Source organism: Triticum aestivum, chromosome 5A (assembly GCF_018294505.1).
Source record: "Triticum aestivum cultivar Chinese Spring chromosome 5A, IWGSC CS RefSeq v2.1, whole genome shotgun sequence".
Lineage (NCBI taxonomy): Eukaryota > Viridiplantae > Streptophyta > Magnoliopsida > Poales > Poaceae > Triticum > Triticum aestivum.
Window position 1 is genome coordinate 5,781,646 of NC_057806.1, and position 69,626 is coordinate 5,851,271.

At 43.8% G+C, this 69,626-nt stretch overlaps 6 protein-coding genes and 4 long non-coding RNA genes across 13 annotated transcripts in view; 1 reads left to right on the forward strand and 9 right to left on the reverse strand.

Annotated features, from left to right (window-relative positions):
• The first annotated feature begins 8,353 nt into the window (after nt 1-8,353).
• On the forward strand, nt 8,354-11,572 carry LOC123101955 (alpha-ketoglutarate-dependent dioxygenase abh1-like). The gene is made up of 4 exons (XM_044523200.1): nt 8,354-8,602; nt 9,573-10,022; nt 10,552-10,899; nt 11,126-11,572. The coding sequence occupies exons 1-4, from the start codon at nt 8,498-8,500 to the stop codon at nt 11,405-11,407; spliced, it is 1,185 nt and encodes a 394-aa protein (XP_044379135.1). The 5' UTR covers nt 8,354-8,497; the 3' UTR covers nt 11,408-11,572.
• Nucleotides 11,573-13,637: 2,065 nt separating this feature from the next.
• LOC123101956 (protein LURP-one-related 9-like) lies at nt 13,638-16,371 on the reverse strand. Of its 4 annotated transcripts, none has more exons than XM_044523203.1 (3): nt 15,919-16,368; nt 15,466-15,766; nt 13,638-15,349 (listed from the first exon to the last, which is right to left on the reverse strand). In XM_044523203.1, exon 3 carries the CDS (start codon nt 14,537-14,539, stop codon nt 14,006-14,008), a length of 534 nt encoding a protein of 177 aa, XP_044379138.1. In that variant the 5' UTR covers nt 14,540-15,349; nt 15,466-15,766; nt 15,919-16,368; the 3' UTR covers nt 13,638-14,005. The 4 variants fall into 4 exon arrangements, with proteins under 4 accessions (XP_044379138.1, XP_044379136.1, XP_044379137.1 ...); XM_044523201.1 differs by having other exon boundaries at nt 15,466-15,741; nt 15,919-16,365; XM_044523202.1 differs by having other exon boundaries at nt 13,638-14,691; nt 14,767-15,349; nt 15,466-16,365.
• Nucleotides 16,372-29,580: 13,209 nt separating this feature from the next.
• Nucleotides 29,581-30,840, reverse strand: LOC123106291 (uncharacterized). Its single transcript, XM_044528498.1, has 5 exons — nt 30,726-30,840; nt 30,541-30,598; nt 30,299-30,400; nt 29,987-30,155; nt 29,581-29,904 (listed from the first exon to the last, which is right to left on the reverse strand). Exons 1-4 carry the CDS (start codon nt 30,785-30,787, stop codon nt 29,991-29,993), a joined length of 387 nt encoding a protein of 128 aa, XP_044384433.1. The 5' UTR covers nt 30,788-30,840; the 3' UTR covers nt 29,581-29,904; nt 29,987-29,990.
• A 357-nt stretch (nt 30,841-31,197) lies between these two features.
• On the reverse strand, nt 31,198-31,967 carry LOC123106292 (uncharacterized). Its single transcript, XR_006451283.1, has 3 exons — nt 31,907-31,967; nt 31,351-31,818; nt 31,198-31,267 (listed from the first exon to the last, which is right to left on the reverse strand). It is a non-coding gene; the product is annotated as an uncharacterized lncRNA (long non-coding RNA).
• Nucleotides 31,968-33,709: 1,742 nt separating this feature from the next.
• Nucleotides 33,710-34,614, reverse strand: LOC123106293 (uncharacterized). Its single transcript, XR_006451284.1, has 4 exons — nt 34,435-34,614; nt 34,104-34,284; nt 33,951-34,027; nt 33,710-33,873 (listed from the first exon to the last, which is right to left on the reverse strand). It is a non-coding gene; the product is annotated as an uncharacterized lncRNA (long non-coding RNA).
• A 398-nt stretch (nt 34,615-35,012) lies between these two features.
• On the reverse strand, nt 35,013-35,835 carry LOC123106294 (uncharacterized). Its single transcript, XR_006451285.1, has 3 exons — nt 35,633-35,835; nt 35,497-35,523; nt 35,013-35,417 (listed from the first exon to the last, which is right to left on the reverse strand). It is a non-coding gene; the product is annotated as an uncharacterized lncRNA (long non-coding RNA).
• A 3,480-nt stretch (nt 35,836-39,315) lies between these two features.
• LOC123106295 (uncharacterized) lies at nt 39,316-42,277 on the reverse strand. The gene is made up of 8 exons (XM_044528499.1): nt 41,677-42,277; nt 41,565-41,585; nt 41,165-41,230; nt 40,929-41,060; nt 40,723-40,850; nt 40,345-40,639; nt 40,001-40,131; nt 39,316-39,433 (listed from the first exon to the last, which is right to left on the reverse strand). Exons 1-6 carry the CDS (start codon nt 41,771-41,773, stop codon nt 40,490-40,492), a joined length of 594 nt encoding a protein of 197 aa, XP_044384434.1. The 5' UTR covers nt 41,774-42,277; the 3' UTR covers nt 39,316-39,433; nt 40,001-40,131; nt 40,345-40,489.
• A 470-nt stretch (nt 42,278-42,747) lies between these two features.
• On the reverse strand, nt 42,748-45,741 carry LOC123106296 (uncharacterized). The gene is made up of 3 exons (XR_006451287.1): nt 45,656-45,741; nt 45,452-45,570; nt 42,748-44,141 (listed from the first exon to the last, which is right to left on the reverse strand). It is a non-coding gene; the product is annotated as an uncharacterized lncRNA (long non-coding RNA).
• An 18,704-nt stretch (nt 45,742-64,445) lies between these two features.
• On the reverse strand, nt 64,446-66,015 carry LOC123106297 (uncharacterized). The gene is made up of 6 exons (XM_044528500.1): nt 65,777-66,015; nt 65,524-65,646; nt 65,339-65,396; nt 65,097-65,198; nt 64,785-64,953; nt 64,446-64,702 (listed from the first exon to the last, which is right to left on the reverse strand). Exons 2-5 carry the CDS (start codon nt 65,583-65,585, stop codon nt 64,789-64,791), a joined length of 387 nt encoding a protein of 128 aa, XP_044384435.1. The 5' UTR covers nt 65,586-65,646; nt 65,777-66,015; the 3' UTR covers nt 64,446-64,702; nt 64,785-64,788.
• A 2,491-nt stretch (nt 66,016-68,506) lies between these two features.
• LOC123106298 (chromatin-remodeling ATPase INO80-like) overlaps nt 68,507-69,626 on the reverse strand; it is a 1,517-nt gene continuing 397 nt past the window's right edge. The window contains exons 1-4 of the mRNA XM_044528501.1: nt 69,232-69,626; nt 68,901-69,081; nt 68,748-68,824; nt 68,507-68,670 (exon numbers count right to left, since the gene is read on the reverse strand). The exon at nt 69,232-69,626 is cut by the window's right edge and continues 397 nt beyond it. Of these exons, the coding sequence (XP_044384436.1) occupies nt 68,759-68,824; nt 68,901-69,081; nt 69,232-69,626 (642 nt within the window). The 3' untranslated portion in view covers nt 68,507-68,670; nt 68,748-68,758. The remainder of the gene's footprint in view (nt 68,671-68,747; nt 68,825-68,900; nt 69,082-69,231) is intronic.

A 69,626-nucleotide genomic window follows, 5' to 3' on the forward strand; every position in this document is an offset into this window, starting at 1 on the left:
ATATTATTAGAAGTAGAGGATTCTCCAATCTCACTTTTACCAAATTTAGCATTAAGATCTAAAGACTCCGAATTCTTGGGACGCCTTCTAGGCAAAGTTGATTCATCATCACTCCCATAATCATCAAAATTCATATTGCAAAACATAGATCTAATCGGAGACGCATCAATAACTTTAAGATCCTCATCATTATTTTCATGGAAACTAGAAGAACACGCTTTTATAAAGCTTTCTTTTTTAGCACGCAATCTAGCGGTTCTTTCCTTGCACTCGTCAATGGAAATTCTCATTACTTTGAGAGACTCATTGATATCATGCTTAGTAGAATAAGATCCAAGTTTAAGAGAATTAACATCAAGCAAAAGTCTATCAACGTTCCTAGCCAAATCATCAACTTTGAGCAATTTTTCTTCAAGCAAGGCATTAAAATTCTTTTGGGAAATCATAAATTATTTCACACTATTCTCAAAATCAGAGGGCATCTTATTAAAATTACCATAAGAATTATTGTAGGAATTTCCATAATTATTAGAGGATTTACTAGGGAACGGTCTAGCAATAAAGTTTCCTCTATAAGCATTGTTTCCAACAAAATTCACATCCATAGATTCATTATTATTCTCAATCAGGGAAGACAAAGGCATATCATTGGGATCAAGAGGAGTATTTTTAGTAGCAAACATCTTCATAAGTTCATCCATCTTTCCACTCAAAACATTGATTTCTTCTATAGCATGCACTTTTTTACTAGAAGATCTTTTGGTGTGCCATTGAGAATAATTAGCCATAATATTTTCAAGAAGTTTTGTAGCATCTCCTAATGTGATTTCCATAAAGGTGCCTCCCGCGGCCGAATCTAAGAGATTTCTAGAAGCAAAGTTCAAACCGGCATAAAATTTTTGTATGATCATCCATAAATTTAAACCATGAGTAGGGAAATTGTGAAGCATCAATTTCATTCTTTCCTAAGATTGGGCAACATGCTCATGATCAAGTTGTTTAAAATTCATAATATCACTCCTAAGAGTGATGATCTTAGCGGGAGGAAAATACTTAGAGATAAAAGCATCTCTGCACTTGTTCCAAGAATCAAAACTATTTTTAGGCAGAGATGAAAACCAAACTTTAGCACGATCTCTAAGTGAAAACGGAAATAACTTCAATTTGACAATATTGTTATCCGTATCTTTCTTCTTTTGCATATCACACAAATCAATAAAATTGTTTAGATGAGTAGCGGCATCTTCACTAGGAAGGCCGGCGATTGATCTTTCATAACAAGATTCAGCAAAGCGGTATTGATTTCACAAGACTCAACATCATTAAGAGGAGCAATCGGAGTACTAAGGAAATCATTATTATTGGTATTCGAGAAATCACACAATTTGGTATTATCTTGCGCCATGGCAACAAGTAATCCAACACACAAGCAAACAGAAAAACGGCAAGCGAAAAAGAGAGGAGGAGATTGGGAAAGAGAGGGCGAATAAAACGGCAAGGGTGAAGTGGGGGAGAGGAAAATGAGAGGCAAATGGCAAGTAATGTAAATGCGAGGGAGATGAGTTTGTGATGAGTACTTGGTATGTCTTGACTTGAGCGAAGACCTCCCCGGCAACGGCGCCAGAAATCCTTCTTGCTACGTCTTGAGCTTGTGTTGGTTTTCCTCGAAGAGGAGAGGGTGATGCAGCAAAGTGTAGCGTAAGTATTTCCCTCAGTTTTGAGAACTAAGGTATCAATCCAGTAGGAGGCTCCTCAAAAGTCCCACGCACCTACGCAAACAAACTGAGAACTCGCAACCAACGCAATAAAGGGGTTGTCAATCCCTTCACGGCCACTTGCGAAAGTGAGATCTAATAAAGATAGTATGAGAAGATAAATATATTTTTGGTATTTTATAATATGGATGCAAAAAGTAAAGATGCAGATTGAAAGGAAATATGATAAGAGATAGACCCGGGGGCATAGGTTTCACTAGAGGCTTCTCTCAAGATAGCATAAGTATTACGGTGGGTGAACAAATTACTGTCGAGCAGTTGATAGAAAAGCGCATAGTTATGAGATTATCTAGGCATGATCATGTATATAGGCATCACGTCCATAACAAGTAGACCGACTCCTGCCTGCATCTACTACTATTACTCCACACATCGACCGACTCCTGCCTGCATCTAAAGTATTAAGTTCATAAGAACAGAGTAACGCATTAAGCAAGATGACATGATGTAGAGGGATAAACTCATGTAATATGATATAAACTCCATCTTGTTATCCTCGATGGCAACAATACAATACGTGCCTTGCAACCCTTTCTGTCACTGGGTAAGGACACCGCAAGATTGAACCCAAAGCTAAGCACTTCTCCCATGGCAAGAAATACCAATCTAGTAGGCCAAACCAAACTAATAATTCGAAGAGACTTGCAAAGATAACTCAATCATACATAAAAGAATTTAGAAAAGATTCAAATATTATTCATAGATAAACTTGATTATAAACCCACAATTCATTGGATCTCGACAAACACACCGCAAAAAGGAGGGGCGCCGGATAAGGGTGACAAGATCTGCGACAGCCCACCATCGCCTTCCGTAGGTAGTCGCCTCAACTTTTTTTTGCCGCCGTTAACGCTAAAGGAGGGCCCAAAATTAGCGCTATGCGGTGGTATTAGCCTACAAGGTGGCGTTTAGGGCAGGCTCAAACATGTAGCACGTGTGAGATTTTTCTTTAGTTCTTTAATCAATTTGTTTCACTGTTTTTACACGGTTTTTTTCTTTCTTCATTTTTTTGGTTTTCACTAGTTTCCTGCTGTTTCTTATTCTGTTTTATTAAACACATGTCTAAGTTTTTCATACACATTATACATTTTTTCTATGCATCAGGAACATTTTTATTCAAGATTAACATTTTTTATTCATGATTAAAACTTTCTAGCGATATATTTTGATGTCTACTCCCTCCGTTCCTAAATATAAGTCTTTTTAGACATTTCAAATGGATTACAACATACGGATGTATGTAGACATATTTTAGAGTATAGATTTAGTCATTTTGCTTCGTATATAGTCACCAGTTGGAATCTCTAAAAAGACTTACATTTGGGAACGGAGGGAGTACATTTTTCCATACACATTGACATTTTTCTTGTATACATCTAATTTTCTTGTTACATTGTATAACATTGTTTTGAAATGTCAATTTTTTACTGCTACATACATTGAGAGTTGAGTGACCATTTTTTACAGTATGTCTACATTTTTCTTAAAAATAATTTGCTTTTTATAATTTATGAATATAGTACTTTTCTAAATAGAAACAAAAATTTAAAAAAAGCACGACACCAGTGTGGCGAGACGATGTTGCTACTCTCTCCCTGCAGACAAACCTCATCTAGGAGACGCTACGAGCGATATATAGTCGCTCCCGGCGCTCTCCTATTTGGCGTGCAGGTCACCCGCGAGCGATCTATCGGCCGTCCCATTTTAGGTATATTTTCTCACCAGTTTTCGTGTCTTTTCTTTGTTTTTCGTTACCGTTTTTTATTTATTTTTCTTTTAACTTTTACGTTTCCTTTTCTTTTTTTCGTTTCTTCTCTGTTTTTTCTTTTCCTTCTTTTTCTTATCTCTATTTTTTCTGTTTGTTATTCCTTTCTCTTTTTGGCGAACATTTTTAAAATACGTTGACCTTTTTGCGAAATCATGAACTTTTAATATTGTTTTTTTCTTCTGTTTGTTATTTTTTCATTTTTATTTCTTTCATCTTTTATGTGTTTTTTCTTTTTTAACTTGCGTACATCTTTTCGAATTTATGAACTTTGTTTTGGAAGTTTTGAACATTCGTGATCATATGAACATTTTTTAAAATGGTGAACATTATTTAAGTTCATGAAATTTTTTTAGAAATTTGAGATCATTTTGAAAACCCAGGACATTTTTTGAAATTGCATAGCTACTTTGAAACACGTGAACATTTGTTTTTTAAGTTACAAACATGTTTTGAGATCATGTACACTTCTTGAATGAGCAGATTTTTTTTTGAAATGTGCGAACATTGCTTTGAAATTCCTGAACATATTTGAATATTTTCTAGGAATTTTTGAACATTTTTTGAAATTCATGATTTATTTTGAAATTCATGTTTTTGAAATTGTAAACATTTTTTGAATAGATGAACATTAATTTTGAAATCACAAGAATTTTTTGAATCCATGAGTATTTAACATTTCTAAATCATTTTTTCAAATCATGTGTTTTTGAATTCATGAACATTTCACAGTTTGCAACTTATTTTCATATCATGTTTTTTGAAATCACGGTGGATCAGGTGGCAAATAGATGAGGGCATGCGGCAATCCCTGCAGCACAGCCAGGCTCAACTTTGTTGCACGCATTGTGTTGTGTTCGTGAACTGTAGTTCGTTTGTTTTCTCTCGTTCGCTATTTGTTTCTTTATGCCAGTTCTTTTCTGTTTTTCGTTTTTTTTGTACTTTAAGGTTTTTTTTCTTTTTGTTTAATTTTCACTTTAATCTTCTTAGTACATGGTGAACAATTTTGTAATACATGATGAACAACTCATTACTTTACGATGAATACACACTAAACATTTTTGTAATATAAAATGAATATGCTTTAATATATGATGATTTTTATTTATTGCAAAATGAATATTTTTTAATACACGCTGAACATTTTTTATATATAAGCGCTCTTTTTCAGTATAGGGTGAACGTTCCTTTAGTATACACTGAGATTTTCCAAAATACATACCCATATTTTTCTAAAATATAGTTTTATTTTATGATGTTTTATAAATATCTAGCTCCGTAAAAAGCAACCGATGTTTTGGAGGAAACCCGATTAAATGCGAAGACAAAAGCAGAAAAACTTCTTGAGGGAAAGTGGGCCGGCACATTTGCCCAAGCTTTCAGGTGTAGCCTCTGCTGTTTGATGATGTCTCTAAAATCGCATAGTTGTAGCGGCACAACTATAAAAACGTGATAGCAGGGAGAAAACGGATAGCAGCGACCAAAAAAATATATAAGTCCTTGTTCAATTTTGAGGCTATTTTGATCTTGAATTTGGCTAGTACTTTCTTCGTTCAGAAATACTTTCACCGTTTCTTTTTAGTCTGCATATAAAATTTGGTCAAAGTCAAACTTTGTAAAATTTGACTAACTTTGTTGGAAAAATATAAACATCTACAATATTAAAGCTATATGGTATGAAAATTAATTTCGTGATGCATATAATAATATTGGTTTTATATTCCGAATGTTGATATTTTTTTCTATGAACTTAGTCAAAGTTGATAAATTTTGACTTTGACCTAATCTTATATGCAAACTAAAAAGAAACGGATTAAGTACGAACTACATACAAATGAGCGAACAAACACACTAAAACGTGTCTATGTACATTGGATTTTAAAATAAAAGTTAGAGATCTTATATTCATGGAACGGAGGGAGTATTACGATGTTATATAGGGAAATACATTTGTGTTCCTGGTTGTATATGGACCCTATATGGGGATTATTTTAATATTTTAATAAAAAGTCAAAATAGGTAAGAACTATTTTGACAAAACACTTGACTTACTTTTGCACTAGTATATAAATCTCGACGAAAAAAAATAAAAGTTGACCTCACAGCAAAAAAGACAAAAATTATTTGCTATTATAGGTTACTATCCACACTATTTTAGCCAAAAATTTGTCTTTTTTGAAAAGAAGTCAAAGGAATATTTATTTTTTTGGATTTTTTCTCACAAGTATAATAGAAGGTCAAGTTTATTTCAAAAATATTTTCAGGAATATTCGACTTTTTGTTGTATTATTAATTTTTTTTCCATATAGGATGCATATGTCCCATAGACCAAAAGTTCCCCTCCATGTTATATATCCCTTCTTTTGTCGAAGGAGGCAATGCCTAGCCGCCTAGGAGTAGAGAGTCCAAGCCAAGTTCACACCCTTTTTTCATCGGGAAAAAACTGCACGCCTTCTTTTCAGCTGAAAATTCAAGCATTTCGCTCCTCTCGCATCTTTTTTCAAAGAGCATTGCTAAACAGGTGACAATTGCTAGCCAATACATGCACGACATGGCTCCTCACACCATCGATTAGCAATTCCGAACAGCCGTAGGCGCTTGGATTTGCTATCGTGCAGGTATCGTTCAGCCAAAATGAAGTAATATCACTGGAAGACACAGAACTTGCGCTTTAATTTGGTGCTAAAACTTTAAAAATACGGTTTTGTGGCCACCTAACTTGACTCAAGCATGCAGATACGGTCATAGTACGTGTTTGCGGGTGTATCCATGTGTATGGCCCCACTTGTCGGTGACTAATGGCGCTAGGCGCGACGTATTTTTACACAGAACATCCTGTGTTTATTTATTTGCGGAAAAAGTCAACCACACTGATGCATTTTTTCCCAAAACACCCTCACTCTTTTTATTTACAGAAAACAGGACCACAATGTTGCACATATATGCGAAAATTAACAACAAAAAGCGTATGCCAGGACTCACCAACTAATTTTTAACAATTGAATGCAAATGCGAAAATTAACACCAAAAAAGCATCTAAATGTACATGTATTGAACGAGGACAAATGTATGTGGAACTTAAATGGCCTACAGATACTACGGCCTATTCTGCCCGCGCTATTTTTAAACATATCAACATGTGTACTATACAAATGTGCATACTGCATATTTGTATTCAAAATTACAATTAAAAATATTATATTAATTATACGAATATTTCAATAATTATGTGTACGCAGACTTGTATAGTTTAATGTTTGTATAGTTTAAAATATTAATAATTTAAATTTTTTGTATAGTTAAAAATATTAATAATTTAAAATTTAAACTGTTAATATGAATATTCAGTCATGGCTAATACTTAAGTTATATATTTTTTAAATATAAGTCCTGAATATTTTTTTACACAAGTGAATAGTCATGAATATTTAGTAAATGTTTGTGTTCAATGTTTTATATAATTTAAATATAAGCTGCAAGTGTATATTTTTTGGATTCATTAAACATATTTATCTAATAAACATTTTCAACGTCCAAATTAACTAAATATTTTTTACATAATACACAGATTTATATTTAAAGGTTTTATTTACAAATGATCCTTTGCATATATTGTATTTATACACACAAATATTTGAACATAATTTTATAAATTATGGTTTAGAATTATCTTAAATGTTTTTATTACTTATGTAGTTATGTTTTACTAAGTATGAAATACATAATACACAATTTTATATTTACATGTTTTTATCTACTAATCGTTTTCTGTACATATAATATTTTTTAACACAGAAATATGTGAACGTAACTCTATTACTTTTTAAAGGGTTCGTAACTTTAATACTTTTTTTAGAAACTCGCAACTTTATTACTTTTTTTGTGAGATCCCTGACTTTATTACATTTTTTGAGACACCGCAACTTTATTGCTTATGTTTTACAAATTATCTCTAAAAAGTTAGCACGCGCAAAATGGGCCGTGGTATCTGCAGCCCAAGTAAGCTACACATGAGTCGTTGTGAAGTACATATAAGCTGCTTATCCATATAAAAGAACATTTTTTTGCGGGAAAAGTGTGTGTTTTATTCCTCGGTAATAGAATTACAGTATGCTAATACATCTTCAGCTACACTCTCTGGCACACGGCGCAACCAACAAGCGGTGCTACCGCTACCAATATTAGCAAGGCTATGAGCAACTCTATTTTGATGACGCTCGATTTTCCGTGGAATAAACCCATGCAACTCTAGAAGTTTCTTGATCTCTAAGATAAGATGTCCATAGGAGAACATGACTATAAGTTCTATTGGCTAGACCGTTTTCTGTTGCATAAATTGTTTGTGGGTTTGATTCCGGTGCACGCTTTTTTGTTTGTTAATTTTGGCATACATGTACAGTTCCATGGTCCTGCTTTTCCGTGAATAAAAAAATATGAGGGTATTTTGTGCAAAAAATGTGTCGCTGTGGTTGAAGTACTCCAGTAGGGACACGGCTCCTCTGCCGTGAGCTAGGTGACGTTGGGCCGCTGACATGTGGGCCAGGTTTTCCACAGGCCCACATGTCAGTGGTAGAACGGCATGCTGCCGAACGGTAGAGGATCCTCGTCCCTCCAGTAGTTCTGTTTCGTTTTCAAATTTGCTTGAACTGGCGAAGACTTCGAGGTCTTTTTTTTAGAGAATCTGGTGAAGACTCCGAGGCCAGTGGAATCCGGGCCGTCGAGTCGGTTCCGCCCCGCCCACGAACCCGCCCGCCCCGCGGCTGTTGGTTGGCGTTGGTGTTGGTGGGTCATAAATAACGGCGACCCTGTTCGCCTCGCCTCCTCCCCCCGGAGACCCAACCAAATCACTCTGCTCCGCTCTGTTGCCAACGGGCAAGTCGCCAGACGAAACCCCAAACGGCAGCGCAGCGCAGAGCAGAGCAGAGCCCCCCGCTTTTCCGCCTCCGCCACCGCGCCCATGGCAGGCGGCCGTGGCCGCGGCGCCGGAAGGAACCCGGCGCCCTCCTCCTCCTCCTCCTCCTCCTCGTCCCGGCACCGGAAGCCCCGGTCCTCGCGCGAGTTCGTACGTCCCTCCTTGCCCTAACCTTTTTTTTCCGCCTCTTCTGTTCCGTTGAACGCGAACATACGGGGGGTTTCTTTTCTTTCTGTTCGTCTTCCCGGCCCGCCGCTCCGCCGGGGCTAGGGTTTGGGGTTCGCCGCCGGCCGTGGATTGACGCGGCGACATGGCGCCGGGATCATGGGACGCGCGACGCCGCGGCATTTGTGCGGAGTGGCGGGCACGGGTCAGAACAGTGCCCGTTGCGGGTTTTGGTTTGGTACGAAATTAGGAATCTTCTCGTCTGCATCCGCATCCGCGGAAGCCGAAGTAGTAGCATCGAATTGCGTAGTTTCAGCATTGGTGCCCCTGATTGGGCCTGGAAATAGGGTCTGAATTGCTGGCTGACGGACTGTACAGGTACCACCTCTCATGTTCTTGCAGAACATCAGAGTTGTAGCCTTGTCCTGTGGATGGACGGAGCGTGTTATTTCTCGGGCTCTCTCTGTTTCTGCGCTGAAGATGGGATTTTTAGTTGTCTGCAGAGGTTTTCTGTTCTGTCTGTCGGTTGAAGTATCAGAAACTTTCTGCTTTCGAACAAATTATATACATGAATACAGTCACTTGTTATCCGAAAAACATGAACGCAGTCACCCATTTGCAGTGTGGGGTGGCCATTTGCTGGACCTGAATGAAAGAATGCGGGATCCTATGCCATTGCTTCAACTTCCATTTTGCATCGCTTTTTTCTATAATCTCTGTAGGATCGTGTGTTTGCTCGCTCAATTAAAATTGGTATTGTTTTAGACTTCTGCTTAGTCATGGATATGTCCATTAAATGGTTGTGAGCATTAACATGGTGAAATTCAATTTGATTACTTCTCAAGTTAAGTACATTATGTGTCTCATACTATTACACATTTTTGCTTTCTCTTCAGATATATCAATGTTCTCTTGTTTAATGATGACAGTTGTAAATATCAACTTTATTCTGCAGGGCCATGAAAGTCCCTTACAATCTCAAAAGGAGGGGTCGAGTTCATCTTCTCCCTCAGTCAGCAGTAAAAAATCACCGCAACAGATAGTTACACCAGTTCTACCAAAGTCTCTAGATTCACCAGTTCAACCACCAAAGTCTCTTGATTCATCACTGATGATGGCTGAACAAGTTCAACCACTGGTCCAAAGGGCTGCATCGATTCAACTATCAAAACCTCTAGACTCCAGTAGCGCTTCATGTGTCTCTGGAACTGTGGGGTCTGATTTAGGAGCTGCTCCATTTGACATATGCATGGGTAACAGCAAAGGCATTGTCATTCTCAAACATGGTCTCCTTGAGATCAATAGAGAGAAACGCCGTGCAAAGGAGCTTTCGAACATTGCTCCAGTGCAACATTTGAGACCTGGGATGGTTCTATTGAAAAACTTCTTAAAGCCAGATGATCAGGTATGCCTATATTTACACATTTTGCTCTGTGCATTATTGCATGTTAATTTGTTTAGTTTTATTCTAGCTTGGATGATTCTTATGTACCTTGCAAAAAGAAGCTGTTGTTTGAAATTATTATACATTTTGTTTTTCTTGTATTGTATGCCTTCATAATTTTGCTTGCTCATTACTGAAGTGTTACGTGTCCAGTGTCTTGTCTGCACATGCATATCATTTCTCACAATTTTGCTTGCTCATTACTGAATTGTTACGCGCCCAGTGTCTGTCTGCACACTTTGCTGCAATCTGCATAACACTTCTCACAATTTTGCGTGCTCATTACTGAAGTGTTACGCGTCCATCCAATGTCTTGTCTTCACACTTTGCTGCAACCTGTATAACACTTCTCGGAATTCTGATGGCAAAAACATATGTTTCTTTTACTGATTTGGTCATTGTGCCTCTCTTTACCATGTGTTCAAGTATGCCTGAGTCACATTTACTGCAGAAAGCATATATCAAAGCCATCTTTCGTTCCGTATCTCAGGTTAAAATTATCAAGCATTGTCGGGATCTTGGTGTTGGCCCAGGAGGATTTTATCAACCTGGGTACAGAGAAGGTGGTAAGTTAAGTCTACGGATGATGTGCTTAGGGAAGAACTGGGACCCAGATTCAGGCAAATATGGGGATATACGGCCTTTTGATGCTGCTCAACCACCAAAGATACCAGAAGAATTGACCAAGTTAGTGGAAGATGCCATTAAAGCTTCCCATGAATTCTTGGAACAAAGAGGCAAGGGTGCTACCAAACCTGCCGTAGAACTTCCTTTGTTGTCACCGGATATCTGCATTGTTAACTTCTACACCACTAGCGGGAAGTTAGGTCTTCATCAGGTACAAAAGAAAAGCTTTCTCTAATAATATGTTTCCATGCATTAGCATCATTGCTTTTCATAACTCTGCTACCAATCTATTGGATGAACTGAGCGCTGATAGATTAATTCAGTAAACATGCATTTGTAGTATAATGTCTCATACTTCCCCCTTTTTACAGTTGGATTGCTAATGCCGCTGCGCTCTTGTTTCACAAAGGGCCTAATTAATTTGTGCCACTTGACAGGACAAAGATGAAGAGGAATCTAGCATTGCCAAGGGACTGCCTGTTGTTTCCTTTTCATTGGGCGACACTGCAGAATTCTTGTATGGCGATGTCAGAGACGAGGATAAGGCCTCAAAGATTAAGCTTGAATCTGGTGATGTTTTGATATTTGGTGGTCAATCAAGGCGCATATTCCATGGAGTCTCAAGCATTACGCCGAAAAGTGCACCGCTCTGGGTGACCGACAAGGCAAATCTTCGACCTGGGCGCCTGAACCTCACATTCAGGCAGTACAAAGATTGAGACCAACCTCATATAGTAGCAGGCAAAGGGCAAAGATGAAGACGAATCTAGTCTTGCCAAGTGCCCTGTTAGCAAATGTCTGCAAGAACCACCTATATAGCTATTTGAAAACGTGTGTTCGTCACTATTATGTGTTATTTTCATGCAAAATATTGCTGCCTCTTTTAGGTGTCTCGCATCATGAGTTGAAACAGTTCAATAGGTAACTAGTACTCCATCCGTCTGGAAATACTTGTCATCAAAATGGATAAAAGAGTCGGATGGAGGGAGTACCAAACTAGATCAAACTCTTATCTTAACTTGTCCAATTCAGCCAACTGATCGGGAAGCTGGAGCAATTAGTGCCACCGCTAGGATTCGAACACACGACCTGTTGGTTGTGGCCACGACTCATTACCAGCTGAGCTGACTACTTACTATGTTTCATGTGCGGGTTAATCTGTATTTCTACCTTAGTAAATGAGAACGAGAAAAAATGACCACAACGCCTTTGATGAGGAGACAAAACCATTTGCTCCAAGTTTTTTAAAGGGCCGGTGCAACGTGTTTTGTACTCCATTTGTCTCTTTTTTGTAGTGATGAATGTTTTCTAAAGAAATAAATGTTTCACTCCTATAGAATTCGAACAACGGTCTTCTCGTTTGTCATATCTCGGTAAATTCTTTTGTAATGAGATTGATAATTATATGTACCACAAACCTGATAGCTTAGGTACAAATATCGTCGTAGGTTTTGTTTGACAAAAAGATTCCTGCCGACTGTTCGTTAGCGATAGTCACACACGCTTCGATTGTCGTCGGATGCGCATCGAACGATCCTGCGAAAGCCTCCCGAGCGCCACAGTTTCCTTTTGTTTTCTCTGTTGCATGCACGCACGCAAAAATTGGTGTGAACAAGAGAGGATTCGATCCTTGCACCACTAGTGAGCCAACTCAACTAGCCTACCACCTGACCTACGATCCCTTTCTTGAACAAAAGAAAGTAAATGGGCTATTTAACATGTCTCCTCTACTACGTATGCATAAAAACGAGTTAATTTAGTGTTCGATTTTTTCCGCGCTTAGGTACCCCGTTCCTGCTAACTTTACCGACCGGGAGGGGGGGGTGATAAAATATCCTCCGTTAACTTTCGTGTGAATAACATGGTAAGTCAAATTTCATAGACCTGATAACTTATGTACCCCGGTCCTAAAAACTTTGTCGGCGAGGGTGAGGGTGGGGGAGTTGTTGAAACATACCACGGTAACTTCTGTGCAAATAACATGATAACTCAAACATGCCGGACCTGATAACTTATGTACCCCGGTCCTGATAACTTAGTCGGCGAGGGTGAGGGTGGGGGCAAGTCGCTGAAACATGCCATGGTCACTTCTGTGCAAATAACATGATAACTCAAACATGGCGGACCTGATAACTTATGTACCCCGGTCCTGATAACTTGGTCGGCGAGGATGGGGGTGGAGCAAGTCGCTGAAACATGCCACGGTAACTTATGTGCAAATAACATGATAACTCATACATGGTAGACCTGATAACTTTGTCGGAGGGGTCGGGGTGGGGGTGTTGTTGAAACGTACGACGGTAACTTCTATGCAAATAACATGATAACTCACACATCGTAAACATGATAAATTATGTACCAGTCCTGGTAATTTTGTCGGAAGGGCCGGAGTGGGGGAGTCGTTGAAACATACCACGATAGCTTCTATGCAAATAATATGATAACTCACACATCATAGACATTAAATTATGTACCCAGTCCTGGTAACTTTGTTGGTGGGGTTGGGGTTGGGGGGGGGGAGTCACTGAAACATATCACGATAACTTCTATGCAAATAACATGATAAGTCACACATCGTAGAAATGATAAATTATGTACCAATCCTGATAACTTTATCGGCGGGGGTAGGGTGGGAGGAGTTGTTGAACCATACCACGATAACTCTTCTGCAAATAACATGATAACTCACACATCGCAGACTTGATAATTTGGCGTCTGTGGCGGGGGGGGGGGGGGGGGGGGCAACCCCGGTAATTTAAATGTAAATAGCTTGTTAATAGACACATACTAAGCTGATAACTCATATACAAACGCCATTATAATTCTTGACCTGAATTTTTATTGTTGAAAAATATACACCCGGTAATTTCTATGTAAAAAACATGATAATGTATACATCACAGATTTGATAACTAATATCTTACGTTTTAAACACCATGATATCTTTCATCCAAGGGAAAAAAGTTTTTTTAAACATTTTCATCGGTAATTTATGTGTTAAATTACCATACTTCCTTATGCCTTAACCTTCTCGTACTGTAGTTATCAGCCTTATCATGGTATAGTTATCATGTTGCTCATACCCTAATTATCATGCTGATCATGCCAAAGTTACCAAGCCAAACTTTATTTATTTTCTGATATGGCAGAAATAAGAAATGTTCAAATAACATTGTTTACCTACAGTAAACAACAATAAAAGGTGGCTTAGTTGGTTATTAGGCTCAATAGGTATTGCATTGACCTAGGTTTGAATCCTCTTTCAAGCACTTTTATTTTATTTTCATATTATGCGGCGAAAAAACAGAAAAAAACTATTAGCGATTTATTACGGTTTTTGAAAGAAGGAAAAAAATCAGTGGAAAGCGAGCGTGAAATAGCACAGTCCTTTTATTATTTCTAGCTCGTGACCTCTCTTGTTCGGCGTCGTCGAGACGTATACCCTCCAGAACCACGGTGAGGCCCAGGACGAAAGCATGGTAGACGCCTTCGTTGACACGGACGTCATACTTCGCCGGACTCAAGAATCCCCCCGAGCTTTCGATCTGGGCAACGGTGGCGCCGGCGTGGGTGATGGCGCAGTCAGTCCCGCGGTACCAGGGGCGAACGCCGACGAAGTCGCGGCGCCTCTCGCCGTCGAGGTGCACGTGGATGTCCCCCGTGTTGGTCAGCGAAGGCCGCACGACGGCGGAGAAGAGCAGGTCGTCGGAGCTCGTGCTGTCCCCCTTGAACGCCTTCCACGTCCGGCGGGCCTCGAACAGGGACGGCCGGCGCTGCACGGTGAGCACGGGGCGCGACGCGGCGTCCAGGAGGACGGAGCGGCCGAAGAGGAAGGACCCGTCCACCCGCATCACCGCCGCGCCGCTGGCGTCCGTGACGGTCAGGTCGCGGCCCCACGGCCAGCCGGTCTTGGCCACGGTGAACGCCGTCGGGCGCCGCGCGCAGAACCGCGCGGCCACCACCGAGAACTTGCCGATCGGTGGGTGCTCGTGACGTCGAGAGTCTGACACAGAGCCGCAAGAGATCGTCAGGTACACGCACACGTAGGTACTATGTGCACATGTACATACGTACGGACCTCGTACTCTCAAGGTTTCGTTCGTGTATCTGAATTCTGAGGGGTCGCTGTTTCCTTGCTGTACAAGACATTATCCCTGGCATATTTCAGTACGATGAACACGGAGCTACAAGCATAGAATGAAAAGGGCTTGGTGTTAAAAACTGCGATACTTATTGTTCTCGAAGGAAGTATGAAACTTCTCGGCGACTCAACCAAGACCGGAGAGCTTTAAGTTTTATCTTCATCTAGGTCCTCTTTGATTCGCGGGACTCTAAATACACGGGAATAGGGAAAATCTAGGAGTGAAATGTGATGGTCATCTCAATTCTAGAGGATTTTAAGTTGTTTGGTTGATGGGAGCTAATAGGCGCCGGCGCGCCGGCCCAACTTTGGGCCGGTCACACCAGGACCGCACGATAAAAGCGCTTCGTAGCCGCACGATCTTGTTTCTCCCCCCCTGCTCGTTCTTCCTACTCGGACTCTTCATGAACGAGCACACAACCGACCTCGAAGCACTCACCCTCGCGCGCTCGCCCGTCACCGCGGGTCGCCGCACTGGCCCCTGATGCTCGCCGTCGAATCTCGCCCCGACGCTTCGTCGCTGTCAAACGTAAGAAAAAAAATCTGTTGACTGTGCATTCATGATAGTAGCAAAAACAGACAACGGATGTATCAATTCGTGAACACCGTAGTAGCAAAAACAACAATGGTTGCAACCTCGAGGCATCACCGTGCTGCCGGCGACGGCCGTCCGCCACCACAGGTCGTACGTCCCAGTGAAAGAAAACCACACATCGGTGACAGCAAAAAAACACTGGTTGTAGCTTTTTCCCTCAACTGTCGTAGCTTTTCTCTTGTCCCCATTGCAGATATGAAGCTCTGCCGCTCGTCGTGATGCATCGACAGTAGCAATCCAAAGTGACGCTTCCAGCAAAAAGAAACATGACTTCCAGCAAAAAAGTGTGTTGTTCCATCATCGTAGCTCTGAAGAGCCTAGTTCGAGCAAAACAAAATGTTGCTTCAAACAAAACAAAAAATTACTGCTTCCAGAAAAAAAGTTGTTCGCAGCTTTGAAAGAAGTGTTCCAGCAAAAGAAAATGCTGCTTCCAACAAAATAAATCGATGCTTCCAGCAAAAAAATGGGCGTTGAAGCTCAGTCGCACGCCGTACCTTCCAGCAAAAAAGTCAAATGTTTCCAGCTCCTTCTCAGGCCGGTTCCAGCTCCGCCGCTTGCCGGTTGCAGCTTTGCCCCTTGCCGCTTGCAACTCCACCGTAGCCGGAGACCAGCTCCACCACTCGCCAGTTGCGCGCGGGGGTACGCCATCACCGGCGTGTGTACCCTTCCCCTGTCGCAGCACGGTCGGTGCACGACACCTACAGCTCCCCCGCTCCATCGTCTCCTCCTTCCTCGGGAGATCCGCGCGAACGTGGAGCACCCTACCATGGTTTCCTCTCACGTGGGTGGAAGGACATGGCGCGTGGTGGCCCTCCCCCGCGATTTGCCTTGGCGGGGGTAGGAGCCGGCCATGGCCGCTCGCTGATCTGGAGCAGGGGAAAGGGCCTGCCCAGGCATGCTCTAGAAGAGAAAGGAGAGAACGAGAGAACGAGAAAGAAATTGAAGGGGATAAGGTTGCTCACGAGCGGTGCGTGGTCCCACCGTCTTCACGTGTGTGTGCGCTGGCTGACTAGATGACGTGGTGTAAACTGGAGCGTTCGTCGCGAGACAATTCAACGCTGTGCGCGCGACCGGCCGAGCATTTCGTCGGTGCCCCGGCTCCAAACGTTTACCTTGATTGATTGCATCATAGAAAAAAAAAGGTCTGTCTAGAGCACTAGTTATTATACATCTAAGTGACTAAATCAAACTGAAAAGAAAAAAAAAGATACAAGCAAATGCCCGCATGAATCTTCGCTTAATTACAATGACAGAGGACTTAAATGTGCAATACTTAGACGGAAATTTGCCAGGGCACACTCACCTGCTAAGTCATGTCGCCCGCTCGTTTTGCTTTGCAATTCGTGCAGTAGTTCAATCCCGCGTGAGGGCACACTAAGTTTTTTTTTAAAAAAAAAGAGATCCATGAGCACTAGCACCCATGGCATTTTTTTAGGAAGAAGCCCACCCGGAGAGATCGTGGAAATTCGCTCACGACGAGAGCCGATCCCCGGCCTGCAAGGTAACGCCACTGCGTCCTTGCCACTGAACTACTGCCAAGTTTTAAGTTTCAACGTTTGAGTGAATGCTAGGAATCCTATAAGAAGAAGTGTGACAGTGTCCTGAATAAGAGGGTACTAACCCAGACAGCCCATTCTCCTCGGGTTGGGCCGACGAGCCCATTCGTGATCAAGATGGACTCCGGAAGCCGTGCGTAGGAGGCGACTGCCTCCCCCGAAAACTTGACATATACTCCAAGATCTCTGCCCCTGCCTAGCTCCTAGCTACCGACCTTGTAATCCTAATACCCTCCTGGCATGTATATAAGCCATAGAGTTTAGCCCGTAGAGGGGACACATCAACGCAAATCATTCACCTAACCCTAGAGTTAGACCACACATTGCGATCTTGATGTAGATCAACTTTGTACTCGATACATCTTCATCAATATAAACAAGAGCAGTACATTGGGTTTTACCTCCATCAAGGCGGCCTGAACCTCATCTTCTCCCCACAGCCTCACGGCATCAAGACGGCCTGAACCTCATCTTCTCCCCACAGCCTCACGGCGAGACAGAGGCAACAAAGATATGGCAGCAGCGTCCCAGGTGGCCATGTGGAGGGGAGTCGGATATTTGACGGGCTTGGTGTGTGTGCGCGCGGGGAGGAGTGCTGAGAGAACTCCGACGATTGGATCATTCGGGGTTTAGAGGTAGGCCGGGAGCGGCGGTTCAGGGGAGGCCAAGGCACTTAGGCGCGCCCGGTATCACAATCGAGGGTTGGCGTTAGAGGGGGTACGGGAGGAGGAAGATGACCCGGTGAGGAAGAAAGGTTCTCGGTTGTTCGATCTAGATCAAACGGTGTTGATTGATTTGACTAGATTAAAAGGAAAATCAGGCGCCCCCAAACTATCCAAAACAGACACTTTCAGTTCTGCAGCATCAGTTTCCATAGAGAGCACGTAATAAACTAAATCATATTCATATCGCATCTTTGATTAGAGGTAATATTGCATGAAAAGAACCCATAAAATTGAATTGGAACCGGCCGGCACTTCAGTTCCTGTGCCGCCAAGATTCGTCGACACGTATCTCGTCCAGAATCACGGTGAGCGCCAGGATGAAAGCACGGTCGACGCCTGGGTTGACACTAACCCTATACTCCGGCTGCTCATCGGACGGTTCGGTCGTGCGGTTGATCTTGGCGACGGCGGGGCCGTTGGCCCTGCCGAGGGAGACGGTGCACTCGCGCCCGTCCTGTCCGCCGCACACGACCACGTAGTCCACGCGCCTCTCGCTGTATCTCCGGTTGCCGCCGGCGAGGTGCACGTGGACCACGCCCCTGGAGAACACCCATGGCTGCGACACTGTGGCGAAGAGCAGCTCCTCCGGGCTCGTGCTGCCCCCTCTGAACGCCTCCCACCTCCGGGTCACCGGCAGCAGCGACGGGCAGCGCTTCACCGTCACCACCGTCTGGCACGACGCCGCGTCCAGGAGGATGGACCGCCGGGGCCAGCACCACAGCTGCCCCTCCACCCGCATCACCGCCGCGCCATCCGCGTCGTCCCTGATGCTCATGTTGCGCTCCGGCTTCTTGCTCACGGTGAACGCCGTCGCGTGCGGCGCGCAGAACCGCTCGTCTACCACCGGCCCCGTCGTCGTCGGTGCCATGGTCGTCTTTGTCGATCGGCGGGTGCTCGTGGTGAGTCGTGACCGGATCGATCGACGCCGAGAGTCGACAAAGAGCCGCCGCAGACAGGCTTAATACCAAACGAAACGACGGCCTTCCCTTGTATCGTGCACCACCCGGAAGGTTTTTTTCTTCTTAAGTTATATATATACAGGCCGAAAGATTAGTATTTCTTGTTGAACAAGACATTGCCCCTGGCATATCCATGACGTCGGTGACATTTTATTTCGTCAGAACTTCTGTGAAAAATCTTTTTGAACTTGCCAAGAGTTTAGCCCATGCATGGTTGCGCGACCAAGTTATTTTACCGGCGGCGGGATGTACCGGTGTTGGATCCACCCTTTGTCCATTTCGTCAACATCCGTCCGGCCTTTGTCTGTATAAACTAGTGATTGCAGCCCTAACTCTATACATTGGTAATACAAGTGTGTGTCCTTTTACATGCAGCAACTTTTGTCAGGGGATAGGACCTTTGCATGCATGGTATATATATTATCCTCCTCTCTCTCCCACCGCAAGACGTCCATTAAATTTTTTGGAAACAAATTGGATGATAAATATGCTTTGAATCTAAACTCTGTTTTTGGAAAAAAAATTGAATTCAGAGCGACAAGACCTTTGAAACAAGACCGGTCTTGGATATATTTTGAACAATTTGAATTTTATAGCTTTCATATTTTAGTTCTAGTTGTATTTCACAAACATCAGTTTCACACATTGAATAAACAACTTGACAATCACATTGAAATATGTTTCATGTATTTCATAAATACCAATTTCATATATTTTAAATAATCATTTGAATGTATTTGAAATAACCCATTTAACATATTTCCCCACACCAAAAAAATTGATTTCACTCTTTTAAAAAGTCAGTTAAGAAAACAAATTTCACTCGTTCCAAAAATAGATTTCACAATTTCAAAAAACACATTACACTCATTTTCAAAAGATATATTTCACTCATTTCAGAAAACACATTACACTCACTCAATTGAAATACTATACTATATTTCACTGGTTTAAAAAATTGATTTCACTTATTAAACAATATAGATCTCAAACTAGTTTAACTCATTTTAGAAAACACATTACGCTCACTCATTGTAATATTATGTTTCACTCGTTTCAAAAAATAGATTTCACCCATTCCACTAGTTTCAGAACATTGAAATAGACAGTTTCACACACTGAAATAGACAGTTTCACAGAACAATGGATATATTTTACTTTCTTCAAGTATCTTATTGCTCACATTTCACTCATTTCAGAAAACGCATTACACTCACTCAATTAAAATACTATATTTCACTTGTTAAATCTGATTACACTAATTACAAAAGATATATTTCACTCATTTCACTAGATTCAGAAAAAGTCATTACAGTCACTAAATTGAAATAACAATTTCACTTGTTTCAAAGATAGATTCCATTCATCCTTCTCACTATATTTTTTCCGAATCACATTTCACTATATTTAACGTATTTCACACCGAAATATGTGACATGTGTATAAAAAACAAATTTCACTCATCTCAAGTAAATAATTTCACACGGTTGAGAAAACATATTTCAAAATTGATTTCACTCAATGAAAATAACTAATTTCAATTATTTCAAAAACCTATTTTACTCATTTCAGAAAATCTTTCAGTCAGTTTCACGTTTCACTAGATTCAGAAAACACATCACACCCGTTTACTAAAGTTAGATTTCACTCATTTTAGAAATCATATTTCACTATATTTAACGTATTTCACACCGAAATATGTGTCACGTGTATGGAAAACAAATTTCACTCATCTAAAGAAAATAATTTCACACGGTTGAGAAAACATACTTCACTCAGTTGAGAAAACATATTTCAAAATTGATTTCACTCAATGAAAAAAAACTAATTTCAATTATTTCAAAAAACATATTTCGCTTGTTTCAGAAACCTAATTTCAGTTATTTGAAATGTTGACATTAAAACATGTTTGAAATGCATCCAAATTTGGTCTTGTACTAAAGCTCTTGGCTTCAGGAATTCAAATATATAAAATATTTCAAAAATAACAGTTGGTTTAAAAGATAGAAATGATTGAAAATCCTAAAGAGAAAATAAAAGGAAAGGATTTGTACCACGGCACCACATGCAACGTCAGGATAGACTCTCTCTCTCACCTGACATGTGTCCCATCAATCTGACATTGGTTTGACATAATGATGAATACAGCAGTCCAGAAGATGGAATACACTGATATACAAACATGTGGGCCATCGAAGCGCATGAATCACAACCAAAGCCAACGGCGGATGCGGCTCCGGTACCTCCCGCCTCCGGTAAAAAGGAGTTTGCGTCCCGCAGGTTTTAATGTGTAAATGCTATTCCAAAAATATTTAGGAAAATGATTCTGATCTACCGCCTGATCTAACGCGGAGCGTCCACCGCTTCCCTTGCTTGACACATGACCTACTGGACCACACACGTCTCTTTCATCTTCTGCAACAGCGGTGTTGTTATGGAACAAAGGCAGTGAGCGACAACTGAGCAAGTGCGCAAGTGGCCGGAGATGCTGTTGCAATTTTTGCAACATGGATCTTGTTGCAGAAAATTAAAGATGAGTAGGTTTTGTATCAAGGGTCTTGTTGCAAAAATTATAGAAAAGAAGGTTTTGCCACAAAGATTTTGTTGCAGAAATATAAAATTCTGCAACAAAAGCCCTGTTGCAGAAATAAGAAAAGAACTACGGGCAACTCCATAAACGAATTGGACGGCTCGCGAGGATTTATAGTCATATATGGTCCCCAAAGCTCATGGAGCTTGCCTACCTAACTCTTGTTGAATAATTAAGCAATATTTCTACTATTAAAAAGCATTTTTTATGAAGTTTAATCCAAAAAACAGTGATAAAGCATGATTAACATAATAGAGACGATAATCGAGTCAAGCAACAGATCGTTCAAACTCGACATGCAATAGGAAACAAAAGGGACAAACATCATGCCCACACCGATTGCTACTGCTAGTAGACCAAAAGAAAAAGAAAATGCCATGTTTAATTTTTTGCCAGGATTTGCCGTGCTCGCTAAAAAATAATCCACCCCCGTGTCAACATAAATTGCCACAAAAACCGTTCGATTTAGATGCTTAAGAACCCAACATCAGATTTTAAAATCACTGCTTCTAAAAATATTTATAATCACATGGGTCACAAAGCCCATGTAGTTCGGCCCTTTCTATAAAGTACTTACCTAACTCTAACTTATCAACACCCCAGCCCTAGGCCATTGAGGATCTCGCCACGACTGCCACTCTTACTTTGAGATTGGAACCATCAGACCACTGGAGGAGCTCGTCATCGCCAGGACAATAGAGATGTTTGTTGCCGTGCCACTTGAGGAGCTCACCATCGTCGGGCCACTGGAGGAGCTCGCCATCGCCAGGATAATAATAGAGGAGATGATCATTGCCATGCCACTTGAGGAGCTCACCATCGTCGGCCCACTTGAGGAGCTCAGCTGCTGCCGTTGGTGAGATTTGTTATGTTCCTCCCCTATGCCGCTGCTGCACTACCAGTCTACCATGCATGGCTGGGAGGTGAGGTGGTGGATGTTCTTCACAAGATCCGTCACAACGTCTTCGTCGGCCACTCTGACAAGATCTAACTAGCACGTGAGGCGGTAGATCTTCTTCCCAAGATCCGGCACAATGTCTTCGTCAACTACTTTGAGCAGACCCAACTGGGACACAAGGTGGTGTCTCTTCCTCAAAAGATCCGATGAGGTTGCATTCGCCAACTAGAGGTGGATGTCCGACACGGGCTGTAGCTGGAGATGGACCAAGGGACGCGAAAAGCATCGAGATGGACCTAGAGGGTGTGATAATCCCCAGGTGCATAGAATTATCGTACTACCTCCGTCCGAGTTTATTGGTCCCCATGGTATTTCGTGTCAAATTTTGATCATAGATTAAACTAACAAAATGTTCATTCATGTTATCAAACATTATATTTTTGAAAACTATGTTAAAATATGAATCCAATGAAATGATTTTTCTTGACATGCATTAACATTTTGTTAGTTAAATCTTTAGTCAAAATTTGGCACAAACTATAAATGGGCCCTATAAACCAGGACGGAGGTAGTACCACTTTTCAAAGTGGATGTGGAAATATATGAGTGTCAATACCTCATAGGAGGTAAAGGTAGGTTTCCTATTCGACCAAGTTATGTATGCTAATTACACAACTATATATGCAATTTATGTTTGCTTTACATAGACTCTATAAGTAAGATAGGTTTTTCATGTGCAACTCAGGGGTATTATACTATCGAAAACACTCACTATATGTTCTACGGAATCATTGGCCACTTTCCACCACTGACATAAACTAATTCAAATTGCGCATCTTTGAAAAGAACATATTTTCAGAAGAAAAGAAGAAAAAACATATTGATGAACTGATCGCAAAATAAGAGGCAGACATCTTGCATGCAAAGAGTACATAAAATTGTCGCGGAAAATTCAATTCCTGAGCTGGAGCCTCTGGACGCGTCATCAACTAGTTTCATCGAGACGTATCTCGTCCAGAATCACGGTGAGCGCCAGGATGAAAGCATGGTCCACGCCTGGGCTGACACTCACGTTATACTCCAGGCGCTGTTCCGACGTATCCTCGATCTTAGCAACGGCGGCGCCGGAGCTGCGACGGTGGACGGTGCACTCTGGCCCGCGGCACACGACAACGAACTCGCGCCGCCTGAGGCTCTCGCTGGGGTCGCGGCCGGCGAGGTGCACGTCCACCTCGCCCCAGCTGAACAGCGCAGGCCGCGGCACGGCTTCGAAGAGCAGATCCGTTGGGCTCGTGCTGGCCCCCCTGAACGCCTCCCACCTCCGGTCGTCGGGCATGAACAGGGACGGCGCGCGCCGCTGCATGGTGACCACCGTGCGGCGCGACGCAGCGTCCACGAGGCTGAAGCGGCTGCGAAAGCTCACCTTGGCCGCCTTCACCCGCATCACGACCGCATCGCCGGCGTCGTCGGTGACGGTGAAGTCGCGCCACGTCCAGCCGTTGGTGATGGTCACGGTGAACGCCGTTGCGTGCGGCGCGCAGAACCGGGCGTCCACCACCGGTTCCGTCCTCGGTGCCATTGTCGATCGCCGGGTGCTCGTGTCCGGTTCCGCGTCGAGAGTCGAGACAGAGCCGCAACAGATTTTGCCGTGGCCAACGTGCACGTACGTAGAGTACGTAACGAGGCTGGAAGGAAACCACGGGGTTCCACTGCTTGTATCGTGCATCGGAAGGGTTATTAATATTTCCTTGTCGTACAAGTCATTATCTCTCGCGTATCCATGAGGTCGCTTAGGAAACAGTAACGCATCCTACCTATATCTATTTTACGGGAAAAAAAACTTTGTATCACGAAAAGCAAGTTCATACTACAAAGCCTTTTTTCCCACTCACAAGTCACAAACAGATAAGTTTAGAATTGTTTCTCTTTGGGAAAAGATAACACCCACACATGTGGGCTTTTGCATCTCGCCCACGTGCATGGATCAACGTCCGTTTGTGTTTGCACGAATCTGGGCATGTTTTGCCAGATTTTTTATGCCACATAGGACTGGGCTGGTGTGTGGGCATTCATCCGGTCGCCCACACGTTCGTTGCACCACGTGGAGGGGCTGGTGTGTGGGCGTTTAGCAGTTCGCCCACACGCCAGTTTTCACGCACACAGAGGGGCTGGTGTGTGGTCGTTTATCAGTTCGCCCACACGCCCGTCTTCTCTCCCACATCCAAAGTTGTTAGTTGTCATGTGTTTTGCAGGGTACATGGCAACTGCCCTAGTATAAGCAGATGACAACTCTCTCTTTATCCGAACATGTTATTTTGCCATGTCTTCTTGTAGTGCTACATGGCAACTGCCTAGTGTTAGTAGGTACCTATTTTGATGACATGTGATTTCAGGTACGTATGATTTTTTTTCTTAGTCTTCACATGTACAACTAAATCCATGGTTGATTGATTTATGGAGAAGGCAGTGGGTTTACTGGTACGTACTCTGAATTTTGGATATAACTAGAAGACAGATCTGAGCAACTATTCTATTAATAAGCTGACATTCTTCCTATATATCGATCTAAATCACACTTATTTCAGTCAAGTTGGGTAGTGGGTATTTTTTTTGCATGGTAATACGTGTCTCATTTATATAGAATAAAGATCAAGTTACAAGGCACGTAAGCACCGACCATACAAGACTGAAAAGATAGGAAAATCCTATGCAAAATACCAACGTCTGTCCCTCTCCTTCGACACCACCGAAGCCGCCACCAAAGGATAAAAAGACAGATCACCTCTTCACCCAAACTCGACGCGGCTCCATCGCTGATCAACAGCTTTGCGGACCTCCAAAGTAGTTTGCCAGAAGCAAAATCATAGCCGTTGAAAGAATCAGACCGGGGCAACATGTCCCCGGACACGCCATCGAACTTCAGAACTGACACCCCCGCATGACGACGACATCGGAGGAGGAAACCAGAACTGTCAGCCTTCAACCACAGACCCAGCACAAGATTCTCCATCTTCCAGCTGTCACTTGCGTAGACAAAAGTTGGGTAGTGGGTAGCGGGGCTCTATACGTAATGAGCTAAGTAGAAAATCAGTATTAGTGCACTTGTTTTTTTTTGCTGTTCACGTGAAAGACCAGAATTACTCACTACTAGGAAAAGGCCTACTAATGGCGCGCCAGTTTTGCCTACTAATGGCGTACTACTGGTGCGCCATTAGTATCACGCCACTAGTTATTTTTACTAATGGCGCACTAGTGGTGCGCCATTAGTATTTGGTATACTAATGGCGCACCAGGCCACGGTGCGCCATTAGTATAGGCCACGGTGCGCCATTAGTATTTTTGAATTTTGAAGGCGGGAAAATAGTAGTGGCGCACCGTCTAACCCCCACCGTGCGCCATTGCTATTTTTGAATTTTGAATTTGGATCTGGATCGCGATTTTTTTGCCCATTTTTTGCTCGTTTTTTTGCACGATATTATTCCAAATTTTGTTCCCGTTTTTGGATCTTGTACGTTCTTTTGCCGTGTTCTTTTGCCGGAGAGGAGTTCGCCGGAGAGGAGGAGGAGGTGACCGTAGAGGCGCTCGCCTACATCACCGGAGAGGAGGAGGAGGTCGCCGGAGAGGAGTTCACCGGAGCATCGGAGAGGAGGAATGAGAAACCATGAGGGGATGGGAGGAGAGGAGGGAGGAGGAGCTCACCGGAGAGGAGGAAGGAGGAGCTCACCCGAGATGAGGGAGGAGGAGCTCACCGGAGAGGAGGTAGGAGAAACCGTGAGGGGAGGGGAGGGGAGGAGAGGAGAGGAGGGAGGAGGAGGTTGCCGAAGAGGAGGAGGAGGTCGCCGGAGAGGAGGAGGAGGAGGGTAATATGGTGGAGGAGAGAGGGGAAGATGGAGTGGAGGAGTGGAGGAGAGGTGGAGTGGAGGAGAAGAATGAAGAGGTAAGGAGGAGAGGACACGTCCAGCCATATATACAGCATAGTAATGGCGCACCGTGGGCAGGTGCGCCATTACAATTTTTTTTATTTTTTTGAATTTTGAAGGCGGGAAGATACTAATGGCGCATCATGGGCAGGTGCGCCATTAGTAACTTTTTTTTGATTTATTTTGAATTTTGAAGGCGGGAAGATAGTAATGGCGCACCATGGGCAGGTGCGCCATTAGTAATTTTTTTATCTTTTTTATTTATTTTGAATTTTGAAGGCGGGAAGATAGTAATGGCGCACCATGGGCAGGTGTGCCATTAGTAAGTTTGAATTTTTTTGCCTCTCCAGATCTTAAAAGCCCCGTATCTTTTTTCTGTAACTTTTCGAGTAGATGATTTTTCATATAAAAAACTTTTTCATCCGAGTTCGTATGCAAAAGTTATGCCCATTTTTACAAATTCTGGAGAGATTTTGCAAAAAAGTCAAAAATTCATGTTTGTAAATTTTGCTAACAACTAGACCACATATCACATGGGAATCTTATTTTCTTTTATTTTTTTGACATTTCTATCATTTTTTCTTTTTTTTTGAAACTGAAAAGGCGGTCCGGGGGTGCATTTGGGGAAATGTTTGGGCCAAATTACTAATGGCACACCGTGGGATGTGGTGCACCATTAGTATTTGCACACTAATGGCGCACCAACACATGGTGCGCCATTAGTATTTAGTAATGGCGCATCACATGTAATGTGCGTCATTAGTGTCCATCCCATCTATAGTCCTTTTCCTAGTAGTGACTTGTTGATGTTATTTTGCGTGCAACCCAATTAGTGTAAGGCTGCTACAGAATTTCACTACTGAGAATTTGTGACATATACTGTAGCATATAGGAACCATCAAAGCATATTGTGTTAAGGGATGAATTAACAAGATTGTTGATAATTATTTTGCAGTGGAATGGATTCGTACCCACCCGGCGGTTTCTTAAGTTATTTTAAAAATTCGTCGATTCCTGCTATTTCACTGTAAACTTCTCATCAGCCACACATGCCACACAACATCAATGTTGGTGGTGGTCATCCCTCATATGCTCCAGTCATGGCACCACATCCATCAATGGCCAAAAGCAGCCCTCCCCCTTCTGATGGCATGATTGCTGATAATGTTGAAGTCTATAGGACTGATAAGCATTTAACATGGACAAAAGAAGAGGACAAAAGTCTATAGGTGCTCACATCCTTTATATGGATCTTATCGAATGAGTACTTGTTAACATTGGTACCATTTTCTTCAGATTTTCTTTGGGGGTCTTCTGATTGATTTGGAAGGAAGAATTCTTGGTATGAATTTCATAGATGAGAATGAAACTCCCTTTTTGCCCGTCCAGATTGTTGGGAGATGCCTGAAACACTTCAGAAAGTTTGGGTATGTTTTTCTTTTCCTTTGCTCTTGAACTTCTAACAGGATGATGTAGTTCGTAATACATGGGTTGCTCACTCATTTCTGAAGACCAAAACTATATAATCTGATTACCTATTTTACTGTAGAGTAGTACTTCCTCCGTCCCATAATATAAGACGTTTTTTGATACTACACTAGAGGCAAAAAACGTCTTACATTATGAGACGAAGTAGGAGTAGTACTATATAGCTGAATGTATTCCATTTTATGAAACCGTTATTTTATTTTATTTTGAAAGTGAAGGTATATTCCATTTTACATTGATAGAATATAGAGAAAATGAATTTTTGTCATGAGCACAGGCGAATCAAACAACCATTGCTTGGAATAAGGGGCCAGGCGCTTCACATGTTGGAGTTAAAGGACTTGGAGAAAATATGCGCCTAGTGGAGCTCGAGTCGCAGGGATATCTGCCGCCATCAAACGAAGTTTGGCGTCGAGCGGGGCTGGTCTCTGTAGATGGGATTGGCAAAGCGGAGCCTGTTCCCACGCCGAAGAGGCTTGAACGGGTGTGCTTAGTCCCGTACCTCTTGAGAGGTTTGTCTTTCCCAATCCATCCTTTCCTGCATTGTTAAACTTCTACGGCATCCAGCTTCATCACCTCACCCCTGCTTCGATCCTGCACATTGCCGGATACGCCGCCCTGTGTGAGATGTATCTGGGAATCGAGCCGCATTTTCAGTTGTGGCAGAAATATTTCTGCCTTGTTCCTCAGACCAGGAGCGAGGCTGTCCATGAGGTCGGAGGGGCTGTAGTGTGGAAGATCGCCAACCAGGGCTATCCAGAGGGATCACCCAAGGAGGATCCTGAATTTTGGACCTTTGAATGGTTTTATATTCACAACGTTTCCCTGTATGATCCAACTCGTCAGGGGCTCCCGTCGTATTCTTCGGAGCCACCAGTAAAGCGGCGTACTGGGCGCACAAAGGGCGGCGAAGAGAGCCCCCAAGTGGCTATGCTCGGCAACCGAGTTCGACTTTTCACGGAGCAGGGCCTGACAATGCCTGAAGTAACTGCCACTTTTCTCCTTTGCCGGGTCCAACCGCCGCAACAGCGATATCATCCCATTTGGGAATTTAACGGAGAGGACGACTCCACCCAAGCCATTACTATGCCTTTTGCCGATCGAAAAGCTCTGGCGGCCGTACTTGCCGATTTTTACCATGGAGACGAGCAGGCCTTTGCAACCATGAAGCTACGGGAAGGGTATAGTGCCAACACATCCATTGCGCTCCTAAGGGTGATCCTTCTTCGGAATACGCCTCTACTTTATGTGTCCAAAAACTGATCTTTTAATAAGCAGTATTAAATCAAGAGTAACAATTCTAGCGTTAGTATCTAAGTATCACACTGCCTCCATGATCTTTGATATTCCAAATTGTTTTAGTATCAAAGGACATCTTGGAGCTGAAAGAATTGTTTCAAGAACGACCGTATGTTGAAGATATTATGATATCTAAAACAATGTCCGGTTGCAATGTGATAGAGTATAATTTAGTAAGATACATGTTCTCATACTGTACGAAAATATGTGACGGTTCGAGATGCTAGGCATCCTAATCTCCCAAAAGGTTTTGGTAGCTAACATTATACTTGTGATTCGTCCCTATGAGCTATAGTAGCTTGATCATGAAAGATGTAGGTAAAGTGTTAACTACATTAAAAGATTACTAAATAACAGAACTCGGAAAACCGACAATCATTTGATGATGGTGAACCTCAAAAGTGCAAAGTCCAAAGGTTTTAGTGCTTGACTAACACACTTTTGGACTATGTGTCATGCGTATGGCGCCACTATTGATGTTGATAGAATATTCTAAAAACAGAAATGCTGAAAAAGGATCTGGAAAATATTTTGGCAGAAAATAAAAAACTGGAATTGTCCAGCTCGGATATATAGAAGATACACACATTATGGGTGTATTCATTGCTTGCTAAACAATGTGGTTCTTGGGTATTGGATACTGGATTGGTTGGTATGAAGTTTCATAACAACACAATACAAGTTGTGGATGGTCATGCCAGTACCAATTTTAGGATGGTAATTTCAAGAATCAGAAGTTCGGGGTTCAATTCCCACTACCCCGCAAAACTCAAGATTTAAGACAGACATCACAAGTTGGAAGACGTACAGCCAACCACAAGTTACAGCACATAGATCCAGAGTTCCCAACAAATAGAAACCTGAGTTACTAGCACCAAGCTAAGCGACGATAAAGGTTAAGTGTAACACTTTCGAAGAGCACATGTTCCAAAATATGGGATAGCAAAAGTATCATTTCCGTGCTTCTACGAGCCAGATACAGCTTATGCACATGGATCAGCTTCAGGAAAGATGTTTACTCCTTGATCAACAGTTAGACCATCAGCTTCACCAGCTCGCACAAACATAGTGAATAATTAGTTCTACTCCATGATTGATGATTAAGTTATGCTGCAGTTATCACTTACAGTCCTAGGCATGGAAAGTATGTCCAAACTTCTGCACCACAGTATAATGTCTTCCACATTGGCAAGTTCCTACTGGTTTGTACCTCAGATGATACTGCTCAATCAATTTGACCAGTTCTTGTCGCAATGCAGCAGCACTTTCGGGTGGATACCAATCCCTATTTATGCCCTACAAAAGGGGGATTAGACAAATGAGCCATGAGCATATGCACTGTAGGATCTCCCCCCATACAATTTTCATCAAGAAATAAAAAACTAGAACATGTAATGACTTGGTGACTATTATGCTGAAAGCGGCCCAACACACAAAACCTTAACAATGTCTTCCAACTGAGCTGCATGGACACATGTAATGACTTGCTGAATATTATAACAAGAAAATAAGGCATAGTCGGCTTCCTCCTGCTGTGAAACCTGGCAGTAAAAGGTAAGATTGTAAGACTAATAACAATATCGAACAGAATAACAAACCATCAAGCAAATAATTTTGAATTTTCAAATGCAAGGAAGGAGAGCTGCCCATTCTATTGAGGAAGCTGAATGAAAGTACTTACCTCAACTACATCCCTCTTGATTTCTTGGCCGTCGCCACCCAACACATTTGTTACAAAGCTGTCAATAATATACTAGGTTTCAGAGTGTACCACAAAAATGTACACTATAGATGCAAATTTGTTTTGACTTAGCATACAACACATAGTGCAGCCGCTAAACGTTCCTAACTTTTGGGAATAGTTACCTTTCAGCAATATCAAAAACACAGTCTGAGTTGTCCTTTTCCAGTGAATCCATCAAGTACATGGTGGTAGTTGCACTCTTTCCACTGGAAGGCCTATATATGACAATCAGGCCCCAGTGTTATCTAATCAATTGGGAACATAAGAGAAGAACTTGATCAGCAAGATAGTATTCTCAAAATGCTAACTGACAGTGGTCATTGCTGTAATACATGATAGTTAATTTTTAACAAAATAGAGAACAAAATTTCTTACCTCGAGGATTCAAACACAAAGAGAAATAGGTACTTGATGCGATCTAGGGCTACCCCTCTCCTCTGAAGTGCAGATTTTAACCATGATTTCTGCTTAGGAAGAAACCAAGATATATTAGGCAAGAAATAGTTAGTGACAGGGAGGCAATAGAGCTTGGAAATTTATGAATGTTACCAATTTCTCAAAATCCTTTGTAACTAGCTTGGACCAGAAAAATAGGCTGCAAACATCATACTGTTGCAATATTTCACTTGGCAAATCAAGAGATGGGAAAATTCCATTGAAATGTCTACAAGAGGTAAATAAATAAGATGTTAAAAAGGGAACAAACAGGAACCTAGAAACGTTGCATCCCAAAAGAGCGATACTTACCCAGTGTACATTTCAAGAACTCTGTCAGTGACAAAGCCCCCTTCTAAGGAATAAAAGTCAGAATAGTAAAGACTGGCATTGGAATCCTGGTAATCATCGCCGGCAGGATATTCATGTCAGGCCCACTCTTTTTGGAACCTTAATTGGTTAACTGGACTAAGTCACTGCTTACATTCACTTTGCGACGACACTTCGACAATTTTTTCTTGTTGATTCCCATGCAATCATTGATAGCTCGATCGATTGGCTTGAGCACATCAAGGGATTTAACCATTGGTTTCGCAAAAGCTACTATATTATCGGAGTATTCTACATCAAAGCATGGGATGTCACTTTTTCAAGAACCTCATAGGGCAAGTTGTACTCCTCTAGCAACTCCTTCAACTCTTTCAGAATTGCAGCTTTCCTCTCCGGTATAAATTCAAATGCCTTTTTATATTGGTTCTGGAAGCAATGAAGATTCTGCAGCTGAACAAGTAGAAAATATTAGTATTTTAAATATGCTGAAATAAAGACAAAAGAATATAGAAGAGGACAATTTTTTTATTTGACTTACCTACTGTTTTAAGCCTTCAAATTTTTCAACCTCACTACCCTTTTCTTTACTGTTTACATCGACCTCTAAAGGTGTCCAATGTTATTATCAACCTCATCGTCAAAAACATCATCTTCAGTACCTTTGCCCAGTTTGTAATTTGTTTCCATATTATAAACCTTTTCTGCTGCATAACAACTATCCTCGAGTTTCTTGATCTGCAAAAAATCTAGCATTTCACATATGCCGATATGAAGGCAAAAAATGTTGAGTATGTAAGTCAGCACTCACAGGTACAGTGTCATATTGGCCCGCATATTCCTTTATGAATTTGAAATGGCAATCCTCTATATGTTGTATCCGTGGGAAACCATCAGCGGGTATCCATGGGAGAGCATGATTGTGCAGTTTAGCCAGATCTACCATGTCAAGGAAAATAATCTGTAGAGAAACATATAAAAACGTATGTAAGTTAAAAAAATATTGGTAAGTAAAATCAAGGCAACACGAATCATTTAGAGGTTATTAGGTTGCTTACATACAGCAACACTGCAGATCCAATCAGATTTTTCGACCCATTTCTCAGATCTTTGATGCCCTTTACCAGTAATTTGACAGTTAATTCAGTGAAGTTCCATGCCACTGTTTTATCAATATCTTCCACCATTTTCATTAACCTTGAATCTATAACTGACTGAGAACAAGGGGCCAAGAGCCAAGCCAGTATGGCATACATATATACTTTGCATGTGTGTTTCCTCTTGTTCCCGCAGTCACGGAGTTGCTCATAGAAACTTTCCACATTCTTAACTGGAATATTCAATCCCCTTTTGCACTTTGAACTATGTTTTCTATTACCAGAATTTTCAATCGGAAATGTTTTCCCTTTGTTCATTACACCATACCCCTTAGCTGCAGCCTCAAATAAGTCAATCTAAACAGGGTCATCCTCGGGCCCCAATCTTAATGTGTAGTTGTCAGTGTTAACTTTGTTTAACAGAAAGGTAGTCAGACTATCAGGTGGTTTGGTCATGATGAGAAACAGAAAAGAGCGACCAGAAGACTAAAATTAGGCAACACCTTATTGGTAAAATTCACAACCAAACCAGCTGATAGTCTGACAACCTTTTTGGTAACAGAGTTAACACTGACAACTACACATTAAGATTGGGACCCAAGGATGACCTGTTGGCATTGACTTATTTGAGGCTGCAGCTAAGGGGTATGGTGTAATGAACAAATGGAAAACATTTTCGATTGAAAAATTTGGTGATAGCAAACATAGTTCCAAGTGCAAGAGGGAATTGGATATTCCAGTTAAGAACATGAAAAGTTTTTATGAGCAATTCTGTGACGCAGGAACAAGAGGAAGCGCACCTACAAACTATATATGTATGTCATACTGGCTTGGCTCTTGGCCCCCTGTTCTCAGTCAGTTATAGATCTAAGGTTAATGAAAATGGTGGAAGATATTGATAAAATAGTGGAATGGAACTTGACTGAATTAACTGTCAAATTACTGGTAAAGGGCATCAAAGATCAAAGAAATAGGTCAAAGATCTAATTGGATCTCCAGTGTTGTTGTATGTATGTAACTTAATAACCTCTAAATGTTTCAAATTGGCCTGAATTTTACTTACCAATATTTTGTCAACTTATATACATTTTCACATTTTTCTCTACAGATTATTTTCCTTGACATGGTAGATCCGGCTAAACTGCCCAATCATGCTCTCCCATAGATATATACCCGCTGATGGTTTCCCATGGATATAGCATATAGACGATCGCCATTTCAAATTCATAAAGGCATATGTGGGCCAATATGCCGCAAATTTTTCACTGATGGTCTTAATCTGACCACCGCTTATCTTATTATCATTGGCATGCAAGGCAGTGACCTGGGTTTTTTGCTCACTATCGAGGAAAAGAATTATGCCTTCTTGTTTTTGAGTGTTAGGATCTTCTTCAGTGATAGCACAAAATAGCTGCAAAAACTAACATGTATTAGAATGTTGATGTATTATCATTGAGTGTATTATGAGTAGAATACTGGACTACTTACGAATCTCTGCTCTACCCTCCATCTTTTTTGCTGCTCCAGATCTCTTTCTTAATCACTTGCACAAATTCTTCATCCAACTGCACTCAAAAATAATTTGCTATCAGACCAGCTTTTAACTGACAACCAAGGCTATGTTTCTTGCACAAAATTTACCTGATGTTGTGGTTGGATAATTATTCTTTTTTTATTATTGCCGTTCTTGTTATCATCCTGCTTGAGGCATTCAACAAAAACACCCAGAAGATTCGGGGCACTCTTAGGATCCTCTATACACTTCAGCAGCTGAGCCCCCGTCATGATAGTCCCACCCAAATTTAACACTTCATCACCATTGCTTCACCAATTAAAAACAATATATGAGTTTACTGATAAAACTAAACAGGCGAACCCCTGTCTCACCGAATGCAATGCCTAGGCTGTCAATACAAACATCTAACGGAGCCTAGCAGAGTCAAAAGTTCAGTGAATAAATGAATAAACTTACTATTTCTCTTTGAGAAGTTTACAGATCTCCTCACAGTCTGTAGCAGGCAATAATTCCTTTACCCCAAAAGTAACGGGAGACACCGCTTTGGCGGAAAAGTTCCTCTTCCTCTTGTCATGTCTCTCTTTTGGTGTCATTACTGTTGTATTCTTATCAGCAGTATTCTTATCAGCACTCCTATTCCAGCAATGTTTCCTTGCTGGTGTCCTTGCTATTGTATCAGCAATATTCTTATCAGCACTCTTCTTACCACCTTCCTGAGCCTTTTCCTTGTCATCTTCCTTTTCTTCTGTATCGGATCTCACGGAAGAGTCTTCAATGTCTGTTGTATCGGGGTTACGGTTACCACCTTCCTTGTCATCTTCCCTTTCTGCTGTATCGGAGCTCACGGAAGAGTCTTCACTGTCCTCATCCACCTCTTCTTTTTCTGCTTTATCGGAGTTCACAGGAGAGTCATCCATCTCTTCGGCGTGGACAGTCTCTGCCTCATCCATCACTACCTCTTCGGAGATCACGGGAGAGCCTTCAGTGTGCTCATCCATCTCTACAAGACTGCCTCGAGGAGAAACGTGGGCTTCGCGCTGATGGGCAGTGTCAGCTACAACGGCTAGAGTGCTGTCCTGGACAGTGTCTCGAGGAGAAACGTGGGCTTCAGACTGATGGGCAGTGTCAGCTACAACTATGCCCTCATCCATCTCTTCGTCCTGGACAGTGCCTCGAGGAGAAATGTCCTGGACAGTGTCAGCTATAACGGCACCCCGAAGTTCCTCAGCCTCGTTAGCATCAACTGTTGTGTGGGCATCGCACTGATTGGGACCCCAAAGTTCCTCAACCTTGTCAGTGTGTGGAGGAGGAACTTCCTCAACCTTGTCAGTGTCAGTACTGTGGGCAGTGTCAACTGTACTGTCAGCTTCATTGACTTTGGTCCTTGGATCATCCAGGAGGCGTTTTACAAGCTTCTTTCTGAACTTTAATACCTCAGCCTGCATATTTGAGGCATTAATTATTTGTTCTAGAATTTGAATAGAACAAAAATTAAAAAGAACAAGGCTTAGTGTTTACCTAGGTGATGCCATATATCTTCATTTCCTTACACCGTTCGATATATAATAAAACATGAAATCCACAATCAAAACTACAACAATTGCAATTGATTACCACATAATTATTTGTTCTAGAATTTGAGGTATCCACTTACTTGTTGTCTTGAGGCTCAACATCTGGAATTTCGTGAGCATACGAAGAGATGTCGATGTCGTGCTTACTCAAATATGACTCCAGCTCCTTTAACACAGTATTTGCCTGCTTTTGATGGAAACCTGGAGCAGAGTCAAGGACATACTTCGTCTTCATCTTGACGGAAACAACAACCAAGGAAATGTGACCATCATCAATAATTGGAGCAAGTATCTGAAAAAACACTACTGTCAAACTCAGACATGGAAAATTTTCATATGTAATCAACAATAAACAGGAAGAGAATAATTGGTAGTGTTGCAATTGCAGAGGATGCAAAGGCTTTGGAATCAGAAATATACAAAAAGAACAATGCTCCTTAATGCTATACAATGGGACATAACATTATGTCACTATCTTCCCGGTGTTTCTTGAAAGGAGGCGCTTGCCAATAATGCAAGAAAAGATTATCAAGAACTTAATGAACGCAAATACAGCATACCCTGCCCCACAGAGGCAAATGAAAAGATCAGATGACCACAAGACAAGGATGACTAATTAGTGTGGCAACATGCCAACAACCTTGATCAACCCTGGAACCATGCTGACCACAGAAAGTAGGAGATCAACAGATGCTTGGTTCAGATTGATACTTGAACCCCAGATGCCCTTCAAGAAAAAGAGTTCCAAATCAAAGAATATGCAGTCAACTGAAAGAATGCTATTCAACTCTTTTTTTCTATCACACTAGTACAGAACCGGCCTTTAGTGCCGGTTCGTGACGGGCTTTAGTGCCGGTTCGCCAACCGGCACTAAAGAGTGGGGACTAAAGGTCCCCTCCCTTTAGTACCGGTTCGTCACGAACCAGCGCTAAAGTGCCACCACGTTGCACGAGCCAGGCCCGTTTGCGTGGAGTCATATTTGAGTAAGCACGGCATCGACATCTCTTCGTATGCTCACGAAATTCCAGATGTTGAGCCTCAAGACAACAAGTAAGCGGATACCTCAAATTCTAGAACAAATAATTATTTGGTAATCAATTGCAATTGTTGCAGTTTTGATTGTGGATTTCATCTTTTATTATATATCGAACGGTTTAAGGAAATGAAGATATATGGCATCACCCAGGTAAACACTAAGCCTATGAGTGTTGACTTACATACTCAACATTTTTGCCTTCATACCGGCATATGTGAAATGCTAGATTTTTTTTTGCAGATCAAGAAACTCGAGGATAGTTGTTATGCAGCAGAAAAGGTTTATAACATGGAAACGGATTACAAACTGGACAAAGGTATTGAAGATGATGTTTTTGACGATGAGGCTGACAATGACATTGGACACCTTGTAGAGGTTGATGTAAACAATAAAGAAAAGGGCAGTGAGGTTGACACATTTGAAGGCTTAAAACAGCAGGTAAGTCAAATACAAAAATTGTCCTCTTCTATATTCTTTATCTCTATTTCAACTTATTTGAAATACTAATATTTTCTACTTGTTCAGCTGCAAAATCTTCATTGCTTTCAGAACCAATATAAAAAAGCATGTGAATTTATAGCGAAGAGGAAAGCTGCAATTCCGAAAGAGTTGGGAATTGCTAGAGTACAACTTGCCCAATGAGGTTCTTGAAAAAGTGGCATCCCATGCTCTGATCCAGAATAGGGATTACTCCAATAATATAATAGCTTTTGCGAAACTATTGGTTAAATCCCTTGATGTGATCAAGTCAATTGATTGCATGGGAATCAAGAAGAAAAAATTGTCGAAGGGTCATCGCAAAGTGAATGCAAGCAGTGACTTGGTCCAGTTAACAATTGAAGGTTTCGAAAAGTGGGTCCGATATGAATATCCTGCTGGCGATGATTAAAAGGATTCCAATGCTAGTCTTTACTGTTCTGACCTTTGTTCCTTAGAAGGGGCCTTTGTCAGTGACAGAGTACTTGAAATGTACACTGGGTAAGTATCGCTCTTTTGGGATGAAACGTTTCTAGGTTCCTCTTTGTTCCCTTTTTTACAGCTCATTTATTTAACTCTTGTAGATATTTCAATGGAATTTTCCCATCTCTTGATTTGCCAAGTGAAATATTGCAACAATATCATGTTTGAAGCTAGTTACAAAGGATCTTCTCTTGCACTTGGAACTATGTTTTCATGGAAATTATGTTTTCTTGGTAATGAAATGGGGAGTACATATTTCTTAAGATGTTCATTTCAACTTCTTACGCCTGAAACATGTTATTTATTTTAATTGATACCACGTGCATTGCAGGTGCACTATTACTAGTATACATACAAGCAACATAACAACACAATGAAAGACAATACTTGGACCATACGGAGGCCCCCCCCCCCGGCCCCCGCGTCGTCCGCTTCGGGCGACTCGGGCGGCGACTAGGGTTTCCTCGTCGCGCCGCCGATCCCTCACCCTTCCTCCCTCGCCGCCACCTGAGAAAGCCGCCGGATCCGCTCGTGCGGTCGCCCGTGAAGGTGGCGGCGAGGCTTCGGTCGCTCCCTCCTCGAGGAGGACCTTGGATCTTGGGCGGCGGCCCTTCTTGGCGAGGCGGCGGCGCCTTCGCGGCCGGCGTCGTCCGCGGGTGAGCTCTGGCCAGCGGCCTCGACCACGCGGGTGGTGAGACGACGGCGGGTGGCGGCGGCGGCGCGGAGGTCTTCCCCGCCTCGTCAGATCTGAAGGTGGCTCCTTTCCCCTGTCTCCCTCGTCCCCGCCACTTCTCGCCTGCCTCCCTCCGAGCGCCGGTTTGATGTGGATGGGTGACCGGTGGTCTGGTTTTGGGCCGCGGGAAACCGCTGGCCGGCGTGGCCGGCCTGGCAGCAGCGATGTTCCCGACGCCGTCTCCTCCTTGGAGGTGCCGCAGAGGCCCTCCCCTTTCCACCCCTGCTCCTCCTCCCGGGTGAAAGCCCAAAATCCGGCTTGGATTGGGCGGCGACGGCGCGCTGTGCGTCGTGCTCTTCCTTGGGGGCGCCGCCTGGGGAGGGATGCGTTCAGGTGAGGGGTTCATGGTCGGAGCTTGGGTGGCTTGGGTGGTCCGGTGACGATGGGGCCACTAGGTTCGGCATGGCTGTAGGCGTTTGGCTGCCTGGCAATGCTCCTCGGTGGCATGTCGGCTCTCCTGATGCCCCTGCTGCCTTTCTTCAGTAGCCGCACCTGGTGGTTTTCCTGCAGCTCTCAGGCGCTCTAGGTTGTGGCGAGGCGGCAGTTGTGGAGAGCTCGAAAGTTCAAGTGGTGATGTGCTGCGGCTGCTCCAGGTCCTGAAGCTATCACGTCCCCTGCTCTAGGGTGAGCGTCTCTCAAGTCCGCCGGGTACGGCGCCTTGCGAGCCATGGCGAGAGGGAAGGGTCCCTCTGCGGCGAGAGAGACGGCGGATGTGTAATGTCTTTCTACTTGGGCGCTGGTCGGGCTCACTTTCCACACTTTGTTGCAAGCAGGTCCTCGGCGTGCTCGTGTGTGCCTCATCCCTAGATGGTTTGTTTGGCTGTAGTCTTCGGCTAGGACAAGCTTGTTCTTTGTGTTTGTGCGAACCGTTGAGTTGTAAGCCTCCTAGAGTGTCCCCTTGTATCGTTCGGTCGTGGGGTCTGTGTGTGTCTGTATCTCCTGGCCGGTTGATGGCTTTGTTAATTCAAAGCCGGGCTCTTCGCGAGCCTTCGTTCTAAAAAAAAGACAATACTTAACATGAGGTGGATAGTCACCTTCTGTACTTAAATGCCATGTGCATGGGGGAAGCTGTCATGTACTTCTTCACGGACACACAGTTTTTCAGCTTGAAGTGATCCAGTCCTCAGACCATGCCATGGCTGCAGAACTCTCCTACACATATCACATCATTGATCATTCAATATATTTACTAACAATAGATCAACTAGAAATATAGATGACATAAAACTACATAGAACTAAACATGTGAGACAAGTAACATCAGCTACACAGAACCCAGGGTAGCAAAAGCAAGTTTGGTAACACCCGAGGAACCGTGACCAGCATATATTAAGGGGATTAGAACTGCTTAGTCGCAGCTAGTGGCTACAACAAATAGCTGGTTTCTGGTGGCTCAGATGAATAGGATGTGACCCTCCTATCAGCGGTTAATACTCGAACGAGCCAACCGTGTAGCCATCGTGGCTGCCACTGATCAGTTGGGTAGTGGCAGCATAATTTTAGCATCTCCCAAGTATCCATCCAATAAACTTATCAATTTAAGAACCATAAAATGTTAGCTACGACCTATGATATCCTAATTTCAATCTCAAGTCCTGACCTAATATCTTCACAATAAAGAAATGATAAGAGAGTGGTAAAAAATTGTTTAGTATCTTGGCAACATGCGACTGAACTAAATAAATTCCAAGTAATACAAGTAAGAACTTTAATACATACCCAAATTCATTGAAGTGCTTTAAGCATTTCTGGAGGATAGTGATTGGTAAGAAAGGAGCTCCATCCTTATAAAAAAAGCTCATGCCTATGAATTTTCCATCAGCAGCAATAATGGGGCTCCCAATTCCAGCCTAGCACAGAATACAATGGCTGTGAACATGCTTTGTTTAGAATAATATATTTCATATTTAGGTACGCTATATAATATTGTTCAATATGAACAATTTTGAAGATATTATGTATGAATATCTTACTAATGCGAACAAAAAAGTCCTGCTCTAGTCATATTACCAGTTTCTTTTTATTAATCTTTCTATGGAGCGATAAAAGATTACGGTAAATACCTTTGTGTCCTTACAAGTAAATGCCATGAGTTGCTGGCAATCGAATTTGCAAGTTTTGTACAACAGTGTCCCACCTGTAGCCATTAATTCTCCAGATTCGAAAACTCGTCCATAGCTACCAGTTTACTTTGGGAGAATTTGACAATTATTTGACAATAGCTAGCACCTCATTATGAAAGCATGCTGCACGAAGTTCTGGAAAAGCCTTGGTGTTCACAACAACAATATTATAATAAAGATCATATTTCCACAGTTTTCCTACAACAAGCTTGCCATTGGGCAGGCGCACCTTAATCTGCATGCAAGTACAAACTGTATCATCTTCATCTCATGGGCATAACAAAGCAATAGGATGGAAAATTGACTAGTAGCACTAACCTCCAGTTTATCAAGCATCTTACTTTCATCTTCAGAGGATCTAATCAAGCTCGCAGAGGTTAGAATGCTCATGCTGGATGTTGTGTGCTGTATGATTGTGCCTGTGCATGTTAACTGTCTAGTTTTACCTACACAGGATCAAAGTTTTTGTTACTGATTAACCTAAAAAACTTGGAATCCCTATAACCAAACGATTGCATTGTTACCCTTAAAAGCAGCAAGTGAAACAATGGATTGACATAGGCTCAAAGCAAGCAACTTAGTACTGGTTTGCTCTTCACTGTAGCCATCTAAATTTCCAAAGCAGAGCTCAAATGTATTCACCAAGCGCATGCCCCCTAATCGAAGAAACATACCATACCATGAGGGCTAGAATAAATATCTTGAAACATATGAAAATAACGGGAGGGGAGAATCATAAAAATGGAAAATAATAACTTGCCAGCAATCTTAGATGGCATAGGATAACCACGGGGAAGTAGGCTCTTGCGTAATATGCGTGAAAGGTCTGGTGCAATAGGTGAAAATGTGTATCAATTAGCATTCAGAGCCAATATGCAAGATAAAACTGGCACATGCCAAAACAAAAGGAATAACTTTTGGTCAGACAAGTTTCAACCAAACAAAAAAAAATAATCACATGAGTAACATGTTTCTGTCGAACAAGACTTTTAACATTGAACCAACCTAGCAAGCAATGTTTCATTTCATTAGTACATTTTTATGTTGCATATATTTTAAAATGATGTTTTCGTTTATCGGAAGAAATAATTTCAGGGATGTCCGATCCAATACTAGGATCGAACGCTTCCAATCCCTAGGTGTCCTCAAAACAAACAAACCATCCCTCGGAGGCGGAGAATCTGCAGGTAATGAACAAGTAATAGCATTAATAATATATTTTAACTAGTTCCATTATAATTCACAATTCAACAGGGACCAGGAATGGCTCACCTTCTCGGTTGGAGTTGGACTGTAAAGAAGCCTTTCTCTTCTTACATGTGCTTGCTTCTCCTCCCGTGCGTGTACATTCTTGATTCTTTGTAGGCATGTCCTGGACCTATAATGAAAGAATGCCCTAATTATTGGCATAGCATAGTTATAACTAAAAGCTCAAGTGGAAGTTGACCTATATCTAATGAAGATCCTGACTGCACCGTATGCTTTTAGGACTTTTTTTTGACGAAAAGGCAGGATCACTGTTTTTCATCGCGCTTAGAAGGAATAAAGGTTTACAAATTGCACGAGAAGTACAAGGGAGGGAGTTTAGGTCATATAGTTACATCAATCTGGTTCTAAGGGTCTTCCGGACAATTTTTTTTATCAGGACAAAAATTGCATGTAAATATATGATGTATTATGGTGTGAATCAGTAGAATATCGACCTTTAAGTTTCTCGTCATGAAATCTCAAGTCATGCTAGGAGAAACTCAGTAAACTCAGGTCATGCAAGGTACTATCCACCGGAAGCGTGACCGGCCCGCATCGGGCAGTGCATGCAAGAAGACGAAGAGAGGATGAGGCAGTAAACCAGTTTCCGCAAGACTCGCCAGAGACGTGGAAGAGAAACCAGGATGGCTGTCGGCGCAGATCGACGAAGCTATTAGTGCTTGAGAGGAGGGCAGAGGCGCGGCGACAGGGTGGGACGGGAAGCTGCGCCCCTTCCCGGGTAGTGCTCTCCGCCGCCAATAGGAGGGGGATTGGGGACGGGGGCATGGCGCCGGGGAGTTGGCTATAGGGCTACGAAGAGGACGGCAATCCTTTTTCGGATGGCAAATTTTAGCAGATCCAGGGCCCGGCCCGGAAAATTCCAGCTGATAATGCGGGTTTTGCTTGTTTGACGGCCCGAACCACATATTGGGCTGGCCCGTAAAAAAATATGAGGCCGGCCTGATGAGCATGCCGGCTCGGCCCGCCATGGGCCAGCCATGGCACGGGCTAAACGGGTTGTGCCCAGCACGCGGCATGTCTAGGGCCGTACCTGTGCCTAGAGGTGGGGCACATGGGCCGGCACAAAATGGCCTATTATTTATATATACTAGATGATACCCCGTGCATTGCTGCGGAACTTTCTATCTTCTATGAGTGGATTTGGAGAAAAACTTGTGCCTAATGAATGAATAGGAAATATGGCATGAGCTTAAGATACAATGAGTTATTGATATTTACATTCGTATTGTTAAAGAATCTATATGTTTGTATGAACATAAAGAGATTTCACACTACAGTGTAGTTGTTTCAATCCTCATTTGTTCAAATTGGCAGGTAAGAGCACGGAAAGAATTTTAGTATAATGGATTGGATTATAATGACTTGGGAAAAAAATGAAATATGGACATAACAATAAACTATGGCGCCCATATGATTGTAGCGATAAAGAGCACCTAAAATTTAGCATCAAGCAAGGCATGAGCTAAAGCTGAGATATATGCTCCAAACATCCAGAGGTATCAAGCAATATTGTAAGCAAATAGTTAGTATAGCCTGAGAATGAGAACAATTTATATAAGCCTGGTAGCTGTAGGTTGTATTTTCTACACAGAATTCCCGACTTCGGATATTTTTATCTTTTTTGTTCCAACCAAAGCAACAATTTCTAAAAGGCTTGTAGATGTAGTAAATACCCAGCAAGTGCATGTTGACTTTTAATTTCATAAGCAGGCAGCACTGTATACAGAGCAACCAGAGCGGCAAGGATTAAAAGAAGAGAACATCTAGAGAGAAAAGTAAAGGTCAGGGGAGAGACAGAAGTATACACCATGCATCTTGTTAATCGATGAGTTTCTTACAATATGCAGCCTGCACTTTCTACTTACAGAACTGAAGCACAACTACTACATTTTTTTAAAGGAACAGAAATACAATTATGTATTACTAACAGGCCTGGGTTGTCCTTGGCGGCCTTGATTCTTGAAAGAACCTGAAATAAAGAATAAGATGGGGCTTGTACATACCAAACCTGCCAAATAGTTATATATGAATTTGGGAAGTAGGATTAGGTTGCACATCAAGAAGCGCTAATTCGTTGTCAGGCCCTTATCTGAAAAACAACATCCTCTCAAGAAACAAGACAAAGAAACATGAGCATCTGAGACTGGGCAATGACGGTCGAGCAAAATTGAATATTGATACGTACTCCCTCCGTAAACTAATATAAGAGCATTTAGAATACTAAAACAGTGATCTAAACGCTCTTATATTAGTTTACAAAGGGAGTATTAATCAAGCAAACAAAAGATGGAGAAGTAGAACATTGTGTACCTATAGCATGTACGGTTGCACATGGATAAAACTACTGAAGGACAGGAGTACATCGCCTTCAACTGTAGAAGCGTTATAGTCGTAGTCTCCTCGCCCAGTTAAACGTAGCAAGCACCTCAGAGTTATAGCAAGCGCCAACAAACATGATAATACCAGATCTGCAGAAACACCAAATCAAGCAAATCATGAGACAAGCAAACCAGATCCAGAACAGATCGAAGGCTCGAGCTCACCATCGATACACATGAAACCCAAAACTACAACAGTAAATAGGTGCATGAAGTGACCGGCCAATCATCAGAAGATATGCTCACGCTCTTCTTCAGGTTGGGTTTGCGGACTTTGATAGCGACAGCGAGGACACAGGTTTGGATGGGATGATTCGGCTGCACGGAGACGGCCGCATCGATCAATCCTATTCCTTCCACGGAAACGATGATGCATATCCAACGCGAGCGTAATAAAAAGAAAAGATTTGTTTTTGAGGTTTGTTTGATGCTGAGGTGGACTATTGATGACGTGGATAGCTTGCATGTTAAGATAAATACCATAGTGGGGATGGACTTCTTAAGTATACTAGACGACACCCCATGCGTTGCCGTGGGAGTTCTATCACTGCATAGGAGGACGATCATGGAGTGAAGAATAGTAAACCATGAAAAGAAATATAATATAGATTTGTTTGATTCATTTTAATGCAATTTTATGAAATCAGACATATATATTTGTCTGTTATAGAGTGTCTCCAATGGGAATTGAATGTATCTTTTATTTCGGAATTTTTTTTTCACTTACGTAAAAAGGAACATGTAGTCTGATAAGATTTGTCACATAATAATTGAAGATAATATAATTTGATTGGCTATTAGGAATGCATCTTGCCAGGAAACAAAGAGACTCCATGCCACTTAATTAATGGACGAGGCAAATCTTTTGCTTCATGTCAGATAATTTTGCGACCCTTACTATGTTAATGCGTCCAAATAGAAATTAGCTTCCACTGTTTACCTTGGTACATTTTTCAACAAAGAATAACATTGGTGTATAGAAAATGGCATAGTTCCTGAAAAATGTGGGCATGTGTTTTACTGAAATGCCTGGAAACCTGAAGGTGTGACTCAGGCGGTCAGGCCTGCCAAAAAAAACTAACATGGATGCAGGTTTGGTTATCTGTAAAAGGAACGCACACCCTTCAAAGGAAACGCACAAAATATGCACACATCTAGCAGCAACTCATGCATACATTTTAGAATTTGTGCATTTGTACATAACCTTGCCACAAACCAATCGCCAGTGTCAGAAATTACTAAAAGGGTGCAAAAGGAACATGCATATGCAGTTATATATGCATGCATTAGGAACCGCAAAGCACATGCATCAGTTATTCAGTACAGTACCGAAAGTTTAGGCACAGACGCCGAGATCTGGAGAAAGATCGAAGGGAGCAAACTCATCTTCATGCTCCTACCTTGGACGACAGAGGTGCTACTTGATTGGGATCAAGTAGACTTGCCCATGCTCTGCGCGGCATCCATCAGCGCGCCGCCAAACTACACCCTGCGGCCGCCGCACTCGTTCCCAGAGATCCTGATTTGGAATTAGAACTTCCAATAAAGTTGACTCAAAAAAATCAGTTAGATATGAAGATACAAGGAGGAAGGAGAGCCCGCACCTCTGGCGCAGATGATGCTGGAGGAGGACGTCGGGGATGTCACGTGTGGTTCACTAAGAGGTCAGATCAACGGCAAGGCGGGGGGGGGGGGGGGGGGGGGGGGGGCTTGGGCCAACATAGTTCGCACCGACGGCCATGGCTCTAGGCTCTAGGTCGACAACAGCATAAAGTGGAGAGCTGCATAAATAGAGGGAAGAAGAGGAGAATCACAAGGATCGCGGTGGATATTTATTGATTTGGGGAGATAAAAGGAACCATGGGTGGAAGGTAGAGGAAGAGATGAAACACCAAGGGGTGGAAGAGACTAAAAACGCTTCGAGGCCGGCGGCCGTGCGGAAGAGTCGTCGATTGTTTTTTTTTTTGAGCAATAGTGGTCGATTGGTGGGGATGACTGTGAGGATGTGGAGGCCTAAATTACAGTCCAATAGGCCTAAAAATAAAGCCAAATAGGCTAAAAACATGCAGCCCAACATGCTAAACGTGGCATGGGCCGGCTCATTTAATAACCACGGCGTGTCTGGGCTCGAGAAGTGACGCATGTGGGCCGGCATGGCATGGCCTGGCTATTAAACGTGCCACGGCGGGTCGTATCATGCCAGGCATGATTAGCACGGGTCGTGCCATGCCGGGCTGGCGCGTTTGGCTAGCTTTGGAGCGGACTAGGGCTATGGAAAGGATGTCAATTCTTTTCGTCCGGCAAGGTCACACGTTAGTAATACACAAACGGGCTATGAGAAGGACAGCAATCCATTTCGTGTACATGCAAGTGCTGACAAGATCATATGGAAGTACGTCTTTTAACGTAGCATTACCTTCAACATGAAGAAAGTAAATACTAGATGATGCCACAAAGACTAATATTGCATATTAGATCATACCTCAACCTAGAACCGAATCAATCACTCAAACATAGATGAATATAGACACAAAGAGAAATGCTTCCTCATTGATGTCATCAACATATTCAGTTTTACAAATTACAAGTGCGAGGATGGAGATGGGTACCGGCGCGCACGGCGTACGGCCGACACCTGGTGGTGGTAGCGACACCTCTTTCTCCTCCTCTTGTGTGGCCTTAGTGGTGGTGGCGATGGAGGGAGAGGCCTCCCTCCAAATGATATATGAGATCCTCCCGGCAGCTTCGTGGAGCTACTGTGGAATGATGATGATTATTCCTGGCAGCTAGGGTTGGAAGTATTTACATAGGAGACCTCCTCGGGTCTCCTTCGTAGATATGACTCCTTTTGTTTCATCCAATGGCTCCGTGGGAGCCAAATTCTCTCCCCAAGCATCCCGTGTCGTCATGGATCGTGTAGGAATAATTTGAGACAAAATTGGCAGAGTTATGACATATTTACTGGGCGCTTGTACCAATGGTCATCGAACACTTTGGACTTCAGAAGTACTTTCATATTTTGGCCATCATTTCTTTGGATAAACTCCGATTTTTATGTTTTTGGTCTCGTTGGATTCCTCTCGAAAATCTCACTCCACCTATGGCATACGATTTTCAATTTGTGTACTTTGATAAATGTCAAAACATCAAACACTCCATAGGGTCTAAATTTGGTGCCTGGAACTTCTCTGGTTTGTCCCCCCAACTTGGTGCTTTTAACGTGTCAAGTCCATGAACATGCCAATACACCTACAAACACCACAAAACAAATGAAAACTAATAAAAACTAAATAAACTAAAGTTGTGTGACAAACTTGGTAAAATGAGTAAAGACCGGAAATTATGCATTGTGGACATGAATAAGTGCTAGATGGTTCTGATATGAAGGGTATTGGAACTAAAATATAATCCAAAAGGTATGCATAAAATCCATTTAATCATCAGCTCCTTCCTCGTGGAGCGGGCTATCACTTGTTGGGGTCCGGCAGTCCGCCTAATGGGATGTTTGAAACGCTTCTCGGTGTGCATCCAATATTTTGCGGCCGATTGATATTTATTGGCGAGATATCTCCCCATGCGAAGACAAGCCCAATATCCTCAGCAGGCTTAATGTCCGATCCCTAAACTGATTTCTTCTTCGACGAGCCGTAGGCCTCGAATTGATCAAATTTCACATCTTGGATGGACTCGTGATAAAAAAAAAGTGACATTGATGTGCCCTCGAGATGGACATCGTTTCTCTCAGAATCACCAATCATACTATTGAGAAATGTGTCGCCGTTAAGGGCCGATCCCCTAAACTTCAGAAAATCATCGCCAAATCAGAAACATTGCAAAATTGCAAACAATTATCCACGATCATATCACGTTGAATTGACCAAAAGCCGAATACAAGGAATAGGATGGATATTTTTTTACCTCTTAGACATTGTTGATCCAGCGTATGACTGGGAAGCCGCCCTACTTTCGCCCGCTGTCGGGAGGAAACAGGGAGGGGCAAAGGCGCGGTGCTCCCTTCCCCATCTTCTTCTTCAGCCCCTTCACTAAGGACTGATGCGGCACTAGTGGGTGTGGGGGTGCACCTCTACGCAGCATATGCACCTATGCGTCGGACTTCTCACCGACAAGGTAGAGGTCGGTCGTCCAAGCCGTCGGAATCCGGATTTGACTCCAATTCGATGAATCCGTACGCGGGGTCAGGTGGTCACCCATGGCCTCGTTGGCCGGGACCGGGACAGCTGGAAGCGGTCAAAGACGGCGCTACGGCGCTGAGTGGAGGCAGCGACACGGGAGGGAAAATTTCGCTTGCGCCAAACCGTTTTCCAGATGCAGTGCGCTCGCTGGCTTGGTTTAGAGCATGCATGCTCGGTAAACTATGGCGATCGAGGGTGAGATGTCAATTCTACTAGAGTGACCTTTTCAGCCAAAATCGTCACAATGATGGTTATTTATACCGGCCGGGCCAATATGGCGACTTTGCTGGAGTTGCTTTTATAGATTGACTAGCTCAAGCCAATTGCTCACACATTCGTTCAACATTTACGGTGAAACACAATCAAGAAAAAAAGATGTATCGTTTGCCAATCGTTGAATGCAATTACATTTACATTGCCTGGCATGGGAGCATACTACGCAAAGAATAGTCTTCTAAGTGTAAAACAGCCATGTACATGAATCCGTTAAATTCTACTACTACGCAAACAAAAACAAAAGGTTAAATTCTACGAAATCAGCATTCCAAATCTGCAAGCCTTATCCTCTTGCCTCTCGACCTCGTGTCAAGCTTTATAGAGCATACCTGGATTGCCTGCAAGAAGATCACTGTTCTGAGTCCTGACTTCAGACACAAGCTTGCACATGTTAGTTGGAAACTACTCCCTCCGTTTCAAAATAGATGACTCAACTTTATACTAACTTTATATCAGTCGACAAATACCTTGCATATAGTTGCAGACTCAATCCCTTCCCGGAGCACTATGTCGGTGTAGTTAGTTGCTATCCTGCAATCGAGCGTAAACTGCAGTAGAAAAATACCACTACATTTAGACAAACTGAAGTTCAGAAGAGCATATACTACAATAAAACAACAAAAGAACTTCTGAACATACCTGAATAGCTTTGTCAGAGGGAAATTCATGATGTGCGTGGTGGCGTCGATGCTCCCGGCGATCCTGATCTCGACGAGCTTCCTCTGCGCCGACAGCTCGCTGACGACGAGCCGGCTGACGTTGGACTCCTCGAACACGGCGTGCATGAGCACCATCACGATGCTGCTCCGCGGCGGCTGGTAGAACACCGGCACGTCCATGGCGCCGACCGACTCGGTCGCGTAGGGGCAGGGCCACGCCGAGGTCCGCCCCGCTGTACCTTATCCCGATCCCGTTCAGGTTCTGCGCCGCGAACAGCAGCGACGCCACCAAGCACGAGGACGACGACGTCGCGTTGTCGCCGCTGCGGTTCGAAGACGCCGGTCTGAGGCTGAACGACCTGTCCATCTGCACGGACTGCGGGTAGAAGGTCGGCTTCTTGAGCCTCGTGACGAAGACGACGAGCAGCACGGCCGCGACGAGGACGAGGACGATCAGCGAGAGCAGCAGGTAGAGGCAGAGGCATTTGGCAGAGTGAGGAGGTAGGCAGTGGCCATGGCAGCTCTCCTTGCAGCCGTAGCCTCCTCTCCTCCTGCTGCTGCTACTGCTGGTCACGACAGGATCCATGGAAATATTGTGTGCGTTGATCGAAACAGTTGGCCAGCGTGATCAGGAGGCATGGATGAGACGAGTGAGATGAATATGAGGGTGTTTGTTTCCAGGACTTATTGGTTTAGGGACTTAAAAAAGTCCCTATAAGTTTCATCTAAATCAAACAGGAGGGACTTATAGAGACTTAAAGTGGGCATTTGGGACTTATAAAATAAGACTCTCAAGGAGAGTTTTATAGGGACTTATAGTTGTAATATGGTTTTATAGGGACTTATAAGTCCCAGGAACCAAACAGGTAGGAACTTTTTAGGGACTTGAGACTTATAAGTTGGGACTAAAAAAAGTCCTAGGACTTATAAACCAAACAGGGCCTATATATGTTATTGTTTTGCACGAAGCGAGAGGGAAAGCCTGTCGACTTCTCCTTGGTCGCAAGCCTCGTGCAATACTTGGGCTTGCCTTTATTCCTTTCTTGAAAAGTTTGTTGGCGCAGCCCTAGCCTACCTCGCTCTCTCGCTCTTTGGACGAAGGTAGAAGAAGCACAACAGTTTTTCGGCGATGAACCCCGCGGCGACGAACGCCTGTATCTTGGCCTTTTATTCACTGGACTCGGCTTGAACACATACATGGAGACTCTCGAGCGCCCATACGCTCCGGGCTACATCTCTCTCAAGCCACACTCCATGGCACTGCATTCTGGCCCCTTATATAGGCAAGACCTGTGCGTAAGCCACTAACACCACCTAGCACTCACGCACGCTCACAGGCAACTACCTGATCCTATTTCTACTACCACTAACTCACGCCCTACATGCACGCACTAACAGCAAGAACCGCACGACCACCACGCACGGCCACCATGCAAGTCCACTTCCAACGCATCCGTAGCATGCTCTCAACGGCCGTACGACCCGGCCGTTCAGCTAACTACATGCAGCTCCGGCCCACGCGCTGCCTCCAACAGACCGCAACAACCCCTGTGCATGCAGCTCCTTCATGACACAGACGCGAGAACGAACTCCGGCCGGCACACACCCCCGTGTCCAGCACGAACCAGACCTGGCGCGCCGACGCCGGTCACCACCACACGGGCATGGACATGGCTTATTGCCAACAAAGTTTGCGTGAATTTGAGCTTCTTCATGGAGAAGATGGAGATCACTTGGAGAGGTGACTCGCGGCCGGATACTACTCTTGATCGTTAAGTGTAACTTGGCAGAGCAGAGTATATAATCTACAACTAGGCCTCCTAGACATTCTATTTGACCGAACCGATCACGTTCGGTTTCTCCGTATGCAAAGAAATTTGATCTTTGAAAATTGTTGTGCTGTCAGTTTTTTGATAAATCAAGATCCGATTTTTAACCAGATCTTTTTGTCCGGTTATTGGTTTTAACCGAACAGAACCGAAGTAGACTAACAGCACAACAACTAACAAAGTTTTGAAAAACAATTGCCAGCACTTCCATGTTTTTCATCACTTTTCACAAGTAATAGTAGCAACATAGTGATAGTATCACTGCATCAATTTATCTTTTTACAAACAATAACAACAAAATAATACTAGAATCATCATATCATCATGGGGTTAGGTCCTTTTTAGTTTCTCCAGGTTTCACATTAATTCGGGTACCGGAGGGTGTGAGCCGAATTTCCCGAACTAAATTTGCTTCTCCAAAAATGATGAGTTTGAAAGCAATTTTTATTTTTGTTTCAATCTTTCGGTCTGGAACTTTGGTTCTTGGTAAATATACCTGCACCCCATGTACTCCCTCTCTTTCTAAATATAAGCCTTTTTAGAGATTTCAACGCACACTACATATTGCTCGGTATGTAGTCTGTACTTCTCTAAAAGGGCTTATATTTAGAAACGAAGGGAGTACAACACATGTGGATTACTAAGGCTTGAAACAGTAAAGGTAGAGGAAATAAAGAAAGATCTATTTGTAAGATCATGGCGTCGTAAAAATATGAAAGAAAAGGGTCGCAAATGAAAGGAATGCTTTTAAACCTATACTAGTACAAATGCCCGTGCGTTGCACCGGACGAAATATTAAATATAACTTGCTCAATGTGCCATTATGAAACACATTGTTTTTGGGCTTGGCCCAAACAGAAGGAAAGATCTCCTCTCCCACTCACTCCCCTGATTTTCATATCCCCATTGTTGCTGATGTCGGCGGTGGAGGCGACAAGTGATTTCAGATCCGACCAACTTGTTCCGGTGGGCGTCGTTCGACGGCCGGTCCTCTCCATCCCCTCCCCTCCGGCTATCCCCTTCGTGTACATCCCTCTAGGCCTAAGCTTGCCCGCGCCCCACGGCTCGTCCGCAGCGCCGCCCCTGCTCGGATTCGTTCCTCCCCAAGCGTCGCCGAAGCCCGGCACTGCCCCGCCGTTGACCTTCAGCTCCGCTGCGCTCTGCCGAATCAGGTGTGTTGATTTTCTATCAGTTGGGGTTGCTAATTCTTACATGGCATTTGGTTTGCTTTCATGAGCATATATGTTCAGAGTTTGGCGCAAGTATCTGTGTCGGCCGGTTTAGTTTCGGTGGCCCGCGCGAGGTTTAGGGAGTGATTTGCTAGTCATCATCACGTGTGGATACGTTTCCGGCCAGTTATGCAAAATAATGTGCGCAAGCCGTGATCTGAGCGTGCCGTGCGCGTCTAGTCCAACCCGAGGTCGAGCTCGGCGCCGGGCTTCGTGGTCATGGATGACACAATCGAGCATGCGAGGACGAGGCATGGTGCAAAGACCGGATCCTTCAGTTTATTTCGAAAAGAATAAATAATAGCAAAGAAGAAACAGAAAAGCTGTAACAGTTACACGGAGCAAAATCCCGTGTTCTTGAGTATATTCTTCCTCCACGGTGCAGAAAAGCTAGCCATGATGGGTCACACAGGAAGAGAGAGAGAAAAGCCCATGCACATGCAATGGCTCGCATCCCCATGGACCAGCGAGGATACTGATTTGCGTTACGCGCTCAACTGGTTAGAATTCGCCTTATTCGGCCATGGTGGTATTTCCTAAGTGGAAATTTGTTGCTGTTTCGAATCATGAGTTGGGACAGTTCAATTATAATAGTAACATAAACAAGATTATATTTAATATACTCTGTCTAAATTGATCCAGTTTAGCAAACTGGTTGGGAAATATTACAGTGGGCAAACATGTGGCAAGAAAAGACAGAAAAGAGATATGAAAATAGCGGCAGTTCACTTCTTGAGGTAGTATCTCGTGAACTGAAGGATTAGAAGGCGGCGTGCTGTCCACGCTGGATTCCGTCCTGACGTATCTCGTGCAGAATCACGGCGAGCGCCAGGATGAAAGCATGGTCCACGCCCGGGCTGACACTCACGGAGAAAGCCAGCCCCTCGAACAGGAACAGCCCCGTCGTGCGCTTGATCGTGGCAACGGCGGCGCCGCCGTCGGAGCGGCCGCGGGAGACTGTCCACTCGCGCCCGCATGAACTGAGTCGGATCACGAAGTCCGGGTTCTTCTCGCTGCGGTCGCCGCCGGCGAGGTGGACGTGGACCTCTCTGATGACGAACAGCCAGGGCTGCACCACGGCGGAGAAGAGCAGATCCCTCGGCCTGCTGCCGTCCCCCTTGAACGCCTCCCACCTCCGGCCGAGCGTGAACAGGGTCGGCGAGCGCTCCGTGGTGACCAAAGGCCGGCGCGATGCGGCGTCGACGAGGATGGAGCGACGGACAAAGGTGAACGGGGGGGCGTCCACCTTCATCACCGCCGCGCCGCTGGCGTCCGTGATGGTGAAGTCGCGGAACCAGCTCTTCGTCTTGGTCAAGGTGAACTCCGTCGCGTGCGGCGCGCAGAACCGCGCGTCCACCACAGCTCCCGTCCTCGCTGCCATTGCCTGCCGCAACAGATCGGTGGGTGCTCGATCGACTGCCCTCTGCTCCTGACCGGATCCACGTACACGTATCGTGAGGCGAGACAGCCCGCAACATATTGCCGAGGCCAACGTACACGTATCGTACGTGCATCTCAAGGACTAGTATTTATTTAATTTCCTTGTTGTACAAGATACTAGTATTTCCCCTGGCTGGCATATTGCAGTACGCGCTTGCCAAATTAATTCTAACACCAACTTACACAAATTAATTCTAACATTTAGTGATGGAGGAATTCATGATCATTCTTGCATCGGCATACAAAGAGTCCAGATTTATGGTCAACATCTTGGCGTCCTCCGCATCGATAGCGATCTTCAACTTTTTTTTTCTTGAGCGCGACCTTTCTCTTTTCGATCATGGTTCTCCTCTCTTCGAGCTTGACCTTCTTTTCCGTCGCCTCCATCAACAATGCGAAACTCTCCGCCTTTCTCTCCTCCTTGAGGTCCGAGCGCTTCACGCATGCCTTCTCCTTCTTCGACAAGATGTCCTCGAACCTCTCCGTCAGCTTGGCCGCCACACCTTCCACTTCGCCCTCTCCTCCTCCCACTTCTTTATCCATAAAAAAATTCTAAAATTTCAACCAACAATGCATGATGGTGAAGTTTTTTCTCTCCGGCTTTTTGTACACAAAACAAGCACCAAAAGGCTACAAAATAATGCATGTTCGGCTAGTGAGTAACAAAACAAATGCATGTCCAGCAAGTGGGCCACAAAAGAATGCATGTTCGGCTAGTGATCACTTTACTTGCTCGATGACTTATGCACCCCTAGGCCACCATGCAATGAGACGCTTCAAGTGCCTGCAATACTTGGACACGGCTTTTTGGATGGTGTACCATTGATGGTTGAGGGATTTTCATTCACGGATGTGGATGACCGCGTCGGTGTAGGGCGCGAAATGCTTATATTCAGGAAACCATATATGAATGTTGTTCCAAAAGGTTGTGCCCTTTTGCTCCATGCCATGGATAGGATCAAGGCTAGTGGACAACCATGCATCATACAACAGCTCGTCCTCCTGCATGTTGAAGCTTTCTCATCTACCCTTCTTCTTCGGATCTCCAGTTGTATTAGCCGGGTCATCGTCTCGCCATCCTCCCTCTCCTCCTCGTCCCTCTCCTTGTTGTTGTTGCGTCTGGGTGTAGGGCTGCTGCACGCCCGTTTGGCTGTAGAACTGTTGCGCGCCCGTCTAGGTGTAGGATCTGGGTGTAGGACTACTGCACCCTGTCTGGATGGGATCCAAGTTATCCACCTGCCCGTCCTCACAGCCCGTGCCGAGGCCAACGTACACGTATCATACATTTATCTCAAGGATTAGTATTTACTGTAATTTGTGCTTCAAAATATCCATGGTTTTTAATCTGATCTATGTTTATTCTGCTCAGATAGTTTTCCACAATAGAACCTTGCATCGAAATATTGATTCTTAAGCATCCAATGTTTCTGTATATGTACTTAGAAGTAGTGGAGAAGCTTCTTTATAATGCTAGTTGTTCCTTCCTACTCCCTCCGTCCGAAAATACTTGTCATCAAAATGAATAAAAAGGAATGTATCTAGAACTAAAATACGTCTAGATACATCTTTTTTTGTTTATATTGATGACAAGTATTTCCGGACGGAGCGAGTACCTTATATTCTTATGCATCATGCCTAAACCTTTAATGCTTCAAAGGTATTCAAATGATTCCGACGCCGGCCCGGTGACATGTTCGCCAGGGGGACCAAGGAGCTCAAGGGTAGGGGACAGTGGCATGCAGAAGGGTCATGACAGCAAGCAGCCGAAGGTTCTGGGCGCCGGAGTCCGAGGACGGTTCTGGGCGCTAGTGGAGAGTGGCGAGGAGGAGGACGAAGACGACGGCCGACATCTTGACGCCGGTTCACCGGAGACGGCGTCACCTACGCCTTCAGATCACATTTGCGAGGCTTTCAAGATTGGATATTCTGAGGATGAGGTTGCGCTGTTGGTAGATGTTGCGATCCCGCAGGACGATCCGGCGAGGACTGGACTGGAGAAGACGGAGAGGATCGAGATCGTTCGGCGAGTCGTGCACCGGAGGACGGCGGCAACGGCGATCCGGCCATGGCGTGGCCCTCTTCCAAAGGTACGTCTTCCGGCCCTTATGTTCGGTGGTTTTCTCGGTTCGGAATGGAAAGTTGTGCCCAGTCGCCGGAAGAAGGGCCGGCGGCCGGAGCCGACGGTGGTGCAGCAGTCCGGTGAGATCCCGATCGGGGTAGCCAGGCGGCTGCGTTTGAATTCGTTGATGGGCTTGGCTGGGCCGGGAGATCAGGACGATGGGTGTGAGGCCCATCGGGTGGCATCTCCGTGTGGGCCAGAGTTAGCCGGGTATGAGGCCCAGGCTAACGCGGTCTCCACAGGCTCTGCGGGCGACGAGGCAAATGGCCTTTGCATGCGTACGTGCCATCGTGTTTCGTCGTGCGTCCTGTCTCCGCCGACGCTGTGCCCTAGGTTTAGGCGTCGCGAGGGTTCAGCAGGTATCCGTCGCTGTGGTCCAGGCCGGGCGACTCGGATCCCTCCCCTGATGGCGGGACGGGGGGATGCTGCAGCCTCCGGCCCCAACATGCAGGCGCTCGCCGGAGTGACACCGGCGGCCCTTGGAGGCGGTGTTCCACAAGGCCAGCGGCCGGTGCTGCCGGCTGGCCGTGGTGCGCCAAAGGGGCCGCGACCTACGGCTGCGGCCGGCCGAGGCACCCCGCCAGGGCCGAGACCTGCGCAGGCTGTGGGGGCCGTGCCAGCCGCCGGGCACGGTGCTCAAGGTCTCCGGCCGCCGGCGCCGGCTACTTCTCTGCCGATGGCTGTGGGGCGTGGTGCTCAAGGACTCCGGCCGCCGGCGCCGGCTGCTACTCTGCCGATGGCTGTGGGGCGCGGTGCTGCTCCGCCGAGGCCGCCGCTGACTGCGCTTGTGGCTGCGCCCCGAGGTCAATGGGGGGATGACGGCTACGATGCTTATGGGACTGGCCAGCACCATGGCTCTTCGTCCACGGGTGGCGGTCGTGGTTATGCTTGGCAAAGTGATGGGTCAGTTGAGAGGCCATTCTTGGGTCCTTCAGGCGGCTTCGTTGAGGGGCCTTCTGATCCGGGTCATCGGCAGCGAGGAGGTTTCCGGGGGGCCGGTACCGTCCACGTCCTCCGCCACCACCTGTTGTTGTCGACCAGATGACAGTTGACGGGACTGCCGAGGAGCCTATACTGACCGGTCACGCTATGGAGGTGGTGACGGCTCTTGCTACTGTTCAGGTTCCTGAGAACGAGGTTATGACCGATGTGTCTGTGGAGTTGACAGATAGGACTGAGGCTGATAGGGCGTCCAAGTGGGCGCGCAGGAAGGAAAAGATGCTTTGCTATCGTTGCGGCGACAAGGGCCACTTCATTGCAGAGTGTGTGGCTCTGTTATGTGATACCTGCGGTAAACTGGCACACGACTCTGGGGAGTGTCCGTTACTGCGAGATCAGGCACCGTCCCTCATGATGTATGGAGTTTACTGTGCTGAGCTAACTTTTTTCGAATCTCCGAATCAGCGAGAGGTTTCTGATGAGTCCACGAGTATGACCACGGGGATTGTCAAGGTCACCAGAGGGGAGGTGTCTGAGACACAGATCGTGCAGAGGCTCCGAGAGTTGGCCCCTGGGGATTTCCAGTGGGACCTTGTCAGTCTCGCTAATAAGATGTTCAGAGTTGAGTTTCCTTCCGTGGAGGATCTGCAGAGGTTGTTGAGTTTTGGGATGTGTAAGGTGCCGGGAACGGATGGTATCCTTGAGTTTCAGGAGTGGAAGTAGGTTGAGCCTCAGGGCAAGCCGCTTACTCAGGCGTGGTTGCAATTTTCCGGGGCTCCCTCCAAGCCACTGCAGGATGCTCGGGTTGTGGCCAGCATGGGCATTTTAGTGGGGAAGCCTGAGTGCGTGGACATGGAGTTCACCAGAGCTCACGAGATTGCTCGGGTTCTGGTTAGTATTTTGAACATTGAGTATGTGCCGGACGTGGTTAAGTGGGCTTATCGAGGCAGGATTTATGATCTGGTTATTGAGTTTGAGGATGAGAGCCTTTTGGTTGCGCCGGCTCATGAGTCTAACGTGGATATGCACGAGGGTGATGGCTGCGCGGCAGCACGGGAGCCGCCGGTCGAGGACTCTGGACGACAGTTGTCCAAGGGGCCGGGGTCCGAGACCGCGACGACCGGGGATGGAGCAGCCCCACCCTCCTCGGTGCCTTCGACGACTCTGAGATTTGGGTCTTTCGAGCCCTCTTTTGCACCTCCGAGGCTGTGGAGTGATCGGGTCGAGTCCGAGGAGGCTTTTGAGCTCGAGTTGCCTGCTTTGGGGTTTGAGGGTGCTGTGGATACCATTCCTGGGGATCTTGGGGTTTCATCGATCTCGATCTGGGGGGAGGAGGAGGTGAGTCGGCAGGTGGCCACTCCCTCTCGTGCTCAGCACACTGTACCTCCTCAGGAGGTGACGCAGCTTGTCGTGCCTGGCTTGTCGGGTGGAGCCCTGGGGCAGGCGGCCTCGGGTTGCTCTCCTACTGCTGAGGAAGGGGATTCGGGGCAGGTGGCTCCCGTGTCCTTTTCTTTGTTGGGAGTGAAGGAAATATGCCCTAGAGGCAATAATAAAGTTATTATTTATTTCCTTATTTCATGATAAATGTTTATTATTCATGCTAGCATTGTATTAACCGGAAACATGATACATGTGTGAATACATAGACAAACATATAGTCACTAGTATGCCTCTACTTGACTATCTCATTAATCAAAGATGGTTATGTTTCCTAACCATAGACATGTGTTGTCATTTGATTAATGGGATCACATCAGTAGGAGAATGATGTGATTGACATGACCCATTCCGTTAGCCTAGCACTTGATTGTTTAGTATGTTGCTATTGCTTTCTTCATGACTTATACATATTCCTGTAACTATGAGATTATGCAACTCCCGTTTATCGGAGGAACACTTTGGGTGCTACCAAACGTCACAACATAACTGGGTGATTATAAAGGAGTACTACAGGTGTCTCCAAAGGTACATGTTGGGTTGGCGTATTTCGAGATTACGTTTTGTCACTCCGATTGTCGGAGAGGTATCTCTGGGCCCTCTCGGTAATGCACATCACTATAAGCCTTGCAAGCAATGTGACTAATGAGTTAGTTGCGGGATGATGCATTATGTAACGAGTAAAGAGACTTGCCGGTAACGAGATTGAACTAGGTATTGGATACCGACGATCGAATCTCGGGCAAGTAACATGCCGATGACAAAGGGAACAACGTATGTTGTTATGCGGTTTGACCGATAAAGATCTTCGTAGAATATGTAGGAGCCAATATGGGCATCCAGGTTCCGCTATTAGTTATTGACCAAGAATAGTTCTAGGTCATGTCTACATAGTTCTCGAACCCGTAGGGTCCGCACGCTTAAGGTTTTGATGACAGTTATATTATGAGTTTATGAGTTTTGATGTACCGAAGGAGTTCGGAATCCCGGATGAGATCGGGGACATGACGAGGAGTCTCGAAATGGTCGAGACGTAAAGATCGATATATTGGACGACTATATTCGGAGTTCGGAAAGGTTCCGAGTGATTCGGATATTTTTCGGAGTACCGGAGAGTTACGGGAATTCGCCGGGGAGTATATGGGCCTTATTGGGCCATACGGGAATAGAGGAGAGAGGCCGAAAGGAAGGAGGCGCGCAGCCCCCCTCTGGTCCGAATTGGACAAGGGGTGTGGCCCCCTTTTTCCTTCCTCCTCTCCCCCTCTTTCCCCTTCTCCTACTCCAACAAGGAAGGAGGGATTCCTACTCCCGGTGGGAGTAGGACTCCCCTTGGCGCGCCCCTCCTTGGCGCGCCCCTCCAAGTTGGGTAGTGGGTATTTTTTTTGCATGGTAATACGTGTCTCATTTATATAGAATAAAGATCAAGTTACAAGGCACGTAAGCACCGACCATACAAGACTGAAAAGATAGGAAAATCCTATGCAAAGTACCAACGTCTGTCCCTCTCCTTCGACACCACCGAAGCGGCCACCAAAGGATAAAAAGACAGACCACCTCTTCACCCAAACTCGACGCGGCTCCATCGCTGATCAGCAGCTTTGCGGACCTCCAAAGTAGTTTGCCAGAAGCAAAATCATAGCCGTTGAAAGAATCAGACCGGGGCAACATGTCCCCGGACACGCCATCGAACTTCAGAACTGACACCCCCGCATGACAACGACATCGAAGGAGGAAACCAGAACTGTCAGCCTTCAACCACAGACCCAGCACAAGATTCTCCATCTTCCAGCTGTCACTTGCGTAGACAAAAGTTGGGTAGTGGGTAGCGGGGCTCTATACGAAATGAGCTAAGTAGAAAATCAGTATTAGTGCACTTGTTTTTTTTGCTGTTCACGTGAAAGACCAGAATTACTCACTACTAGGAAAAGGCCTACTAATGGCGCACCAGTTTTGCCTACTAATGGCGTACTACTGGTGCGCCATTAGTATCACGCCACTAGTTATTTTTACTAATGTCGCACTAGTGGTGCGCCATTAGTATCTGGTATACTAATGGCGCACCAGTCCATGGTGCGCCATTAGTATAGGCCACGGTGCGCCATTAGTATTTTTGAATTTTGAAGGCGGGAAAATAGTAGTGGCGCACCGTCTAACCCCCACCGTGCACCATTGCTATTTTTGAATTTTGAATTTGGATCTGGATCGCGACTTTTTTGCCCATTTTTTGCTCGTTTTTTTGCACGATATTATTCCAAATTTTGTTCCCGTTTTTGGATCTTGTACGTTCTTTTGCCGTGTTCTTTTGCCGGAGAGGAGTTCGCCGGAGAGGAGGAGGAGGTGACCGTAGAGGCGCTCGCCTACATCACCGGAGAGGAGGAGGAGGTCGCCGGAGAGGAGTTCACCGGAGCATCGGAGAGGAGGAATGAGAAACCATGAGGGGATGGGAGGAGAGGAGGGAGGAGGAGCTCACCGGAGAGGAGGGAGGAGGAGCTCACCCGAGATGAGGGAGGAGGAGCTCACCGGAGAGGAGGGAGGAGGAGCTCACCGGAGAGGAGGTAGGAGAAACCGTGAGGGGAGAGGAGGAGAGGAGAGGAGGGAGGAGGAGGTCGCCGAAGAGGAGGAGGAGGTCGCCGGAGAGGAGGAGGAGGAGGGTAGTATGGTGGAGGAGAGAGGGGAAGATGGAGTGGAGGAGTGGAGGAGAGGTGGAGTGGAGGAGAAGAATGAAGAGGTAAGGAGGAGAGGACACGTCCAGCCATATATACGGCCATTACTATTTTTTTATTTATTTTGAATTTTGAAGGCGGGAAGATACTAATGGCGCATCATGGGCAGGTGCGCCATTAGTAACTTTTTTTATTTTTTTGATTTATTTTGAATTTTGAAGGCGGGAAGATAGTAATGGCGCACCATGGGCAGGTGCGCCATTAGTAAATTTTTTATTTTTTTGATTTATTTTGAATTTTGAAGGCGGGAAGATAGTAATGGCGCACCATGGGCAGGTGTGCCATTAGTAAGTTTGAATTTTTTTGAATTTTTTTGCCTCTCCAGATCTTAAAAGCCCCGTATCTTTTTTCTGTAACTTTTCGAGTAGATGATTTTTCATATAAAAAACTTTTTCATCCGAGTTCGTATGCAAAAGTTATGCCCATTTTTACAAATTCTGGAGAGATTTTGCAAAAAAGTCAAAAATTCATGTTTGTAAATTTTGCTCCACATATCACATGGGAATCTTTTTTTTTTATTTTTTGACATTTCTATCATTTTCTCTTTTTTTTGAAACTGAAAAGGCGGTCCGGGGGTGCATTCGGGGAAACGTTTGGGCCAAATTACTAATGGCGCACCGTGGGATGTGGTGCACCATTAGTATTTGCACACTAATGGCGCACCAACACATGGTGCGCCATTAGTATTTAGTAATGGCGCACCACATGTACAGTGCGTCATTAGTGTCCATTCCATCTATAGCCCTTTTCCTAGTAGTGACTTGTTGATGTTATTTTGCGTGCAACCCAATTAGTGTAAGGCTGCTACAGAATTTCACTACTGAGAATTTGTGACGTATACTGTAGCATATAGGAACCATCAAAGCATATTGTGTTAAGAGATGAATTAACAAGATTGTTGATAATTATTTTGCAGTGGAATGGATTCGTACCCACCCGGCGGTTTCTTAAGTTATTTTAAAAATTCGTCGATTCCTGCTATTTCACTGCAAACTTCTCATCAGCCACTCGTGCCACACAACATCAGTGTTGGTGGTGGTCATCCCTCATATGCTCCAGTCATGGCACCACATCCATCAATGCCACATCCATCAATGGCCAAAGCAGCCCTCCCCCTTCTGATGGCATGATTGCTGATAATGTTGAAGTCTATAGGACTGATAAGCGTTTACCATGGACAAAAGAAGAGGACAAAAGTCTATAGGTGCTCACATCCTTTATATGGATCTTATCGAATGAGTACTTGTTAACATTGGTACCATTTTCTTCAGATTTTCTTTGGGGGTCTTCTGATTGATTTGGAAGGAAGAATTCTTGGTATGAATTTCATAGATGAGAATGAAACTCCCTTTTTGCCCGTCCAGATTGTTGGGAGATGCCTGAAACACTTCAGAAAGTTTGGGTATGTTTTTCTTTTCCTTTGCTCTTGAACTTCTAACAGGATGATGTAGTTCGTAATACATGGGTTGCTCACTCATTTCTGAAGACCAAAACTATATAATCTGATTACCTATTTTACTGTAGAGTAGTACTTCCTCCGTCCCATAATATAAGACGTTTTCTGATACTACACTAGAGGCAAAAAACGTCTTACATTATGAGACGAAGTAGGAGTAGTACTATATAGCTGAATGTATTCCATTTTATGAAACCGTTATTTTATTTTATTTTGAAAGTGAAGGTATATTCCATTTTACATTGATAGAATATAGAGAAAATGAATTTTTGTCATGAGCACATGCGAATCAAACAACCATTGCTTGGAATAAGGGGCGAGGCGCTTCACATGTTGGAGTTAAAGGACTTGGAGAAAATATGCGCCTAGTGGAGCTCGAGTCACAGGGATATCTGCCGCCATCAAACGAAGTTTGGCGTCGAGCGGGGCTGGTCTCTGTAGATGGGATTGGCAAAGCGGAGCCTGTTCCCACGCCGAAGAGGCTTGACCGGGTGTGCTTAGTCCCGTACCTCTTGAGAGGTTTGTCTTTTCCAATCCATCCTTTCCTGCATTGTTAAACTTCTACGGCATCCAGCTTCATCACCTCACCCCTGCTTCGATCTTGCACATTGCCGGATACGTCGCCCTGTGTGAGATGTATCTGGGAATCGAGCCGCATTTTCAGTTGTGGCAGAAATATTTCTGCCTTGTTCCTCAGACCAGGAGCGAGGCTGTCCATGAGGTCGGAGGGGCTGTAGTGTGGAAGATCGCCAACCAGGGCTATCCAGAGGGATCACCCAAGGAGGATCCTGAATTTTGGACCTTTGAATGGTTTTATATTCACAACGTTTCCCTGTATGATCCAACTCGTCAGGGGCTCCCGTCGTATTCTTCGGAGCCACCAGTAAAGCGGCGTACTGGGCGCACAAAGGGCGGCGAAGAGAGCCCCCAAGTGGCTATGCTCGGCAACCGAGTTCGACTTTTCACGGAGCAGGGCCTGACAATGCCTGAAGTAACTGCCACTTTTCTCCTTCGCCGGGTCCAACCGCCGCAACAGCGATATCATCCCATTTGGGAATTTAACGGAGAGGATGACTCCACCCAAGCCATTACTATGCCCTTTGCCGATCGAAAAGCTCTGGCGGTCGTACTTGCCGATTTTTACCATGGAGACCAGCAGGCCTTTGCAACCATGAAGCTACGGGAAGGGTATAGTGCCAACACATCCATTGCTCTCCTAAGGGTGATCCTTCTTCGGAATACGCCTCTACTTTATGTGTCCAAAAACTGATCTTTTAATGAGCAGTATTAAATCAAGAGTAACAATTCTAGCGTTAGTATCTAAGTATCACACTGCCTCCATGATCTTTGATATTCCAAATTGTTTTAGTATCAAAGGACATCTTGGAGCTGAAAGAATTGTTTCAAGAACGACCGTATGTTGAAGATATTATGATATCTAAAACAATGTCCGATTGCAATGAGATAGAGTATAATTTAGTAAGATACATGTTCTCATACTGTACGAAAATATGTGACGGTTCGAGATGCTAGGCATCCTAATCTCCCAAAAGGTTTTGGTAGCTAACATTATACTTGTGATTCGTCCCTATGAGCTATAGTAGCTTGATCATGAAAGATGTAGGTAAAGTGTTAACTACATTAAAAGTTTACTAAATAACAGAACTCGGAAAACCGACAATCATTTGATGATGGTGAACCTCAAAAGTGCAAAGTCCAAAGGTTTTAGTGCTTGACTAACACACTTTTGGACTATGTGTCATGCGTATGGCGCCACTATTGATGTTGATAGAATATTCTAAAAACAGAAATGCTGAAAAAGGATCTGGAAAATATTTTGGCAGAAAATAAAAAACTGGAATTGTCCAGCTCGGATATATAGAAGATACACACATTATGGGTGTATTCATTGCTTGCTAAACAATGTGGTTCTTGGGTATTGGATACTGGATTGGTTGGTATGAAGTTTCATAACAACACAATACAAGTTGTGGGTGGTCATGCCAGTACCAATTTTAGGATGGTAATTTCAAGAATCAGAAGTTCAGGGTTCAGTTCCCACTACCCCGCAAAACTCAAGATTTAAGACAGACATCACAAGTTGGAAGACGTACAGCCAACCACAAGTTACAGCACATAGATCCAGAGTTCCCAACAAATAGAAACCTGAGTTACTAGCACCAAGCTAAGCGACGATAAAGGTTAAGTGTAACACTTTCGAAGAGCACATGTTCCAAAATATGGGATAGCAAAAGTATCATTTCCGTGCTTCTACGAGCCAGATACAGCTTATGCACATGGATCAGCTTCAGGAAAGATGTTTACTCCTTGATCAACAGTTAGACCATCAGCTTCACCAGCTCGCACAAACATAGTGAATAATTAGTTCTACTCCATGATTGATGATTAAGTTATGCTGCAGTTATCACTTACAGTCCTAGGCATGGAAAGTATGTCCAAACTTCTGCACCACAGTATAATGTCTTCCACATTGGCAAGTTCCTACTGGTTTGTACCTCAGATGATACTGCTCAATCAATTTGACCAGTTCTTGTCGCAATGCAGCAGCACTTTCGGGTGGATACCAATCCCTATTTATGCCCTACAAAAGGGGGATTAGACAAATGAGCCATGAGCATATGCACTGTAGGATCTCCCCCCATACAATTTTCATCAAGAAATAAAAAACTAGAACATGTAATGACTTGGTGACTATTATGCTGAAAGCGGCCCAACACACAAAACCTTAACAATGTCTTCCAACTGAGCTGCATGGACACATGTAATGACTTGCTGAATATTATAACAAGAAAAGAAGGCATAGTCGGCTTCCTCCTGCTGTGAAACCTGGCAGTAAAAGGTAAGATTGTAAGACTAATAACAATATCGAACAGAATAACAAACCATCAAGCAAATAATTTTGAATTTTCAAATGCAAGGAAGGAGAGCTGCCCATTCTATTGAGAAAGCTGAATGAAAGTACTTACCTCAACTACATCCCTCTTGATTTCTTGGCCATCGCCACCCAACACATTTGTTACAAAGCTGTCAATAATATACTAGGTTTCAGAGTGTACCACAAAAATGTACACTATAGATGCAAATTTGTTTTGACTTAGCATACAACACATAGTGCAGCCGCTAAACGTTCCTAACTTTTGGGAATAGTTACCTTTCAGCAATATCAAAAACACAGTCTGAGTTGTCCTTTTCCAGTGAATCCATCAAGTACATGGTGGTAGTTGCACTCTTTCCACTGGAAGGCCTATATATGACAATCAGGCCCCAGTGTTGTCTAATCAATTGGGAACATAAGAGAAGAACTTGATCAGCAAGATAGTATTCTCAAAATGCTAACTGACAGTGGTCATTGCTGTAATACAGGATAGTTAATTTTTAACAAAATAGAGAACAAAATTTCTTACCTCGAGGATTCAAACACAAAGAGAAATAGGTACTTGATGCGATCTAGGGCTACCCCTCTCCTCTGAAGTGCAGATTTTAACCATGATTTCTGCTTAGGAAGAAACCAAGATATATTAGGCAAGAAATAGTTAGTGACAGGGAGGCAATAGAGCTTGGAAATTTATGAATGTTACCAATTTCTCAAAATCCTTTGTAACTAGCTTGGACCAGAAAAATGGGCTGCAAACATCATACTGTTGCAATATTTCACTTGGCAAATCAAGAGATGGGAAAATTCCATTGAAATGTCTTCAAGAGGTAAATAAATGAGATGTTAAAAAGGGAACAAACAGGAACCTAGAAACGTTGCATCCCAAAAGAGCGATACTTACCCAGTGTACATTTCAAGAACTCTGTCAATGACAAAGCCCCCTTCTAAGGAATAAAAGTCAGAATAGTAAAGACTGGGATTGGAATCCTGGTAATCATCGCCGGCAGGATATTCATGTCAGGCCCACTCTTTTTGGAACCTTAATTGGTTAACTGGACTAAGTCACTGCTTACATTCACTTTGCGACGACACTTCGACAATTTTTTCTTGTTGATTCCCATGCAATCATTGATAGCTCAATCGATTGGCTTGAGCACATCAAGGGATTTAACCATTGGTTTCACAAAAGCTACTATATTATCGGAGTATTCTAGATCAGAGCATGGGATGTCACTTTTTCAAGAACCTCATAGGGCAAGTTGTACTCCTCTAGCAACTCCTTCAACTCTTTCAGAATTGCAGCTTTCCTCTCCGGTATAAATTCAAATGCCTTTTTATATTGGTTCTGGAAGCAATGAAGATTCTGCAGCTGAACAAGTAGAAAATATTAGTATTTTAAATATGCTGAAATAAAGACAAAAGAATATAGAAGAGGACAAATTTTTTTTGACTTACCTACTGTTTTAAGCCTTCAAAATTTTCAACCTCACTACCCTTTTCTTTACTGTTTACATCGACCTCTACAAGGTGTCCAATGTTATTATCAACCTCATCGTCAAAAACATCATCTTCAGTACCTTTGCCCAGTTTGTAATCTGTTTCCATATTATAAACCTTTTCTGCTGCATAACAACTATCCTCGAGTTTCTTGATCTGCAAAAAATCTAGCATTTCACATATGCCGATATGAAGGCAAAAAATGTTGAGTATGTAAGTCAGCACTCACAGGTACAATGTCATATTGGCCCGCATATTCCTTTATGAATTTGAAATGGCAATCCTCTATATGTTGTATCCGTGGGAAACCATCAGCGGGTATCCATGGGAGAGCATGATTGTGCAGTTTAGCCAGATCTACCATGTCAAGGAAAATAATCTGTAGAGAAACATGTGAAAACGTATGTAAGTTAAAAAAATATTGGTAAGTAAAATCAAGGCAACACGAATCATTTAGAGGTTATTAGGTTGCTTACATACAGCAACACTGCAGATCCAATCAGATTTTTCGACCCATTTCTCAGATCTTTGATGCCCTTTACCAGTAATTTGACAGTTAATTCAGTGAAGTTCCATTCCACTGTTTTATCAATATCTTCCACCATTTTCATTAACCTTAAATCTATAACTGACTGAGAACAAGGGGCCAAGAGCCAAGCCAGTATGGCATACATATATACTTTGCATGTGTGTTTCCTCTTGTTCCCGCAGTCACGGAGTTGCTCATAGAAACTTTCCACATTCTTAACTGGAATATTCAATCCCCTTTTGCACTTTGAACTATGTTTTCTATTACCAGAATTTTCAATCGGAAATGTTTTCCCTTTGTTCATTACACCATACCCCTTAGCTGCAGCCTCAAATAAGTCAATCTAAACAGGGTCATCCCCGGGCCCCAATCTTAATGTGTAGTTGTCAGTGTCAACTCTGTTTAACAGAAAGGTAGTCAGACTATCAGGTGGTTTGGTCATGATGAGAAACAGAAAAGAGCGACCAGAAGACTAAAATTAGGCAACACCTTATTGGTAAAATTCACAACCAAACCAGCTGATAGTCTGACAACCTTTCTGGTAACAGAGTTAACACTGACAACTACACATTAAGATTGGGCCCCAAGGATGACCTGTTGGCATTGACTTATTTGAGGCTGCAGCTAAGGGGTATGGTGTAATGAACAAATGGAAAACATTTTCGATTGAAAAATTTGGTAATAGCAAACATAGTTCCAAGTGCAAGAGGGAATTGGATATTCCAGTTAAGAACGTGAAAAGTTTTTATGAGCAACTCCGTGACGCAGGAACAAGAGGAAGCGCACCTACAAACTATATATGTATGTCATACTGGCTTGGCTCTTGGCCCCCTGTTCTCAATCAGTTATAGATCTAAGGTTAATGAAAATGGTGGAAGATATTGATAAAATAGTGGAATGGAACTTGACTGAATTAACTGTCAAATTACTGGTAAAGGGCATCAAAGATCAAAGAAATAGGTCAAAGATCTAATTGGATCTCCAGTGTTGTTGTATGTATGTAACTTAATAACCTCTAAATGTTTCAAATTGGCCTGGATTTTACTTACCAATATTTTGTCAACTTACATACATTTTCACATGTTTCTCTACAGATTATTTTCCTTGACATGGTAGATCCGGCTAAACTGCCCAATCATGCTCTCCCATAGATATATACCCGCTGATGGTTTCCCATGGATATAGCATATAGACGATCGCCATTTCAAATTCATAAAGGCATATGTGGGCCAATATGCCGCAAATTTTTCACTGATGGTCTTAATCTGACCACCGCTTATCTTATTATCATTGGCATGCAAGGCAGTGACCTGGGTTTTTTGCTCACTATCGAGGAAAAGAATTATGCCTTCTTGTTTTTGAGTGTTAGGATCTTCTTCAGTGATAGCACAAAATAGCTGCAAAAACTAACATGTATTAGAATGTTGATGTATTATCATTGAGTGTATTATGAGTAGAATACTGGACTACTTACGAATCTCTGCTCTACCCTCCATCTTTTTTGCTGCTCCCGATCTCTTTCTTAATCACTTGCACAAATTCTTCATCCAACTGCACTCAAAAATAATTTGCTATCAGACCAGCTTTTAACTGACAACCAAGGCTATGTTTCTTGCACAAAACTTACCTGATGTTGTGGTTGGATAATTATTCTTTTATTATTATTGCCGTTCTTGTTATCATCCTGCTTGAGGCATTCAACAAAAACACCCAGAAGATTCGGGGCACTCTTAGGATCCTCTATACACTTCAGCAGCTGAGCCCCCGTCATGATAGTCCCACCCAAATTTAACACTTCATCACCATTGCTTCACCAATTAAAAACAATATATGAGTTTACTGATAAAACTAAACAGGCGAACCCCTGTCTCACCGAATGCAATGCCTAGGCTGTCAATACAAACATCTAACGGAGCCTAGCAGAGTCAAAAGTTCAGTGAATAAATGAATAAACTTACTATTTCTCTTTGAGAAGTTTACAGATCTCCTCACAGTCTGTAGCAGGCAATAATTCCTTTACCCCAAAAGTAACGGGAGACACCGCTTTGGCGGAAAAGTTCCTCTTCCTCTTGTCATGTCTCTCTTTTGGTGTCATTACTGTTGTATTCTTATCAGCAGTATTCTTATCAGCACTCCTATTCCAGCAACGTTTCCTTGCTGGTGTCCTTGCTATTGTATCAGCAATATTCTTATCAGCACTCTTCTTACCACCTTCCTGAGCCTTTTCCTTGTCATCTTCCTTTTCTTCTGTATCGGATCTCACGGAAGAGTCTTCAATGTCTGTTGTATCGGGGTTACGGTTACCACCTTCCTTGTCATCTTCCCTTTCTGCTGTATCGGAGCTCACGGAAGA

Coding starts and splice junctions, on each gene's coding strand:
- LOC123101955 (XM_044523200.1), top strand. CDS start 8,498: ATGGCAGGCGGCCGTGGCCGCGGCGCCGGAAGGAACCCGGCGCCCTCC. Junction 8,603..9,572: donor CCCGGTCCTCGCGCGAGTTC/GTACGTCCCTCC, acceptor TTTATTCTGCAG/GGCCATGAAAGTCCCTTACA. Junction 10,900..11,125: donor GGAAGTTAGGTCTTCATCAG/GTACAAAAGAAA, acceptor GCCACTTGACAG/GACAAAGATGAAGAGGAATC.
- LOC123101956 (XM_044523204.1), bottom strand. CDS start 14,539: ATGCGGGTGGACGGGTCCTTCCTCTTCGGCCGCTCCGTCCTCCTGGAC.
- LOC123106291 (XM_044528498.1), bottom strand. CDS start 30,787: ATGTACTTGATGGATTCACTGGAAAAGGACAACTCAGACTGTGTTTTT. Junction 30,599..30,725: donor GTTTTTGATATTGCTGAAAG/GTAACTATTCCC, acceptor TATTATTGACAG/CTTTGTAACAAATGTGTTGG. Junction 30,156..30,298: donor AGTTGGAAGACATTGTTAAG/GTTTTGTGTGTT, acceptor CCCCTTTTGTAG/GGCATAAATAGGGATTGGTA.
- LOC123106295 (XM_044528499.1), bottom strand. CDS start 41,773: ATGCCTACAAAGAATCAAGAATGTACACGCACGGGAGGAGAAGCAAGC. Junction 41,586..41,676: donor GTCCAACTCCAACCGAGAAG/GTGAGCCATTCC, acceptor CATTACCTGCAG/ATTCTCCGCCTCCGAGGGAT. Junction 41,231..41,564: donor TTCTCCGCCTCCGAGGGATG/GTTTGTTTGTTT, acceptor CTATTGCACCAG/ACCTTTCACGCATATTACGC.
- LOC123106297 (XM_044528500.1), bottom strand. CDS start 65,585: ATGTACTTGATGGATTCACTGGAAAAGGACAACTCAGACTGTGTTTTT. Junction 65,397..65,523: donor GTTTTTGATATTGCTGAAAG/GTAACTATTCCC, acceptor TATTATTGACAG/CTTTGTAACAAATGTGTTGG. Junction 64,954..65,096: donor AGTTGGAAGACATTGTTAAG/GTTTTGTGTGTT, acceptor CCCCTTTTGTAG/GGCATAAATAGGGATTGGTA.